The sequence below is a fragment of the Ursus arctos genome, chromosome X (genome assembly GCF_023065955.2).
Source record: "Ursus arctos isolate Adak ecotype North America chromosome X, UrsArc2.0, whole genome shotgun sequence".
Taxonomy (NCBI): Eukaryota; Metazoa; Chordata; class Mammalia; order Carnivora; family Ursidae; genus Ursus; species Ursus arctos.
The window spans coordinates 40,542,886-40,612,952 of record NC_079873.1 but is presented as its reverse complement, the minus strand read 5'-3'; the positions used below and the strand labels follow the sequence as shown (position 1 = coordinate 40,612,952).

Genomic DNA, 70,067 nt, shown 5'->3' with positions numbered 1-70,067 from the left:
AGATATTGTAGGGTTTGAGGTCTGTAGTCTCCGTGGTTGCTTGTCCAGGTTGCGAGGTTCCTAATCTGGTTGTTGAAGTGCATCCCAGAATGTGAACTCTCTGATCATTAGTGCGTGGGAGGGTATATGGGGTGAAGATTCTGATCTGTTTTCTGGTAAGTGAACCAGGCTAAAAGGACTGGTATGTTTCAGGGTGTTTTCCCAAGATGTGAATTCCGTGATCTGTTTCAGAATACCTGTCCTAGGATGTGAGGTCTTAGAGCTATTCGTGGATGTACATCCCAGGCATGAGTACCCTGAGCTGTTTGAGGGTGCCCGTCCCAGCTTGTTAGACCTCTGATGCTTTCTGGCATTGTTTGCAAGTATATGAGATTTCTGATTTGTATCCTCAAACATGTAACGGGATGTGGAGTTTATTATTTGTTCCAGTGTGCATATCCAGGGTCTGAGTTTTCTGAGCTCTTTGTGGGGATGTGTCTCAGGGTGGGGGCTTCTAATGTGCTTGCATGTATGTGCCCCAGGATTTGAGCTTTCTCATTTCCTTGTGGGTGCGGGCCCCAAGGTGTCAAGCATCTTTATTACTCTGAGTGTATTTCCCAGGATATGAGGTGTCTAATGTGTTGTGGGTTCTCGTCGCAGGGTTTGGGGTCTCTGAGCCATTTCTGGGTGTATTTCTCAGATGAAGTCTGATCCATTTGTGTGTCTATATCACACTATGCAAGTGGGCTTTTGGGGGGGTGTCTCTTTGCTTGTTAGTCAATGGTATGAGGTCTGTTCTGTTTGTGGGTATGTGTCCCAATTTTTGAGGTCCCAGACCTGTTTGTGGGTGCATGTACCAGAATGTGTGTCTCTCTGCTCTCTTTAGATGTATGTCTGAGGGAAGGAGGTCTCTGACTACTTTCTAGATGTATGACTCCAGTTGAGGGATGGGAGCTGTTTCTAGAGTATGTCCCAGGATTTTAGGTCTCTGAGCTTCTTGGAGGTGTGCGTTTTATGACTCGAGGTCTCTTATTGTTTGTGTATGTCTCTACTCTGCCAACTTAAGGCCTCCTGAAGATGCCCGTGTCCTAATCCTTGGAAACCATGCATGAAGATGTGACCTTACATGTTAAAAGGTACTTTGAAGGTGTGATTAAATTACGCATCTTGAGACGGGAAGATTTTCTTAGATTTTCTAGGTGGGTCCAATGTAATCACAAGAGTCCTGAAATGAGGGGGACAGGATGGCTATTGTCACTGAACGCAAAGTAACGACACAGACCAAGTCGGATACAGTGATCTGACGATGGAGATGTTTGTGGGTGTGTGTCCCAGCTTGTGAAGTCCTTGAGCTGTTCGTGGGGCTATGTCCTGGGATGTGAAATTTCCAATTGTGCATATGTATCTGTACTTGGCTAAATAATAGGGCTCCGAAGATGTACAGTGAAGGACTTGTGAACAGGGAGCCCTAATCAGGGAGGAGATTGGTGATGGAGGCAGAAATCAGACAGATTTGAAGACGAAGCATGGAGGGCTTTGCAGGTGGAGGAAGGGAACAGGGGCCAAGAATACAGGTGCTCTGGAAACTGGGAAAGGCAAGGAAATGAATTCTCCCCTAGAGTCTCCAGAAGGAACACAGCTCTGTTCCTGACTTTAATACTGTAAGACCCATTTTTGGATTTCTAACCGAGACAAATGTACAATAATAAATAAATTCGTGTTTTCCCACGACCCTAAAATTGTGGTGATTTGTTACAACAGCAATAAGAAACAAATACAGTGTCCTGGGTTGTGATGTTTCTGTCCGGTTGTCTGTTCACATCCTAGGAATGTGTTTGTGTGTCTGATGGTGGAGGCCTCTGATCTGTGTGTGGGTGTATGAACCAGGGCAAGAGGTCTCTGACCTATTTGAGAGTGTGTGTGTCCATCAATTTGTGGGTTTTGTGGGGTGTGCAACTCGGGATGGGTGGTCTCTCGTCGGTTTGTGAGTACATGTCCTTGGATGTGAGGTCCCTCTGCTGATTTTGTGTGTCTCTTTGTGTGAGGTCTCTGAGGTGGTTGGGGGCTATGTCTACGTTGTTAGATCTCTGATATTTCATGGGTATTTCCAAGATTTCTGATTCATTCGGCTCTATATGTACCAGGATGAGAGGTCTCTGGTCTGGTCAGATGTGTGTAGCCAGCCGTGAGGTGTGCAGCTTGTTGAGGGTGTCTTTCATTTGGCTCGAGAATCTCATCTTCTTGTGCATCTGTGTCCCAAGCTAGGAACTCACTGAACTCCTTGTGGGTGTTTTCTGAAGAAGCCAAGTACGTAATCAGTCTCGAGGTGTTTTTCCTAGACTATGAGGGCTCTTACTTGATTGTAGGTATAGGCTGCAAGACTTGAGATCTCTGATCTGTGAGTATGTGTCTCGGGCTGTGAGGTCTCTCATCTGTGTGTGGGTACATTTCTCAAATGAGGTCTGTGTTCAGTTTTTGCCTTTCTGATCACAGTATTTGAGTTTCTGATCTCTCTGTGTGTGGAAGGGGGTGAGGTGTCTTCTGTTTGTGCTCATGTGTCCCAGTTTGAGAGGTCCCTACCCTGTGTGTGGGTATATGACGCAGAACATGGGCCTCACTCTTTTTTTTTCTTTTGGATACACGTCCAAGGGTGGAAGGTCTCTGGTCTCTATGGGATGTGAGGTCTTTGACCTACTTATGGGTGCATATCTCAGGATGGGATGTTTTAATTTTTTAATTTATTAAGTAAACTCTCTGCCCAGTATGGGGCTTGAACTCACGATCCTGAGATCAGAAGTCTCACACTCTACTGACTGAGCCAGCCAGGCACCCCAGGATGGGATGTTTTTAATTCCTCATGTGTGTATATCTAAGGTTGGTAAGGGTCGCTGAAAGATGTCCATGTTCTAATCTTTGGAACATGCGACTATGGGACCTTACATGTTAAAAGCTCCTTTGCAAAAAAAAAGAGAAGTCCTTTGCAGAGGTGATAAAGTAGTTATCTTGAGATGGGAGAGACTGTCCTGGATTTTTCGGGTGAGTCCAGTGTAATTACAAGGGTCCTTACAGGGGAGAGGCAGGACAGTCTGTCAGAGAAGCAGATGTGATGACAGAAATAGAAATCAGAGGGGCACCTGGGTGGCTCAGTCACTAAGTGTCTATCTTCGGCTCAGGGCGTGATCCCAGGGTCCTAGGGTGGAGCCCTGCATTGGGCTCCTGCTCCGCGGGGAGCCTGCTTCTTCGTCTCCCACTCCCCCTGCTTGTGTTCCCTCTCTCGCTGGCTGTCTCTCTCTCCCTGTCAAATAAATAAATAAAATCTTTTTGAAAAAATAGAAATCAGAGAGAGATTTGAGGATGAAACACTGCTTTGAAGTTGGAGGAAGGGGCCACGAGCCAAGGAATACAGGCAGCTGAAGAAACTGTAGAAGGCAAGGAAACGGATCCTCCCCTAGAGCCCCCAGGAGCAATACAGTTCCGCCAACAACTTGATTTTGGCCCTTTGAAGCCCTTTGTTAGCTTCTGACCTGTGGAAAGGTAAGACAGTACATGTGTGTTGTTTCATGTAACAGTTGTGACTTGTTACAGCAGCGACAGGAAATGAATACAGTGTTCCAGGTCGTGAGGTCTCTATCTGGTTGTCCGCACACATCCCAGGATGTGAGCTCCCCCGTCTGTTTGTGAGCGTGTGTCTGATGGCGGGAGGCCTCCCATCTGTGTGCGGGTATATGAACCACAGTGAGAGGCTTCGCACCGTTTGGGGGGCTATGTCTCAGAACTGGTGGCTTCTGAGCTGTTTGTAGGAACACGTCTTAGAAGGTGAGGTCTCCGGTTTGTGTGCACACGTCCTACGATGTCAGGTGTCTCAGCTGCTTTGGGGAATACGTTCTGTTATGTGAGGTCCGCCAGGTGTTTGTGGGTTTGTGTTCCAGTTGTGCGGTCTCTGGTGTGTTTGGGCGGGTGCTTCCGGTGGTGGGAGGGTTCCGATTTGTCTGACCATGCGCATATACCAGCATGTTAGATCTCTGATTTATTTAGGCTCATAGGTCCAGGCCGTGTGAGGTTTCTGAGCTTTTTGTGGGTATACGTCCCTTGACTTGAGGCCTCTGATTTGTTTGCTGGTAAATGTCCTGACACGTGAGCTCTGGGATCTGTTTGTGGATCTTCGTTGTAAGATTTCAGGTCTACAATCTGTTTCTGGTATCTTCTTAGCCTCTGAGGTGTCTGACTTGATTGTGGCTGTGTGTTGCAGGATTTAAGGTCCCTGGTCCGTGTGTGGGTCTGCGCCTTGGGTACATATGGCCTCTGCGTCATTTGGGGATTATATCTCAGGTGCGAGCTTTATGATCTGTTTGTTATGAATGACTCAGGGCGTGAGGTTCCTGATCAGTTTGTGGGTCCATGTTGCAGACTTTGAAGCCTGTGGTTTCTTTGTGGTTGTGTGTCCAGGTTGTGAGGTCTCTAATCTGTTCGTGCACGCATATCCCAGGATTTCAACTCCCTGATCTGTCTGATGGTGTATGTCCCATGGTGTGAGGGCTCTGGACTATTTGTGGCATTTGAAGTCCCTGATATGTTTGTGGCTACGTGTCCCAAGTTGTGAGGTCTGGAATCTCTTTGCCCGTGTGTGTCCCAACATGTGAATTTCCTCACGTGTTGGTGGGTGGTGTCTGGCGGTGTGACGCGTCTGATGTAGTCACTGGTCAGCGAGCCAGAGTGTGGAACCTCTGGCCTGTTCGAGGGTGCTCTCGAAACCTAGGTGGCGGGTTCTCTTAGGGTTGTGAGTTTAATTCCAAGGACTCTGAGCATTTTTTGGTCTAAATCCCCAAATGTGTGTGTCTGTCTGTCTGTCTGTTCTTTTTGGATGTATGTTAGAGGGTGGAAGGGGTCTCACTTAGGCAGAAGCGTATGACTCCGAATGTGAGGTCTGTGAGCTGTTAGGCCATACATGTCTCTGGTGACCAAATAGCAATACCCTGAAGATGTCCGCTTCCTAATCCCTGGAACCTATAATTACGTTAATTTACGTGAAAAGGGGGACTTTGCAGATGTGACTAAATTAAGTATGCAGAGATGAGGAAATTATCCCAGATTATCGGGGTAGGCCCAGTGTAATCATATGTGTCCTTATATGAGGGACACGTGAAGGCAAGAGTCCGAGAACACAGTGTAGGAAGAGACGCAGTCAGGAAAAGCGACGTGATGATGACATAAGCAGAGATCAAAGAGAAACAGAGGTGGAGATCGATGGAGGCAGAGAGAGAGAGATTGGAAGATGACACGCTGCTGACTTCGAAGCTGGAGGAAGGAGCCACGAGCTTAGGAAGGCGGGAGTCCTATAGATTCTCCCCTAGGAACTCCAGAAGGAAGTCAGCTCTGCTGACACCTTCATTTCTACCCTGTAAGACTCCTTGTCAGCCTTCTGATCTGCAGAAATATAGGATAATACATTTGTGTTGTCTTACGACAATAAGATCAGGGTGATTTGTTACAGAAGCAGGCCCAGAGCCCTGAGGAGATAAAATGCCTGCGCTTTCAAGAAATGGGATAAACAGGGGCGCCTGGGTGGCGCAGTCGTTAAGCGTCTGCCTTCGGCTCAGGGCGTGATCCTGGCGTTATGGGATCGAGCCCCACATCGGGCTCCTCCACTGGGAGCCTGCTTCTTCCTCTCCCACTCCCCCTGCTCGTGTTCCCTCTCTCGCTGGCTGTCTATCTCTGTCAAATAAATAAATAAATAAATAAATAAATAAATAAATAAAATCTTAAAAAAAAAAAAGAAATGGGATAAACATGGCCTTCTTTTCTTCTTTCTTTCTTTCTTTCTTTCTTTCTTTCTTTCTTTCTTTCTTTTTCTTTCTTTCTTTCCTTCCTTCTTTCTTTCTTTCTTTCTTTCTTTCTTTCGGCTCCAGCCCAGTCACATGCTCTACTGACTGAGCCAGCCAGGCATGCCCTGTAACCTTCTTCTCTTTAAAAAAAAAGGGGGGGCGGGGGGGGAGAAAGGCCTGCAGTGTCCCGGGCTGTGAGGTCTCCACACATACAAGGATGTGAACACCTCTGTTTATGAGTGTGTGTCTGATGGTGGGAGGTCTCTGATCCATGTGCGGGTGTATCAACCAGGGTGTGAGGTTTCTGATATCTGTAATAGCCTGTGTCCCAGAATCTGTGGGCCCAGCCATTTTGGGGTGTATGGTCCTAGGAGAGGAGAAGCTGAGTTTGCAGACAGTGCCCAGGATGTGAATTCTCTGAACTGTTGAGGTGGGTGCGTTCATGGGGTAAGAATTCCGAGTTCTTCGTCGTGTATTTCCTTTTGCTTGAAAATACCTGGTCTGTTTCTGGGATTTATGTCCTAGCACGTGAGACTTCCAGATCCATGTGTTTGTCCCTTCTTGTGGTGTGAAGCCACTGGTATGTTCGCTGGTGACCGAAGCAGGAATGAAGCAGGGTATCTATCCCACGACGGAAATTCCCTCATCTGTTTGTGGGTATTTGTCTGATAACGTGAAGTGTTTGATCTTTTCACTGGTGAATGAACAAGGGTATGAGGTTTCTGGTGTTTTCAGCCAGGTGAGTTCTTTGATCTGTCTCTGGGTGCGTGACCCAGGATGTGAGATCTGTGATGTTTTGTGAATGTGCATCCCAGAGTGTTAGGTCTCTGAGCTGTTTGTGGGTGTTATATTCCAGGTCGTCAGATGTCTGATGTCTTATGGGGACAGTTGCGAGCGTTTCTGATTTGTTTGTGGGTATATACGCCACGAAGTGAAATTCTCATCTCTTAAGGTCTGTACATCCAGGGTCTGAGATTTCTGAGCTCATCCTGGTGTATGTTTCCAATGTGAGACCTCTGATCGGCGGTGCGTACGTGCCTCACGTTGCCAGCTCTGATGTTTCTAGGAGTGTTTCTGTGTCTGTGACGACTTTCACCTCTTAATGGGAGGATCTCTATTTGTGGGCCTGTATCCCAGGATCTGAGCTCTCTGATCTCCTCGAGACGGTATGCCCCAAGATTTCAGGTGTCCAAATTTATCTGGATGCATTTGCCAGCGTGTGAGGTCTGTAACCTGTTCGTTGCTTCATGTTGCAGGATTGAAGGTGTCTGGTGTTGGGTTTATTTCTCAGATTGGGTCTTTGATCCAATGGTGCGTGTATGTCACATTTTGGGAGTGTGTCGTCTCCGTGGGTGTGTTGGTAAAGGGCATGAGGTCTGTTCTCTTTGAGTTTCTGTGTCCCAGTTTGTGAGGTCCCTGATTGTGTGTGTGTGTGTGTGAGAGAGAGAGAGAGAGAGAGGGAGAGGGAGAGGGAGAGAGAGAGAGACTATGGGCTGCTTTTCTGCTCTTTTGGTGTGTATGTCTCAGAGTTAGAGGTCCGGTCTGTTTAGGGGGTCCTAGAATGTGGGTCCCTGATCTTTGTGTAGGTATATATCCCAGCATATCAGGTTCCTGTTCTCTTTGGGTGTGTATGTCCCAGAGAGTGGGGCCTCTTCTATCTTTGTAGGTTTAATTCCCAGAGCGTGAGGACTCTGAGTGTACATCTGAATGTCTCAGAGCGTAGCTCTCTCAGAGTCTGCGTGGATGCCCCAAGGTGGCAGGTCTCTGATCTCTCTGGAGGTGTGGAACTCCAGATGTGCGGTCTTCAAGCACTTCACGTACCTGTGTCCCAGGAGGTGAGCTTTCTCTTTGTGCATGTGTGTTCCATCTTGTCAAATAATGGATTGCCAAATACGTGCTCACCCCATTCCTGGGCCTTATTAATATGTTGTCTTACCTAGAGAAAGGGACCTTACAGATATGTATTAAGTAAGCACCGTGAGATGGAGCGGTTATCTTGGATTCCTGGGGAGGACCCATTCGAATCACAAGGGTCTCTATGTGAGGGAGGTAGGACCTTTAGGAATCACAGAAAACTAAGTGACATTGAGACAGGGGGCCACGGGATGATGGAAGTCGTCACAGAAAGCAATGTGATGGCCAAAGCAGAGGTCAGAGAGAGAAAGAAAGAGATTTGAAGCTGAAACAGTGAATCCTCTGATCTCTCTGTGGGTTATACCGCAAGATGTCACATCTACCATCTGGTGTATCTTCTGGGTGCGTTTTTCAGCGTGTGGAGTGTCTGACTTGATTGTGGATTTGAAGTCTCTGGCCTTTTTGTTTTGTATGCTCCAGAATGTGGGCTCTCTGAGCTGTGTGTCCACGGGTGTTACTGGATTGGAGGTCTCTGACCTGTGTGTGGCTGTCTACCCAGGATTTCGGGTCACCGACATGTTTCTGAGCGTGTGTCTCAGGATCTGTATTCTCTTTGCGGGGAGAGGCCCGGATACGAGGTCTCTGATTTGTTCGTTGTGTGTGTTCCAGGATGCGAGGTTTGTGAATGGCCTGGGGGTGCGTTTTGCAGGACTTTATGTCCGTGAACTCTTCGAGGGTGTGTGTCCTAGGATGTGAGGTTTCTGATCGGTTTCTGTGTCTGTTTCCCAGCATGTGAGGTCTGTGAGCATTTTGTCACTCTGTGTCCCAGGATGTGACATCTCTGATCTCTTTATGTGTGTTGTCAAACATTTAAGGTCCCTAATCTTTTTGTGGATGCATCCGCCAGGATATTTTAGTGTATTTCCTGGAACGTGCCTCTCTCTGCCCTTTTTCTGCGCATGTCCCAGTGGGCAGTGTCTGATCTCTCTGTGGGCGCACATCCCGTGGCATGTGCTCTCTGATGTTTTGCAGGTGCATCTTAGGATATGATACCTCTCTTAGGACTGTGGGTATATGTCCTAAGACGTGAGTTCTCTGACCACTTTTTGGATTTATGTTGTAGGATAAGAGGTCTTTCATCTAGTTCTCTGTGTATTACCTGTCTGCGGGTATCTGTCCAAGGGCGTGACATCCCTGAGGGTCCATGCCCCAGGGTGTCCCATGTGTTTGTGGGTGCACATCAAGACAGGAGTCGTCTGATCCCTTTGTGGTTGTGCGTCCCAGGATGCGAGGGTCTGTTCTTGGTACGTGTGTCACCAGTGTGTGGTCTCTGATCTGTTCGTGGCTCTGTGTCTTGGGTCACCACGTTTTGCCTTTGCTTTGTCTCAGCATGTAAGGTCTCTGAGGCGTTCGTTTATGTCCCGGGTTTGAGTCTCTGGTCTCTCTGTGGGTGTAGGTCCCAATATGTGAAGTCGCTGATCCATTCTTCGGTTTATTTCCCAGGATATGAGTGCTCAGAAATGTTTGTGGGTATGTGTCCTGGCCTGTGAGGTATCTGACATTTTTATGTGCGTATGTCTCAAGGGATTGAGGTCTCCGCTCTGTTTGTGGGTATATGTCCCTGGATGTTATTTCTCTGAAATACTCATGGGTGTCTATCTCCGCTCGTGTGGCTTTTGATCTTTTTGTGAGTATGTCACAGGATGTGAGGTCTGTTCATTAGGGGCGTGTATTTCCTAGAATTTAAATTCTCTGAGTCGTTTTGTGTGTACGTCCGGGATGGGAGGTCCCTGATCTGTTTGGGTGTATACGTCCCACGATTTGAGGTCTCTGATTTCTTTGATGCTCTGCAGCCAGTAAATTCTCTGAATTATATTTTGAGGTCTACACTCTAAGTCTCAGGAGGATTTCTGAATCCTAGATCCGAGGGTTCTGAACTTTTTCTGGTCTACATTGCAGGGGTGAGTTCACGGAGCTGTTTGGGAGGCTGTGTCTGCACTGTATGATCTCTGAGCTGTTTGGCCCTGTGTTCAGAATACTGGTCCCTGAGCTCTTTGGGTCTGAGAGTTTCTTGACATATTTGGGGGATATTTTCAGGTGCAGAGTCTCTTCCTTTCGGGAGGTCTCCGTCCCAGAGTGTAATACACCAGACTCACCAGGGATTTGCTCCAGGACCATGGTCTCTGAGCTTTACAGGCAGGAGGCGGGTGCCCAGCTGGTGAGTTTTCTGAGCTGTTTGGAGGTCTTCATTCCGTGTGTGAAATCTCTCAACTCTGTGATGGTCTGTGCAGAGTATGCCATCTCTGAACTACTTAGATGTCTCTCCTCTCGGGTAGGAGGTGGTGGGGCTGTTTGGGGTCTGTGACCCTCATATGAGAACTCAGGTGTGTTTGAGTATCTGTGCTCCCCCCTCCTGTTTTGAGCCCATGTCCCAGCGAATGAGTTCTATGATGTGGGCTTTGTCCTCGGGTGTGATTGATTTATCGGGGCAGTTTCAGGATCTGTTTCGAGTTTACGGTCTTTCTCCTGATGTCTTTATACTTTTGGGGGCCTCTGAGGTGCCTTACCCTCTGTGACCGAGAGTGTGAGCTCTCTGACCTCTGTCTCCCTTGGTGTTGAGATTCCTAACTGTTGGGGTCTGTTTCCACGGGTGAGGTAGCTCCTGTTGGGAGAGTCTCACTCATAGGGTATGAGGTCTCTGACTTATTAGGGGTCTGTTTCCAAGGATGGAGGTCTCTGAGCAGTTTGGGGTACTGTTACTAATGACATCTCTTGGGTCTTTGTCCAGGCTGTTAGGTTTCTGAGCTGGGGGCGGGGGTGCGTTTGTGTCCTAGGGTGTAAGGTTTGTTAACTCTGAGCATTTTGGCCTGGTATGTCTGATATGCGAGGTCTCTGGCCTATTTGTGTATTAACCTCTGCTTTCGAGAGGTTAATAAACTCTTTGAGGGTTTCTGTCCCATAATGGGAGGCGCTGAGCTGTGTGGGCGTGTGTCACCAGGGTGTGCTGTCTCTGAGCTCTTTGTGGGTCTGTCTCTTGGGTTAGAAGTTCTCTGGGTCATTTGAAAGCCTGTGTCCACAACGTGAGATCCCTAAGCTGTTGTGGGTCTGTGTCCCAGTTACTGGGCCTCTCCTCTGTTTTGTGGCAGACTTTGAACAGAAGGTGAGGTTTCTAGGCTCTTTGGTGATCTGTGTCCATGAGTGTCAGGTGTCCGAAATCTTTCTGGATAGGAGTACAAAGTGAGAGTTCCATAAATGGTTTAGGGATCTGAGTTCAGGGTGTGATATTTCTGAATCATTTGGAGGTCTGTGGAGAGTGAAGATTCTGAGCTGTTCGGGGATGTGAGCCTAGGACACGAGGTTTCTAAGCTGTTTGGGGTCTGCGTCCAGGATGTGTGATCTGAGTTATTTGTGGTCTGTATTACAGAGTGCCGTCTCTGAGCTATGTAGAGGATTTGTGTCCAGATTTGCAGGTCTCTGAGCTCTTCTGTGAACCAGAGTGGAAAGCCTCTGAGCTGTTTGGGGATCTGTCTCAGTGTATGAAGGCTCTGAGCTATTTGGGGGAAATCTGTGTCCGGGACGTGACATCTCTGAGCAGGGACCTGTGTCAAGGGTGCGAGATGTCTGAGCTGGTTTAAGGCCTGTGTTCCAGCGTATGTGATTTCGGAGCTCTCCAGGATCGTGTTCGAGGCATGAGATCTCCGAGTTGGTCTGGTGGTCTGAGAAGAGGGTGTGAAGTCTCTGAACTGTCTGTCCATCTTTATCCCAGTTTGTAAGTTCTCTGAGAAATTGGTGGGTCTTTATCCCTGGTTGTGAAGCTTTGTGGGGGTCTGTAATCAGATTTTCAGGTCTCTGAGGTCTTTGGGTGCGTGAGTTACAAAGTGGGAGGTCTCTGAAGTTTGGTAGTCTTTCCTAGGCTGTCCTGACCTGACCCTGAACTATTTAGGGGTCTGTGTCAGAAGGTGTGGGGTCACTGGGCTGTACATAGACTGGTTTCGCAGGCTTGGAATTCTCTGAACAGGGTCTGTTTCTGGACTGTGAGATCTCTATGCTTTTTGGGGTCTGCGCCTAAGACCTGAGTCTCTGAGTTGTTTGTGGCACTCTGTCGTAGGAAAAGGTCTCTGGGATGTTTAGTGCTCTACTTTCCAGGGTGTCTCTGGGCAGCCTGGGGGTCTGTGTCCAAGGTATGAAGATTCAGAATCATTTAGGGAGCTGTGCTCTGAGTGTGTCTCATTTGGGCAGTCTGTGTCCGGGGTGTCACATCTCCATTTTGGGGGGTCTGCCCCAGGATATGAGGTCTCCAAACGGTTTGGGAGTTGACAGTCAGGGTGTGAAGGCTCCGAATAGCTTGGGTAGCAGTATCCCAGGTTGTGAGATGTTTGTGTACCTCTAACCCAGGAAGCTCATTCTCTGATGTGGTTTGGGCTCTGAATCCCAGCGTATGAGGGGACTTTCGAGGTCTTGAAGCTCTTGGGGAGTCCGTCCCATAGTTCCAGTGCAGCCTCTGAGTTAATTGGGGTCTGCGTCCAGGTGCGAGGTCTCAGAGCTGCTCAGAGATAGGTATCCCAGGAAGTGAGGTCTCAGAGGTCTAGGGTCAATAACCGGGTATCATGAGGTCTATGAGCTGTTTGGAAGCCTGTGTCCTAGGTGCCCTGTGATGTCTCTGAGCCACTTAGGATTTTGTCACCTGTGTGTGAGGTCTTCAAAATAGGTATCTGTGTCACTGCACATGACATCTCTTGAACAGAGCAAAGGACACTGGCTCACACTCCAACTCTGGGGCGATGAAAACAAGTTTATTGGAAATGTTATCTCTGGTCTCTGCTTTCTACCCTGGCACACACATACACTCAATAAATCTCTGCAGAAAAAGCTTCCCCCAATATGCAGAGACTTTTCTCTTTGCAGTAGATAGGTTTTGGGTTCAAAGCCTCTAAGAGCAGGGAGGGTCCAGCTCGAATCGTATCGTATTTCTATATTTCTACTGTATTTCTCTTATTTTTGCTTATGACAAGTGACAATGGTTTGTTCATTTAGACAGCAATAGATTTAGTTTCTTTTTTTTAAGATTTATTTATTTGAGAGAGAGAGAGAGGGAGTGCACGCCAGTGAGCAGCAGGGAGGGGCAGAGGGAGAGAAAACCTCAAGTGGACTCTGCACTGAACACAGAGCCCGACACAGGGCTCCATCTCGCAACCCCAAGATCATGACCTGAGTTGAAACCAAGAGTCAGACGCTCGGCCGACTGCGCCACCCAGGTGCCCCAGATTTAGTTTGCTTTTTCGGTGCAGTTTAAAAGTTCAGTTCAAAAAGCAAGCTTCTTTTAGGTCACGATGTATGATGATGGTGCAAGTGGTTCCTTGTGGGGAGCGTTACGGCAGATGGCTGCGGTCTGAGGGAAAATGTTCCTGGGCACCCCAGCGCCCACCCTCTCGTGCCCCCAACCCCCACCTTCCCAAGGTCTGCAATCCCCACACCTTGGTTTGTTCAGTCATTGATTTGTTTTATTGATGCCCACCCCAGGCGAGGTAGGGCCAAGGGATATACAAGAGGAGAATCAGATTCAGTCCATGCCTGAAGGTCAGTCTGGGGGCAGGGAGCACGGACACAAACAATCACACAGACACACACACAGATCTGGCATCTGGTGGCAGGGCACACAGTCTCACGTAGGGGCACTCTGAGCACAGGTAGTCAGGGAAGGCTTCCTAGAGAAGACCTCATTGGGGAAGCAAGGGGCAAGGCAGCCATCAGAGCCTTTGCCTTGTGTCTATTTGTGGGCAGGTCACTTTTGAGACCAGTGGACCCAAGGTGAGTGCAGAGGGCTTGGGGGCTGGGGCTGGCAGGCGGCAGAGGCTTCCCTCTCACCTTACCACACCCTCACAGGTAAACCACGCCTGCACCCCTGCCATTCTTCGCCTCTACTTGGCCTTCTGCCACATGTGCCCTTTCCTGGGGTCCACCTCCGTAGTTTTCAAGGCTTCCCTGAGACAATCCACGTGGATCAGGTGCTCTGCCCAGTGCCTGGCACCTCATCAACACCCCCATCAATGCACATTTTTGTCCTAAGTGCTATCTACAGCCTAGCTAGGGCTTGGTGCCAGCTCTAAGAAGTCCCAGCAGTCGTCACGCCCCAGGTCAGGGCTCCCAGCACCCTCCACTCTCTCAAGAGCCCTGGGCGCCTTTCTATATGCGCTCCCAGAGGCAGACTTCAGACCCAGCCCACCTTAAGGGCTGGCAAAGTCCGGACTGCCTTGCTCACTGGTCAGTGGGCCATGAGCACCCACTCCTCTTCCAGTGGCATAGGAGTGTCCACTTCTCGGATGTGCAACCCTGAAAAAGAGACCCTAAGGCTCTTAGGCCCAACACTAGCTGGCACAGGAGCAGGAGCAGAAACCAGCCGCAGCCCCAGCCCTGGAGATCCCCTTTCTTTCACTTGCACAAAGTTTCTGTGGTAGGGGAAACAAGAGAGCCGGGAACTCGGGGCTCTGATGTCAGCCTGCCCTGAGGCTGCTTCCCCACACCCTTGGGGCAGTAGGGAGAGGGCCTGCAACAGACCCCTCAAGCTCCAGGCAGAAGCAGGTGCAAAAATAAACATCCTTCCATTCTGGGGCCAGGCTGGGGCTCACCCCTTGGACCTCCTTGATAGGCCATGAATCTCAACCGCAGAAAGTCCTGGTGTTGAAAAATTACTTCTGAAGGTGGGTGGGGGTAAGTGCAACCCACAGATGGGGCTGGGACGGGGAAAGGGGACTCCTAGAGTCAGGCAGTCCTCACCGCAACCCCACATCCCCAAGCAAGGGGCAGGTGGGGGCAGGTGGGGGCAGGCAGAGGCAGGTAGGAGGCCCTGGCAGTCATTCCTTAACAGGAGGGCAGCGGTGGGTGGGTGGGGCGGGCGGCTTTAGGCCCCCACTGGCAGTCTGGCCTCAGACTTCAAAGGGCTAGAAGAGGTATTTGCGGCAGGATTCAGTCCCACACTTGCATTCAATACGGACCCGCTTCTTGGGGGAGCCGGGGAGCCCGGCCAGGCCAAAGTTGGAGTCCATGCGGGTGCTCTCCATGTCCACGGGGTCCACTGTGGAGTCACAGCCAGGGAGGGCGGGGGGGGAGGGGACTTGTTAGAAGGCCAAGGTGAAGTGTCCCGCTGCCCTTTTCACCACGAGACCCAGGAATCTTGGGTGCTAGGAGCACATCTGGGATTTGGGTCAGGAGGGGGTTGTAGGGTTGGTGGTTTGGGGATAGGGCCAGGGCTCAGCACTGGAGGGGTGTTCAGGAGTTGGGAAGATGGCCAGGGGTTGGGAGGGAGGCAGGGGGCTGTCAGGGGAAGGGCCAAGTCAGACAGAAGTCAGGAATGGTCACCTACACATCCAGAGGGGCACCTGAACTCTCCTGTCAAAGATTCCCCGCACTTAAGTGTCTCAGAGGTGGCTAGTTTGTCAAGAAGAGGATTGGCTGGAGGCCACAGGAGTGTCCGGACGCTTGGAATGAGCCAGGCCAGGGGGTTAGGAGTGGGGAGGGTTGGGAGGACTGGGGAAATTCAGATGAGTCAGGAGGGGTGTCTTAACTCTTAAGCCAAACATCCTCCCCAGGAGTCTTGGGAGAAGTCTGTATGAGTATCTCAGGGCCGGGGCCCAGGGGTTGGAAATGAGGGGACCCCCAAGAGGTAGGCAGAGGTCCAGGAGTCCCGATGGGACACTAGGAGTCAGGAAGAGCATCTTAAAGCTCCTCAGGGAGGGGTCCTTGTGTCCCATGTCACTGTGTGCCCCTGCCCCCAGTCCCTTGCCACCCCCACCTTGCATGTTGTAATCAAAGGTGAGCTCCTCGCCTGCCCGGATGGTTCTTGTGGCAAAGAAAGCGATGCGGGGCAGTCGCTCATCAAGGTTGTCTATGAAGACGTTGTACACCTGGAGGTTGGGGTCACACTAGGCGAAAAAGAACAGCAGGTGGGTGAGGAGGGGCCCCAGCCTGCTCCTCCCGACCCCCGCCCGCCTGCGGGGTACCCACACTGTGGTTGACAAAGTGGGAGATGTTGCCGTAATAGGCGGCATCCACGGTGTACACGTCCTCCACGTAGTCCAGGTCGAAGAGGTAGGTGGCGCCCTGGCGGTCGTAGATCTGGCCCCGCCGCTCCGCCTCCTCTGAGGTAATGATCTGGGGAAAGGGCCGAGGGGCAGGGGAGAATGGCCAAGGAGGCTCAGGACCACCAGCATAGCTCCTGACCCCCCCACCTGAGCCCCCCTGGGCCGGAAGAACAAACGAGCAGAGCTGTGGCCGGCTCAGCGGGGCTAGCAGGTATGGACATGTGGGGGCCGCAATGCAGAGGGTCTGTCAGCGCCCTGAGAGGGGGGCTGGGCCGCAGCTGCCCGCCACCCATCCCCCCTCAGGCCTCTAGATGGCATGGTGTCTCGCAATGGTGCCCAGAGGCTGGCCACAAGGTCCAGCAGTGAGAGAGAAAGAGACCCGCAGGGAGACACGGTGAGGAGATCAAGGGCAAGAAAAGGAGCCAGGGCTCACAGAGAGCGGTGGCTGTTTGGGGGAGAAAGGGAGAGGCTGCAAGAGAGCCCGAGGTGCTGCGGGACCCCAGCACAAGAGAAGGCGCCAGCGCTGGGCTGCGCGCCAGGCAGTGAGGAGGACCCGGAGAGGAGAAAGCAGCCTGGACCCGTGGGAAAGGGAGATGGAAGGAAGGGGAGACAGACTCAGGCAAGTGAGCTGGAGGCAGAGACTTAGAAACTGACAGAATCGTTAATATGAAAGACCCTGGTCCAGAGAGATCAAGACCCTTGCTGAGAGTCTGGGATGGCAAGAACAAAGCGAAGGCCAAAATCTCAGACAGAAGATGAAAGAAAGGCGGCAAGAGCACGGGGGAGAGCTCTCCCTCAGCCCTGATGCCTCACGGTGCCAGCAACTGGGATCTAAGACAGCAGCAGGCACTTCCTCTCCCCAGCTGGGTCCCTGGCTGTCCCAGAAAGCCCCTGCCTCTCTGCCCCTCATGTGCCCTCTTCCCCCTGGGCCAACCACCACAGACTTCTGGTAATCCCCCAGCAGAGCCAACTATGCCCGACTCTGGGGGAGGGTCCCATGGGACCCAAGACTGCCCCCTCCTCAGCCTAGGGTGCCTCCAGACCAGGGCAGATCTCCTTCTCCACTCCTGGGCTTCCTGCTACCCTGGCCCACCCCTCGGAGGCAAGTGCCTGCACAGTGCAAAGCAGAAATGCCAAAGTACCCCTTGTTTTCACTCTGCTGCCTAGCCCAGTGACCTATCCTCTGTCCCGCAGTGGTCCTAGAGGCGACTCCCACACTCTCTCCCCCCCACACCCCTTCTTCCCTCTCCTTTCATCAGAGACCTGCTGGCCACCACCACCCCTGCCACACCACGCAAACCCCGACCAGCCCTGGCTTCCTTCCTCCCTCACCCTCATGCCAGCCACGACCACCCTCCATTTCCTCTACCAGGATGGCCAAGTCCTCACGGTCTCCTCCCTGCCTCTTACACCAGCACCTCCAGCCTCCGCTCCCGGCCAAATCCACATCAGCACCTTGAGAAGACCAAGGTCTACCCCTCGGACCACAGGGCTCACTGCCCCGCACTCTGGCTCCCTTCCGAGAAATCTGGCTCACCCACACTCCAAATTCATGTTTGTTTGTTCACTGGTTTATTTAGCAAATTTTTAGGAGGCCTACCCTGTGCCTGGTGCCCGCACTCACGGGCCCGTGTCTGCAGGGGGAGACACAGGGGACCAGGCTGGGGGCCGCTCTGCAGTCCCAGGTGGGTCAGGGGAGACAAGAGGAACCAGGCTTGGTCCTGACCCTCTGGGGTCACAGTCCAGTGACAGAGAGATGGACTCAGATACCCGCAGTGCAAGATGCTGATCAGAAAACCCAGTGCTGGGGCACCTGGGTGGCACAGCGGTTAAGCGTCTGCCTTCGGCTCAGGGCGTGATCCCGGCGTTATGGGATCGAGCCCCACATCAGGCTCTTCCGCTATGAGCCTGCTTCTTCCTCTCCCACTCCCCCTGCTTGTGTTCCCTCTCTCGCTGGCTGTCTCTCTGTCTGTCGAATAAATAAATAAAATCTTAAAAAAAAAAAAAAAAAAGAAAAAAGAAAACCCAGTGCTTAGAGTTCCAGGGGCAGCAAAAAAGCAACACACCACCTAAAGCAAGCTCCGGGTCACAAAAGGGCCTTGCCACCAGGCTAAAGAGTGGGGACTCTCTCCTGAGGGACACAACAGGAGCCACAGAAGTGTTCTGAGGAGGAGGACATCAAGGTCAGTCTCCTGCCACCTCCCGAGAACACACGCTCCTTGTGGCGTCCGCACAGCAGACCTCCCTTCTCTGCAGCCTTCCTGAACCTGCCGATCCCCAGTGGGATCCCCAGTGGCCGTGAGGAGGCTGCTCGCTCCCTGAAGTTCTCGGAAGGCCTGGGCCCAAAGGGCGGCCTCCGCTGGCCGGCGAGCATGCCTGGTGGTGTCTGAGCCAGCATGCTCTTTCCACATCCTCCCTGCTCTCCAGCTTCCCGCCTGTCCCGCCTCTACCTGCTCCCCAAGTCACGAAGAGTGAGTCATGCGGTGAGCCCTCCAGGGCACAAACCGTTCCTTCTCCCACCTTCTTTCCAGCCCCACTCTGTAAGGGCGGGTCTACCCTGAAAATTTGGGAACAGAGTAGGCCACGTCCCTGCTCCCCAGCAGCTCTCCAGAACGACCAGGGAAGACAGATGGGCTATAGGTTGGCAGCCTGGAAAGGGTGTTGACCGTGAACAGGACCCAGAAGACTCAGAGTCCAGCCGCTGCCCTGCCCCCATCTGGATATGGGATCCTGAATGTTCTCTCCTTCTGCCTATTTCCTCAGCCAAAAAAACAAAAAACAAAAAACCCTCCACCAGGTCTGGCAGCACACCAGTTTTAGACACTTGGGCCTTTTTTTACCCACTTTAGTAGCTTGGTGACTCTGAGCACGTTACTATCGGTCTCTGGGCCTCAGCTCTCCTCTGTGGAATGGGGATGACAATGACGGTAACACTGACCTGAAAGGAGCCGTTGTAAAGCACCAGCGCAATCAGGGCTGTGAAAGAGGTTTCTGTTCCTGACACTGAGCACTGTTAGGAAAGGTTATGTACCAGTCTTATCCCAGCCAAACACGCTCCCTTATTTTTATGTGCCCTTTGCCGAGAAAGGAAACACTGCTAATTAAATGATGACGCACCGTCATTTAATTAAACTAATTAAGTGAGACGCACCTTCATTTCGCTGTTGGTAAAATATGAAGCAAGCGCAGGTCTTAGAATGGATAAGCTAGGCTGGGTGAGGGTGGATATTCTGATGGAGCGTGGAAGGGTGCAAAGGAGAGGACGGGCTGCTCGCATGGAGGGACGGTTGGTGCAGAGGTTGGGAAGGCGGACGTTGTGTCCAGATTGTAGAAGGATAGCTTGGCGACCAGACAGGGGTGCATGCCCTTGATTATGTGACACTAGGGAGGGTCTGGGACAGCACCATGTAACTGAGTAAATGAATTCGCCTATAACGAAATCTACGAATATTCACCCCACGTGGGATAACTAGGCTACAAATCGACCCAGATCAGGTCTGGTTGGGTTTTCTAGCCAAATGGGTTACCAAAGACTTCGGGTTTTCTAAGCATTTTGGATTTTCTGAATTTTAGACTGTGATGGCTAACATTTATTGAAGACTTACTGTTCAAGGGCTTCTTCCGAGTGCTTCACACATCATAACTCATTTAATTCTTGTAACAAGTGAATGATGTGGGTGCTATTACCATTCCCATTCTACAGACTGGAAAACTGAGACACAAAGAAGGGTAAGTGACTGCTGCTGAGTGGTGGAGCTCGGCTCCAACCTCCTGACCATTTGGCTGTGCTGGCTCCTCACAAGGGATGCACGAAAAGGAGTTTGGCTTTGGCATTATCTGGGGGCCTGTGGTGCCATCACGAGGTCCCACAGGTCTGACAGTGTCAGAAGCGGGCCTGGAAGTCACAGAATGTGGCAGGAGGGAGGCTAAGAAATAGCTTCAGGGAAGTGTGTGTGGAGCAGGAAGAGTGGGGACAGGGGTGAGAAGCCATGAAAGCCCCAATGTTTACAGCATGCAACAGTATAGACACTAGAGAAGAACAGCCAAACAGCACCCTGACCAGGGGCCTCTGGGATACTTGGGGGCTGTGGGCTCTCCCCCCTCCACCTGTCGGGATCCTCTGTGTTATAAAGAGCTTCTCCTCGAGATTGTCAGTACAGTGAGGCTGGACACACTCCCTTCTCTAGACTCCCTCTAGAACTCGCGGGCTCCTGTGGGGGCTGGACACCTCCTTCAGACTGTCAGGGGCTCTGTAGTGTGCACACGTCCTCCTTCAGACTGGTGACACCCCTCTAGGCTGTTAACATCTCCTGCACTGTTAGTATCCCTCTGAAGTCTGGAAACCTCCCCCAGAGTGTCAGGACACTGAGGGTGTGGACACTTTCTCCAGGCTGTCAGAGTTCTCTTAGGTGTAGACCTGATCTCCTTCAGACTGTCCCGATCCCTCTGGGGTGAAGACGCTTCTTTTTCCTGTCAGGACAGTGTGGGTATGGACACTTCCTAAGGTGGACTGCCGGGTCCTGTGGAGTGTGGAGAGTTCACTCTTCCTCCAGGTCACTCTGGGACGGAGACACCTCCTCCCACAAATTGTCAGGACCCCTGCCCCAGACTGCCAGGAACCCTCTGGGGTGTGGCCACCTTCTCCTTCCTCCAGACTGGCAGGTCCTTTGATGTGTGGACATTTCTTCCACCAGACTGTCAGGATTATCTGAGTGTAGACTTCCTGTCTAGACAGTCAGGGTCCTCTGAAGCATGGACTGCTCTGCCTCTAGACTGTCTCTGCCCCCGGGGGCTAGGACTCTCTCGACGTTATGGTTCATTATCGGGAGTCTCTCCTCTATACCAATGTCATTACTACAGTGTGGACACCTTCAGGAGTGCGTCCCTTAGGCCAATTTCTGCCACTTCCCAACCACATCACAGCCCTAAGAGACTTCTAGAAATATGAACGTATTTGGGATTGTCACCATGACAACACACTCATGGATTTAAACGGTCAAGGTCCAGGGATGTTAATTGTTCCCCGATGCAGGAGATGGTCCTACATAAAAAGAACTGCTCCACCCCAAGTGCACACCACATCCTACCTTAGAACATGACACTCGCCGTTATGGACACCTGGTTACTCACACACACACACTCCTTTTGTTTCCCACCTAGGCGCATGGCTGAGTCACACTTCCCAGCCTCCCTTGCACCAAGGTAAGGTCAGTGACTCGGTTCCAGCCAGTGTGGGCAGAAGTGATGGGCACTGTGTCCAAGCCTGGCCCATGAGCAACCCCCACTTCGACCCCGACTCTCAGCCCACTTGCCAGCAGTGCTGAGCGAGGATCAGGGCAGCGCTAAGGCACAGCAAAGGCACAAGAGGAAAGGAGCCTGGGCTCCACGCCACTGTGTGGAAGGACACTACCCAGATCCCCACGCTGGACTTACACAAGAGCAAAGAGACTTCTAATGTGTGAAGCCACTAAGATCTGGGGGTTGTAAGGGATGGCGGCTAGCCTGCGGAACACAGCTGACCCTTGAACAACACAGGTTTGAACTATGCGGGCCCACTTCCATGCAGATTTGATAAATACAGTACTGTAAGTGTTATTTTCTCAACATTTTCTTTTCTCTAGCTGACTTCATTGTAAGAATATAATACAAGTAATATATAAAATATATAAAATATAAACAGTATCAATCCACTGTTTATCAGTGAGGTCAACAGGAGGCTACTAGTAGCTAAGTTTCTGGGGAGTCAAAAGTTATAGGCAGATTTAACTACATGGGGTCGGCACCCCTAACCCCCCATGTTGTTCCAGGGTCAACTGACTCCTGCAAGTCTGGAGGAAGAGGCAGCCAACGTAAGGCATGTCTCCGTCCTACTCCAGAGTGTTCGTGTTCAGATTAGCAAGGGCGCTCCTCCTGGTCACACACTGCTCGGTGGTAAGCCGAACCCTTGCGAAATGAGAAGTAGTGCCTTCCCAGGTGCCGAAACCCTACGCAGAGCACACGGCCTGTTAAAAGAAACGCTGCCTGGATTTCAGTTCCCGCTTTCGTCTTTGCCAGGTACCCTTATGAGGTCAACCCAGTCCAGAAGTATTTCGCCGTTCTTTCAACTACCAGCTTGAAATGCACGCCCCTGCCAGGATGCCCCTGTCACACTCAGGTTAACCGCCCCCCACCTTTCCCCGGACAGGAAAAGCAGGGAAGTTGCAGGCACACACTGAGGAGAGCTGGGCGCGCATGATGGGAACACACAGTGGGAAGAGCTGCCCGCGCACACACGCGCGCGCGCGCACACTCACGTCGGGTCCCGGCTCCCTACCTCTCCCACGTACTCCATGACGAAGCTGTTCTTGCGGATCTTCTCCAGCGTGCGGACGCCCCAGCCACGCCCGTCATCCGTGCGGAAGATGCAGAGGTCATAGCGGATGCCCTTCTGTACCACGCGGTTGGGGCAGTCATAGCCGCAGCGGCAGCGGGAGTTGCATTCGTAGATGGGCAGCCCGGCGCGAAGCCGCACCTGACCCTGGTCATTGTAGGCAAACTTGTGCAGGGACGCCCCGGGGCAGCAGCCTCCAGCGGGGGCCCACAGACAGTCCTGGCACTCACAGCCCACCGCCACCTGGTTGAGGGTGATGCCCTCACCCACACGGTATTCATTGATGTATACGAAAGCCCGCGGGGGGCCGTCCAGGTCCACCTCGTTCTCCACGGTGATGCGTCCCAGGTGGCTGCGCTTGGCATTGAGCTCCTGCTCCCAGCGCCGGAGCGCCCGCCTCTGCTTGGCCTTCTGTACCAGGTAGTTGGCCAAGCTTGGGTCCAGGTGCCGGGGAGGCTTTGACCGGTGGTGCCGGCGGAGCAGCTCCCTTTCTAAGTCCTTGTGGAACTGCTTGAGAATGCGCACGCACTTGAGATTCTGCCGTGGCTCCCAGGTGCTCTCTGAGTCTGGGTATCCACGCCATTTTACCAGGTAATACTCTTGTTCCTGTTGGGGGGACCAGGGGATGGGGGCACCATAAGTGGGGATACCCCGGGCCCCGCCCTTGTGTGACTTCCATCCCAAACCCGGTGGACAACAACCAAACCACTCCCGGCGCCTTTTCTGGAATGACTCCATGCGGTGGTTACAAAGCATGGGCTCTAGCCTGAGGATCCCTAGGTTCAAATCCCATGCTCCCCCTTACTACTGCCTAAATTCCAAGTTTTAATTTAACCTACTCCCTCCTGTCTTCCCTCTCATCAGCTCCCTCCTTCTACCTGTTCAGGCCCCAACTCTTGGGAGTCACAACCTTGACTTCTTTTTCTCAGTCCCCACATCCACCCTCAGCAAATCCTGTCAGCCTCACCTTCAAACTACGTCCAGAATCCAACCACTTCAAACCATCATCACTGACACCCCCATCACTGCTCGCCTGGATTACGGTAGCAGACCCCCTCACTGGTCTCCCCAGTTCCACCCTTGCCCCCTACAGTCTGTTCTCCACTCAGCAGGCAGAAGGATCTTTTCTTGCAGAGAGCAGCTACAGGATACAATTTAACCACACAGATTCTACAGGGAGACACACTGGATACAAATGCTGAATCTGCAGCTCCTTGGATGCGGGGGCCTTAGGCAAGTTATTTACCTCTGCTGACACTCAGTTTCCTCATCTATAAATGAGAAAAAAAAGCTGACATTTTTCTAGCATTCTGTACGTAGCAGGTACTGTTCTACGTAACGTCTATGTTTTAGTAACTAATTTAACCCTCCCAACTCTGTATGAGCTACATACTACTAGTCATCTCCATTTTACAGATGAGGAAAATGAACCACAGAGAATGTGGGTAAGTATCCCAGGGCTACAGGGCCAAAATTTGAACCCAACCATACTGGCTCCAGTCTGTTCTCTTTATCCTGCTGTTGCCTCCTCTGGCAATGGTAACAGTTCCCATTTCACAGTGCTGCAGGGGGGATTAAACGAGTTTCTGAGAGGAAGTGCCCAGCACACTGAAAATGCTCAATAATTGCTAGCTATCATTGGCTCCCTTCCTGGGCTCAGCACCTCAATCTTTGCAACTGGTTTGTATTCCTATGGAGGTGGGAAGAGAGACTTATTTGGGGATTCATTCTGGCTCCTGCCCCCTTGAGAAAGCCACTTTGTTGGCAGTGGGGGCGGGGGCAAGGGGGTAGTAAGCCAGCTTCCTTGAGACACCCCTGCCCTGGCCACAGTCACCCCAGACTCACGCGGATTTTCTTGTAATCACACAGGTACTCCACTTCAAAGTCATAGAGATTCCTCTTGGAGATGCCGAGGGCAGGGCAGGAGAGCTTGGCCAGGCGGCACAGGTCCTGTAGCTGATTCCAAGAAGACTTGCAACACACATTGCATCCTAGAACAAGGAGACCAGAAAGAACTTACTGGGTATCCTGGTGAAGCCACGGGTCAAAGGGGACCCCAAATCCTCTCTAGGACTTCCAAAGGACTGCCTCAGAGTCCGTGAGATTTAATCCACAGGACTTCCCAATGCTGAGACCCTTCAACAACAAAAATGTACCACTTCTTCAACCCCAGTGCTCATTCCAAGGCCACCCCTGGAGCAGTAGACCTCGAAGTGGGACCTGCGGCATGGACTGTCCTAAAGGAATCTATTCCCAGAGCTTCCAACTCCCTCCACGCTATTCCTAAAACTGCCCCAAACCTGCCTTGGGTTCAGGACCTAATCATCCCTCTCCCCACTTTGCAAAATAAAGAGAACAACCCCCATCTCAGTAGGGTGCATTGCCCCAGGCGAACTGGTGGGGATGGGATTACAACCTCTAGGCACCAAACAAAGGCTTAACTGGAAAGACTGGTCTGGAATCCCTTATCTGAAACTCCTGGGGCTAGTTGTGTTTAGGAATTCAGATTTTGCGGGGGGGGGGGGATTTTTACAAGTGTAGTTCTAGGTATGCCTCAGACACTACCTAATACCCTCAGTGTGGTCAGGGGCATTAAGCCATAATCAAACACATTAATAATTCTGCACCAAAAATCTGAATTTTTACATTAAATAGGAGAAATAAAGAGGCAAGATAGTCCCACTTTATAATCTAGTTTTGCTACTGAATGGTGCCAAACTTAAGTTTTCAGAGCTTTTTAGATTTCAGAATTAGGAATAAGAGATTGTGGAATGGTATTTGATTTCAGGAAGCTTCCTTGAATGATTAGCCTGGGTGCCTTAAACCTGAAAGGTATATTTTTTCACACTGCATTTTGGCTTTCTGTTTCATCTACATTTCTGTGAAGTGTAAAGCCCACCCAGAGGAGTAAGCTCTGAATTTGGGAACTGGCAAAACAGTATAGGTTACTGACTATTCTTTTAAACACACCTGGAATGTTTCTGGGGCTATCAGAAATTTTCAAGATGCGGATTTTTTTTTTTAAAGGCTTCTGACTCAAGGCACAATGTGCTTTAGAAGCCATTTTATCAAATCATTCCATAGAACACTTATTCCAAATGCAGTGAGTCCTCACCGTTTTTAATATTTTATACCTCCCATTACAAAAATCAAACATTTGAACTCATAATGAAATACTGTAGACGTCAACCTGAAAACGTACAAGAGCTTTGCAAAATTATTTCGTGTGCACAACCCCCCCCTCCACTTAGGCAGGCCTAGTGGAGACTCAGCCTGTGCCCACGCTTTCCTCTCCCTATGATGCCTCTCCCTTTCAAACCCCTTAACTTGCATTTGAAACCCACTAAGTGCTCCCAACTAACCTCTCCAGCTGCTGGCTCCGCACTGACCACAGGTGGATTCCTACCCCTGAGAGGTCCCCCTCACACTGTGGAGCCCATCCTCCCCGAACCTTTTCTCCCCCACAGGAGCCCACCCTCCCCAACATACTGGAAAAGTCACCCCTCTTCCCCTGCACACGAGGGAGTCCAGCTCTCCTATTAGAGAAACCCCTTTCCCCTCTTCCCGGGGGAGTCTTCTCCACAGCAAACCCTTTCCCCATGACGCGGAAAGGAGGTACTCTCACCCTGAAGAGTCCTCTGTCCCCCCACTCTGAAAAGGAGGTCCGTCCCCTTCCCTTCCCTCCCCTTCCGGCGTCTCGCGTGGACACCAACCGGGTAACGGTCACCGGCGGCCGATTTTCCCGCGCGCGGGCGCGGCCTCCCCGACAAGACCCCGCGCGTGCGCGCGCCAACCAGTCGCGATCAGAGGCGCGCGCCCCCCTCCCGCGTCCCCACTTAGCCCCGCGCCCGCCGCGTTCCGAGGCACGCGCCCCCTCCCCTCAGCCCCGCCCAGCCCCGCGCGCCAGGCCCGGGCTCCCTGAGCCCCATCCTTTCCGCGCCAGGCTTCCGGCTCCCGGCTCCGTGGCCTCGGACGCCGGGGCCCCGAGCCCGCGACGCCACCCCTCCAGCCCACCCGGCCCGGCCAGCAGGCCCGCGCCGCTGCCGCCACTGCTTCACCTTTTAAATTTTCCGCCATCTTTCCCCACGGCTAACGACATTCGGGCCTAACCGGCCTCGCGAGAAGAGAGCTCGCGCGGGCGTGGCCGAGAACGCGCAGCCTATTGGCCGCGCGGCACCGCGAGCAGCGCCCGCGCGGACCAACCGGCGAGCCGTGACCGGACCCCTCCCCGCCACCCGGCTCGGTCCCGAAGGCGGGTGCTCGCCGGAGCTTTCCCAGAGTGCGTCTGGGCGGCGGCGGCGGCAGCGGCAACTAAGGTTGCCGGAGGCCCTGCCCGTACGCCGGTCTGTCTGTCACGCTGTCAGCCAATCACGTTGTCAGCCAGCCGCACGGGGGATTCTCCGTCCTGTCAGACCCCCAATTACCACCGTCAGTCAGTCGTCACCACATTTTAACCCCAAGCAGGCCGTGACTCCCAAGATGGACTGTCGCCACGTACAGCTGCCCAGCCAGTCCCCAGACTCCAATCAGACAATGGGTCCAGCACCACAGGCAACTGTTTAGTCAGACCCCGGCCCCCCCCCCCCCCATTCGCACTGTCTGCCAGTCAGCGGCAGCACCCCTTCGAGCCTCGGGCCAGCTGCGAGTCTCTGAAGGCAGACAGACGGCGCTAACAACTACGCTGCGAGCCAGCCTGTCATTCCCTCCGACTGCCCCCTTTTCACAGTCAAGCAGCCGGTCTCTCCATCTACTCGTGCTCCGGGGGTAGCTCTGAAACCCCCAGGGGAAGCCATCGCACAGCCACCGGCCATGGCCTCGGGCGGGCCGTGATTAGGTCAGGACAGGCTGTCATTGTCAGCATCTAACGTCGCCCTCTCAGGCGGACATACTATCCACTGTTAGTTGGCCAATCTTTAATTCCCTCAGGTTACTCCTCCTTCACGCCACGATCAGGCAGTTATTCCCTCAAAGCAAATAGTCACAGCGACTGAAGCCTCCACGCCACCTGACAGTGGGTCAGGGGTCTGTCACTTCTCAGGCGAGGCATGCCCACCATTGGTCAGTCCTCCAGTCAGTCTCCTCTCACCCATGGGGCCCCCTCAGGGCCGCTGTAATTCCAGCCTGGTAGGGCCATCCAGTGAGGTGGCTACACTGATATTTCAATGGGTCAGGGGCCTGTGACTCGTTCACTGCCCTTCATCGTATTGTCAATCAGCCAGGCAGCTATTCTCAGCATCTGACTGGCCACACGGTCTGTCAAGCATGCTGTGATTTGGCCAGGGTGGACAGTCGCTCACCAGATACAGTTGCCTATCAGGCAGTCGCAGATCTGTCCATCAGTCAGCCTGAAATTCCCTCAGGGTAACCCTCCTTTATACATCATCAGACAGTGTAACATCCAGACACACTCCCTCAGGCCAGATGCGACTCCCAGCATTAGTCAGCCATTCACAACATCCCGCCACCCAGGCGGACAGCAACAGCGCGGGCCATCAGTCAGCCAGCCTGGCAGTCCCTCAGGAGGCTGCCTGTCTTCTACGCTATCAGACCAGCAGCCCCAGCCTGTCCCAGGCGGGCATAATTTAGTTAGATCCTCAGTACCTCACAGCATCAGGAAATGGCATCATCCGTTCCTCAACCCCCCCTCTCCCTGTTGGTCCATGGGTTATGTAGTCAACCAAATGATTATACAGTTTAGCAAATGGTTGTTCTGCCTGCCTGCCTGCCAGCCTAGCTGTGAACTAGTTGGGAGAAATGGCCAGTGAGTCTGAAGTTCCATCACCTCCTGCTTACCATGAATGGACCAACTAGCAGCATATGCTCCACCATGCATCCCCTTCCCTCCCTTATTCCTTCGAGAACACAGTCAGACACTGGGCCTCGCATGCTCCCAGTCTCCCTGGACAAGCAGAACCCTCTTATTCCCAGGAGTCCAGTCCAACCCATAAGAATGGCTTAAGGCATGACTGAAGCTGGAGGGGCTCATGTAGGGGTCTGTGGGTGTTGGGCAAACATCCCTTTGTCAACCTTAAAGAGAAAACTGCCAGTTATTTTACCGGCAAAAGATGGCTTTGTTCAGGAATAGCTGAGAGTTGCAATGCAGGACAAGCAAGCTATGACAAAACCATATGCAAGTCCAATAAACAAAGGAGAGGAACATTATGTTATGGAGGAGGAAGTTGGGAGGGGTTGTTTGGAACAAAAGTCTATTGGAGAAAAGCAAGAGTTCATAGTGATGATGGTTTCGCAGTGGCTCAGTTGCAGGCGTAGTCAGTTTCTTCTAGGAGATACAATGTGTATATTTCCCTGTTGGGGGCCTGTAACTGACCATTCTTTCCTGTTGAGATACTTCTGTTGGGTCTGTCATTGATACTTTTTGCTATAATGGACATGGAGCAGTAGGTTTCCTCTACCAGCCTCCCCTTCTAGCATCCTGAGTCCATTTTAGTAAGGTTTTCCCTTATTAATTTTTATACCTTGGTCTTCCCCAAACAGTATATATAACAGTATATATAATGTAGTGGGTAAAAAGGCTTGGATCTTGGAGCCTAGCTACCTGGGTATAAATCCCAGCTCCACCATGTACTAAATTGTGTGACCTTAGGCAGTTTCTTCATCTGTAAAACTTCGGATGAGTGACCTTGGGGTGGGTATCTCCCACTCGTGCAGAAATGAATCTTTCCAGACTAGCATCTGTCCTGGAGACCTCAAAAGTAAGAGGCCACCCTATAATTCCTGTGTCCCACCCCCAGCCACTTGTCTGTTCATTCAGCATTAATTTAGTGCCAGGTGTATATTGTGTTGCCTAGTGCTTGAGCCAATATAAGGTCTTATCCATTGCACGCTGTACAGGTTTGACCTGTTTGGTTTTTTTTAAGATTTTATTTATTTATTTGACAGAGAGAGACAGCCAGCGAGAGAGGGAACACAAGCAGGGGGAGTGGGAGAGGAAGAAGCAGGCTCCTAGCGGAGGAGCCTGACGTGGGGCTCGATCCCATAACACCGGGATCACGCCCTGAGCCGAAGGCAGACGCCCAACGACTGAGCCACCCAGGCGCCCCTGGTTTGACCTGTTTTTAATGTAAACCTCGTATTCGAGTGTACCACACGCACAGAAAGAGGGCACAGACCGTGGGTGATCAGTGTCACGAGTTCTCACAAGCAAAACACACATGTGGAACCAGAACGCAGGTTAAAGGAACATCCTAGCCAGATTCCAGGAACACTTAATTCTGTAACATCCTGAAATCCGGTTGCATCTCCCAAACACTGGTGAGTCATAATTTAATTCGCAGTACTTTTTTGTCTTTCTTGGTGATACATACAATAATGGTACATTTTATGATCAGTGGTGACTCAGGATCAACCGGTAGTAGGAAGAACAGCAGCAGCATCTGATGTTTGTAGATGCCTCCCAGGCACTTTGCAGACACTTGAATTCTCTCCGCAACCCTGTGGAGTATGGATTTTTAGTCTCGGTTTAAAGATCCAGAAAACTGAGCCCAGAAAGGTCAAGCCACTTGTCCACGGTCAATACTTTTCTGCCAAGCCCAGGCCTGCTATAGGCAGTGCTCCTGGGGCTTCAGAGGTTGTGCGATATAAGGTCTTCTCCAGGACAAAGCCTACTGAGGGGGTCCCAGCACACCAGATTTCTGGGGTTTCCTAGCAGGGAGTGGGGAGGCAGGCAAGTGATAGTTCTTCAGCTTCTGTGGCTGTGGGGGAATTCTTAAGGAGCAAAGTCAGCTCCCACCTCCCACACCTCCACCCTGGCCCTGGCTCTCCTTTGCTCCCTCCCCTGACCCCCAGACTGCACCTCGGATGGTTCGAAATTCTTCCACTGGTCTTGCAGATGGATGAAGCCCGTCCTCTCTGGATTCCTCCTCACTGCTATCTTTCTCCCCACTCCCCTCCTACCTGAGGTCTTGAATCCACCAGAATGCAGAAATGGGAAGGAGTAGACACGTCTGCTAAGGCTCTGATGTGCAAGAGCTTCTAATCACTCCCTTGGAAATAGCTTTAAACACCAGGGACAGTTTTGAGTTACTCCTTTTTCTTTCTGGTGACTAATTCTTAGAAGAGGAGGGGGGACCCAATGGGTCTCAGTTGGAAATCAGTTACATATTGTTACCGCCGTTGCACAGATGAAGAAACTGAGGCTCAGAGGCGGGGTATCTTGCCCAGGCTCTAGAGCAGATCTGAGTCTTTTTGTCTCTGCCATTGCCGCTGGCCAGGGCTTGGTTTGTGCTGAGAACTGGGTAGAACCAAATTTTAAAACTGAGAGAGGAGTCCTGCCCATCAGGAACCTGGTGTGTGAGTTGTGTTCGTGGAGAGTGAGTAAGTCTGACCATTGAGTTTCTCTTGATCTAATACTGTGTTGAATGAACGTTGTTTTTTTTCTTAAATAAGTAAGTGAATAAATCACTCCTGCTCGTTCACCATGCTCAGCCTCACACCAAGCTTTTCCTCTCCTCAGGGCCTTTGCACAGGCTGGTCCCTCTGCCTGGAATGCCCTCCCCCCAAAGATTTACAGGTTGACACCTCTCTCTTTAGGTTCTGCACAACTGTCACGTTCTCCTGGTGGCTTTCCCTGAATGTTCCATCTGAAGGCCGTTCCCCCTCAGCATATCACAGCACTTGTCACAGTCTGTAACTATCTTTCGTTTCTGTTTGATTCCTGGTTTCGTATCTGTCTCCTCCACTAGAATGTTGACCTCACTAGGTTTTCTTCCCACCGCTTTAGCTCCAGCCCTTAAAGTAGAGCCCGGCAACAAATGTTCGTGAAAAGAAAGAAGGGCAGAAGGAAACAAAGAAATAAATGAGGGCATAAATGAGTGAATAAATAAATAAATGAAATAGGATAGATGAATAAAAGAGACTTTGGGGATAAAGGACCCCAAATGTTCACATTTGGAATATAAACCAACTGAGATTTAGAGAAACAAAAAGACAGTTATTTTATTTTGGTTTCAAAATCCTTATGTGAGGAGAACCGAGAAATTCTGTATAAAAAGGGGCCCTGGCTACTGCTAGGCTGAATGTTGGGGACCAGTCTGAAATAACTGCATTGGAAGGGTCGGCGGGGAAGAAACAGGGCCTGAGGGGCCTGGAGGCCAGGAGTGGAGGGCAGCAAGCAGCGGCTGCCAGGGGAGGAGGCTCAGAATTGGTGGGGAGGGTGACTCAGTCGTCCCACTCATCGTCCTCATCCTCGTCGCCGGCCTGGTCCTCCCCTTCGTCTGGAGGGAGAGAGAAAGTGGGACTTAGGATGGGCAGAAGGGTTCAAAGGCCCTGGGTTGGGTGAAGTTCCTGGGGTCTGAGAGGTCAAGACTCAGGGTTCTGGGGGGCTGAGATCTCCTGGGGGCCCGTGCGGTTGGATGAGGAAGGGGCCCTTCAGAGGAGGGAGAGTTAGGGTGTGGGTTGGAGTTGGAATGGAAGTTAATATCATTGTCAAAAATGTGGTTAGTTGGGATATTACTGTCACACAAGGGTTAATGTTAGGTTTGTTACCTAATGGGGTGAATTTAAGTATTATTAGCAAGGCAGAGTCTATTAGAATATGACTGTTTCATAGCACGCTAATGTTAATATTGTTGACCCATAATGGGTTATTGATGATCTCACTGTCAGAAGAGGTTTGTTCAAATATTGTCGTGTGATGGATTCATACCCATCTTATGGACATACCGTGGGATTAATGTTAATACTGTCAGTGGTAGGTTGAGGTTCACGTCACCCTCATCTAATTGTCATATAACGGCAATATCATTGCCACATCAGGGGATTCATTGTTACCATTATTATAGAAACACTGGGTTAGGATATTATTATCACATTATGAGCTCGTGTTCCTCTATTGACACACGGAGTTGAAGTTATCATTGTCCAAGGTGGGGTTCTCTAGAATATCATCACCCATGGGCTAATGTCAGCACTCCGGAGCATACGGGATGACGATTACTATTGTGGACATACCGTGGCACTGATGTTAATGTTATTGTCAAAGATAGAGGGAGTTATATTACTGTTGCAGAATGACAGTGTTAACACTGTCTAAGAGGAGACTGATACGAGACTCACGATGGGGCGACGGTTGCTATTGATGGTAACCGGTGTGCTTGTTTTCGGCCCACCCTGGCCTGGGAGCCGGGCTCGCCGTACCGGCAAAGGGCGGGCTCTCACCTGAGGAGTGGATGGCTTTGCTTCTCTTCTGCATCACATGCATCAGGGCTCCCACCAGCCCTTCTGAGCTCTGAGGCGGAGGCTGCAAGGCTGAGCTCTCTGGGGCCCCGGGCGTCTGCAGCAAGCAGGGTGCAGCACAAAGGGTTCAAGGCCTGTGATAGGAGCACCCCTTCCTGCCCCCTCCTCGTTATTTCCCCTCCCATCCGCTCCAGTCCCCTTCGGGATTCCCAGCCTACCTCTCCCCACCGGCCTCCCAGCCCTGTCACTGAAACCCAAAAGCCTGAGACCTCCGTCAGTTTCAGCCCTGCCCCCCACCATATCCTGACTTGCCCAGCACCCCCGAGTCCCAGACCCCCCCAGTCCTCCATCTCGCCGGTCTTCACCTTGTTCAGCTGAATTCCCTGCCGGATTTGATCCAAAAGTGCCCCCCGACCTCCACCAGGAGCCAGGCCCCCCGTGGGCCCCAGAGCAGGAGGTGGGGGAGGGATTGGCCCATCCCCAGAGCTGGGTGGTGGGGGTGGGGGTGGGGGGGGTGGAGGCACGGGGGGCCCTCCAGCTCCAGGGGGCGGAGGGGGCAGTGGTCCGGAACGTCCAGTGGCTGGAGGGGGTGGTGGTGGAGGGCCCCCTCGGCCTGGGGGTGGGGGTCCCCGGGGAGTGGGTGGGGGTGGAGCACCTCCCAAAGGTACAGGGGGCAGTGGACCAGAACGACCCTTACTGCTCCCCATAGTAGGGGGCCGGGGGGCCTGGTTTCCTCCTCTGGATGGTGGTGGGGGCGGTGGAAGCGGTTCTGAGGGGGAAAATAACACAGAGCTATTGTTACAGTTCTCCTCAGAGTCTCCATTTTGCTCATTTGTAACATGGGCGCCCCAAATGACCACCTCTTGATTCAAGCAGTATGAGGGTTTCCATGACGACTGAGTGACTGTTTGCAGTGTATCTCTTAGGAACCAGTTACTAGGGCTGGAGAAGAAGGGGGGCGCTCACCCTGGCGCCTCATCTCCTGCCGCACAGCCTCCAGGCCACCCTGGTCCTCAATGAAATCGTAGATAAGTTTGGAGGTCTCGGCATCCGTGAGCTGGGCCTCACTGATTCCTGCCCTGGAGAACAGACTCCGCAGGTCCGGGTCCAGGTTATTTACCTGCCCAGGAGGAAAAAGGCCAGGGCAGGGGTGGGGGAATAAGGCAGATAGGGGAGGGGCACGGGTTAGCACTGGGTCCGCCCCAAATGGGGATCTGAGTTAGAAGTGTAGATAGGGTGGGGTCTGGGGGTAGGTCTGAGCCAGGGGACTACGGAAGCGTAGGTGGGTAGTTAAGTGGGTCAAGGGGTCTTTGGAATTACTCACGTCAAATCCATTCTGGGGGTCCCACCCCACGTGGCTGACATGTCTGGGGGAGGTGAGGAGTTCCCAGTGAGGCCCCACTGCCCTTCCTTCCCTCCCTTCCTAGTGAAGCCCTCCTGCCCTCCCCTGCCCAGAGGGACTCTGAGGAGCCAGAATTAATGGATGAGTCCTAAGTGAATGAATGAGTGACTGAATGAGAGCAGTAGTTAGGGAATTAGAAGGGGTCCATAGTTTGTAGTGCCCATCTGTCCATCCATCCCTTTTTCTACCAACCGTCCACCCATCCATTTGTCCACCTAGCCATTTGCATTCACCTGTCAGACCCCCGATCTATGGTATATTTGTCTTTCTACTCATCCGCCCACATACATGTTTGCCCATTGGTCTGCCAACCTGTCTCCACACACACTTGTCCGTCTACCCATGTGCCCGTCTTTCAATCCATCCACTCTTTTGCTGCCTACTCAACCACACACTTCTATTTCTCTACTGAACCGTCCATTCATCCATGCATCTGGCCGCCTATCCATCCCCATCCACCTTCTCTGTGAACCAACCAGATATCCATCCGTCTGTCCACACACTCGTCCACTCACCCATCCGTCTACCCTCCTACTTCCCATTTACCCATCTACCCATCCATCCAACCGACCCATTCATTCATTGGTTCGTTCATTCATTCATTCATTCATCCAACCAACCATTTATCTACCCACCCACCCATCCACTCACCCACCAGCCCACCCAGGGTGGGACTAAGGTGAAGCAAGTGAGGTGCCTAGGGTGCAAAATTTAAGGAGGCCCTCACTCTCCGAGTCATGAATTGCAGTTTCATGACCCTCAGAGTAACTGCCTCTGTAAATTTTGCAACCTTGGTGCCTCGTTTGCTTCTCGCTAGTCTTGGCCTTGCACCCACCCACCTATCTACTCATCTACCTACCCACCCACCCATCCATCTGCCCATCCTTCCATCCACCCAGCTCTCTTCCTATCCATCTTTTCATCTGCCCCCCGCAACAGGGATCTGTGGGACTAGTGGGGAGAGGCTCTCACTTGAATCCACTTGGTGCGCCAATATCAGCCTTGCTGATCTTCTTCTTCCCTGAGCGTTTCTTATCAGCTGGGCCAGGCCCAGGTGCTGGGAGCCCACGGTATCGTGAACTCGTGATGTCCGGGTTCTGGATGTCCACTGTTACTAGCCCCAGGGACAGTTGCCCAGATGCCAGGCCTGTGGGGAGAACAGGGTGATTGAGCCATTGACCTACTTACCTACCAACCAAAGCACAGGGGCAAGAGACAGGGCCAGTGTTGGGGGAATCTGTGTGTGTGTTTGATGGTCATGAAGGGAGTGGGTGAGGGGTCCAAACAGGGTTTATGGAAAAGTGGATGGGTGGGTTCCACAAACCATTCTTGCCTTCACCAATTCATTTATTATTCATTCACTCACGTTTATCACTTAAGTATCGATTCATTCATTCACGGCTCACTGACCAATTAATTTGTTAAATTATTCATTCAGTCAGTCAGTCAATCATTGCTTTCTTCACCAATTGAAAGGTTATGTCACTTATTCATTTATTCGTTGTTCAATGCATTCACTCAGTCGTTAATTGAGTCAATCATCCATCCATCCATTCATTCATGTATCCACATACTCATTCACTTATACATCTATGTTTTCACCTTCCCATCAGTTCATCCTCCACTCAACCATCTATCCACCCACTCATTTGCCCACCTATCTCCGCACTCCCCCAGCTACTCATCCATCCACCCACTCCCCACCCATCTATCCATCTACTCCCCCACCTGCCTGTCCACCCAGAGACGCAGGGAAGAATCAGCACTCACCTCCTTGGTCTCCACCTGGATGTGGGGGCAAGGGTGGGAGCCCTCCTCTTCTCTCTGGAAAGATGGAATGGGTAGAGAGCTATTACAACCCTGCCTCAGGTTCCTGGGCTAGCCCCTTATTACCCTCCTTGAACTTGAGGACTCACCTTCATTGGCTGGTGCTGGTGGTGCGGGTAGCTGGCGTCTATCTGTGAAGAGACAGGTGGACTGGGAACCAGAACCATAAGAGGGGCTTCTCCAGCTCCCTACTCTTGCACACACTTCTGCCCAACCTCCTTTCCTCCCCGAAGGCCTCCTCACCTCCACTTTGCCTCTGATTCCTTTTTTGGATCTTCTCCTGCACCAGGGCCCGGAAGGCCTGGGCCTCGCCCTCGTCTGCAAAGTTCAGCCCTGCTTGGCAGGCCTGCATACATCTTGGGCTCAATAGCCTTCCAGGCCCCCCCGCACCTTTCCCATCTCCTCCCCACACCCCACCTGAGACCGAGGGGTTGAGGGGTCACTCACATCTCCAGCAAAGGTGTGGAAGAAGGGGGTGGGAGTGGAGTAGACCAACTGTGAGTACAACTCCTGTTCCCAGAGCAGCCGACCAGTCTGGAGAGGTGGGGGAGGGGGAGAACATTAGCACGGAGGCATGCCCTGGGTGGCAGGCCTCTGTTATCTGGGCAAGAAGAAGGGTGTCCTAATTTGGGGCCCCAGGGTCAGATCAGAGACTTCCAGCTTATAGTCAGAGAGTCGGGGGTCTAGATGTCGGGTGTAGAGGGTTGGGGTACAGTATGGGAGTTAGACATTGCAGTCAGAGATTTGGATTTGGGGTTCAAGGCCCTAGATGTGGGACTTGGGGGCTTGAATATGAGGATTTAGGATTCCAGTCCTAGGAAAGTGAGCCCATTCATAGACTCCATCTTACACCCTTCCTTTATGGGGGCCTTCATTTGGGCAGGTAGGGCTCCAGTACTGGGAGTTGGGGTTGAGATTTGAGGTTCAGACACACAGACTTGGAAGTTTTGGGGGGGGGATTCAGTCTAGGTATATGCAATTTGACGTTTGTGAGGCAGAGCCATGGCTTAGGAGCTAGGCAAACATTTAGGGTCCAGGAGTTTTGATGGGGGATTTCTGGGACCCAAAAGGTTGAGTTTAGAACAGATTTGAGGTTCAGGTAAAAATACAGTGCTCTTTTTTGGGGGGTTCATGAAACAGATTAGATTTAGGAGCTACACTAATAGCTGGGGGTTATAGATCTTGACATGGGGGTTCTGGGGTCCGTCATCAAAGACAAAGAAAGTAAAACCAGAGTTTGACGTCTGGATGAAGTCTTTGGTTCTGGGGCTCGGGGGTTCACTGATCTGTCTGAGGCCGCGGGGCTTTGGACGCAGATCTGGGTTTGCGGTTGAAAACTGGTTTGCACGTCCAGCGGGGGGATGGGGGTCACCTGAAGGCTGTAAAGACGGATGAAGTAGGACTTCTGGGGGTTATCCTTCACGAAGCACACAGCCCCACAATGCTCCTTGGTCCAGTGCTCAGCTCCAGGAGGCAGTGCCAGGTACAGCTGAACAACGGCAGTGGCCAATGTCTGGGAGGGGAGAGCAGGGCTCAGGGGAATCCAGTCAGCCAGAGGGTCTAGTTCTTCCTTGGCCGTGGCTGTCCTGACTCCAAAGCAAGAGCCGCAGCCAGAGGGAAAGTAGATAGACATCGCAATCGAGATCTTCCTGGGATCAGTGAATGGGGGTAAGTGGGTTTTAGGAGAGGGGGTGATGGAGAAGGGAGGGAAGAGGGGAGGAGGGGAAGAAAAGGGAGGAAAGGAGAAGGATGGGGAAGATGAGGAGGCAGAAGAGGAGGAGAGGAAGAGGAGGAAAGGGAGGGAGACAGGAAGGGCCAGGAGATCCCCAGCTCACCCAGCATTTCCGACCCAGCATCTCGAAGAGTCGCTGGTTCTCGTGGTCCTGGAGGAGTGTGGAGGGTATGTTCTGCTGAACCCCTGGTCCTCCGCGACCCCCAGACCTGCCTCCCACAGGGCCCCCACTCATGGTGCCTCCTGCCCTTGTCCTCTCCGGCCAGGCTCTGGGTGCAGGGTAAGAAGAGGAACTTCCGCAGTGTGCAGGGGAACAGGAAGTACAAAAAACCACAAGGGAAACAAGTCCTTCAGGGGCCCCTGGGTGGGCCCAGCCTCCTCCTCCCTCCCTAAGACAGGCTTGGACCCTCCTCCCTCAGAATGGGGCCCTCCTCCATTTGACTGGTTAAGACCCATCTTTTGGACCAGCTCATGTCTTCCTCCTTCTTTCTTACTCCCTGAGGCCCATCTCCCTCTGACTGGCTCAGACCCTCCTCCCTCTCATTGGCTGGGAGCAAGAGCTAGGCCCCTGCTGTGCTTCTGCTGGAGGACGCTATGGTGGGGAACAGTCCTGGGGCTGGGCGGCCTCCTTTGTCCCCAAAGCATCCAGCTGGTCTGGGCCTAAGGCCCAAGGCCCCTCATGCGGAAGGGTTACTGTGTTAAAACTTTTCCTCTAATGACATTGTGAGTGTCTGGGATCCCAGCCCTCTCCTGAGACCCCCCAACAACGCACAGGCACCCAGCTCACTTCCCCATCCCTTAACCCTCCCCCCCCCCCCCCCGCAGTTCCCAAATCACTGTCTGCTTTTCATCCCTTCACAGCGTATACAAATGCCTAGGCAATGTCTTGTTTAATCCCCTTTGCTTTTGAACCTTTAAAAGTCCGGATTCTTGGGGCGCCTGGGTGGCTCAGTCAGTTAAGCGTCTGCCTTTGGCTCAGGTCATAATCCCAGGGTCCTGGGATGGAGCCCTGGGTCAGGCTCCTTGCTCAGCAGGGAGCCTGCTTCTCCCTCTCCCCCCACTCCCTGATTGTGCTTGTGCTGTCTCTCTGTGTCAAATAAATAAATAAAATCTTAAAAAAATAAATAAAAGTCTGGATTCTTCAGTCTTGCCCTTTTTCCCTACACAGCACCCAACATTTTTCCAACATTGATGTAAGCACTGAATGTATGTGCCAGACAGCGTTCTGACCTCTGTAAATATTGACCGATTTAAATCCTTCTAACAGCCTATGGGACATACACTCTTACCGGGTCCATTTGATAGTGGGAAGTGAGGGAACGGAGGCACGCTGATTTCGCCAGTAGCTCCCAGCCCGCAAGTGGCAGGGCCCGGATTGCACGCCAGGCCGGCTGGGTCCAGAGCGCACACTTTCCATCACTGTGCTCCGTGCCTTCTCTCTGGCAAAATCTGTATCGGCCTGTGACAGTGGCTGTCCCTTTTCACTGCTACACAGTATTCCATTGTTTGTACAATTTGTTCGTTTGTATTCTTCCGTGAACAGATGTTTAGGCGGTTCCTGGCCTTTGGTGTGAGGAGCGACGCTGCCGTGTTTGCTCCCTTACACATTTCCTGGTCCACACGGGCCCACGTACACTGGGGAGGGGAATCCGGGGGGGGGGGGGCTTGTAGGGTTTGCCTATCTCCAACTTGACCAGATTATGCCAGACTATTCCCCCAAGTGGATGCTAGCTCAGTCCTCATGCCTCCCTGGGCCTCAGTGTACCGTTTGGGGACATGAAGCTCTTGGTCACATACAGCAGTCTGGGGTGCGACTGCCATCCCCGGGTACCTGAAGGGCAACAGCACGTCTCAAGGTGGGACCCACAGTCCGGCCTGGAAACCTGGCTTGAAGCTCCTTCTGGCGTGGCAATTCCAACCTCCCTCCCCTCCCCTCCTCACAACTCGGCTTCTGGCACCCACAACTCGGCAGGCAATTTTGTACGTCTGGGCCTGGAGCGCCTTCCAGCCTGTTCTTGGGGCAAGGCCCTGCTCTGTTCCTTAAAAAGTCATTGCATTCATTCATTTTAATACGGCTCATTGTGCTCCTGCCGAGGGCCAAGCCTCTGTCCAGTATCTGGCATAAACTAGACACTCAATAAATGTTTACTGAAGGAACCCCTGAGGGGTTAGTGTCTAATGGGGTTTCGTGTTTTCTGAGCTTTTTCTAAGTGCCTTACATTTATTAACCCGTTCCACCTTCACAGATGACCTCATGAGGTAAACACTACTACTCTTATCCCCATTTTACTGATGGGGAAGTCGAGGCCCAGGGAAACAAGCTAACTTGCCCAAGAGCACTGAGCTCATGAATGGTGGAGCAGAGGCCAAATAAGTGAGAAACGATTCCTCATCTCTCAAGTGCCACACAGGGGCAGAGAAAATTCTTCTGCTTCTTCTCCGTCTTTTGTTTCCCACCTTCCTCTTCCTTCTTTCTCTGCCCCTAGATCTGTCTCCCTTAAGTCTACACCAGGGGGCCTTAAAGCCTCGGCTACATTTGCTGGTTACTTTTTATGTTAACATTTAAAAGTCATCCATTTCCGGGGTGCCTCGGTGGCTCAGTCGGTTGAGCGTGGAACTCTTGGTTTCGGCTCAGGTCATGATCTCAGGGTCATGGGATCGAGCAACGTGTGGGGCTCCATGCTCAGCTCGAGGTCTGCTGAAGTTTCTCTTTCCCTCTGCTTCTCTCTCTCTCTCTCAAATAAATAAATCTTTAAAAAATTTTTAAGATTATTTATTTACGCATTTGACAGAGAGAGAGAGAGCACAAGCAGGGGGAGAGGCAGGCAGAGGGAGAGGGAGAAGCAGGCTTCCTGTGGAGCAGGGAGCCCAGTGCGGGACTCAATCCCGGGACCCTGAGATCCTGACCTGAGCTGAAGGCATATGCTTAACCGACTGAGCCACCCAGGAGCCATAAATAAATCTTCTTTTAAAAAGTTATATATTTCCTGTTCTTCTAAGTAGCAGACAGGTTTAAAATTCTTCTCTAACTAAAAAACCTAGAGTTTTGATATTTTGGTCCCTAGTGGAATGAGTTTCCCCACCCTGGAATATAGGAATATAGGATTGAGTCATCATTTTTCATGTTATCCAGATTATTGAATTACTTTGTTGACCTGCATAAAGAATTGGGAGCTGGCTTATTTCACTTTTATGTATCTCCATCGATTCTTGCTTTTCTGCACTGGATGACGGTATTTGGTGATGTGATGACCTCAAAGGTAATTTGCTCTCCAGGGCCTTCAAATAGATTTAAAAGCAAGAACAAGAACCTTAATTTAGCTTTTATGGTTCTCATCAGGAGGGTAGGTCGAATATGAGTCAGTCCACCACAGCTGGGAGCAGCAGTTCTGAGCTCAGTTCTTAGTAAGCCAGTAAATACCCAGAAACCTCCAAGACCCAGGATATAGCCGGTAACAGACCATCCTGATGTCCCTAGGCCACCTCCTCTGCCATCCCCCACCCCCACCCTCACCCCCCCACCCCGCCCCGGGGGCCACCAGATGGAGAACCATTTCCTGTTTATATCCTGTGCCTATTTTGCTTTATTCTGAGAGGATATTGCCTACAAGATCCTGACTGCCACACCTCAAGCCCTGAGTAGGAAATAAGACACAGTCAGTGATAAGACATGGGGGTGTCATCCCCAAAGGCAAGAGAAACAAAAGATAAAATGAATTTATGGGACTTCATCAAGATTAAAAGTTCCTGCACAGCCAAGGAAACAGTCAGAAAAACTAAGAGGCAGCCCACGGAATGGGAGAAGATATTTGCAAATGACACTACAGATAAAGGACTGGTATCCAAGATCTACAAAGAACTTCTCAAACTCAATACACGAGAAACAAATAAACAAATCAAAAAATGGGCAGAAGATATGAACAGACACTTTTCCAATGAAGACATACAAATGGCTAACAGACACATGAAAAAATGTTCAAAATCATTAGCCATCAAGGAAATTCAAATCAAAACCACACTGAGATACCACCTTACGCCAGTTAGAATGGCAAAAATAGACAAGGCAAGAAACAACAATTGTTGGAGAGGATGTGGAGAAAGGGGATCCCTCCTACATTGTTGGTGGGAATGCAAGTTGGTACAGCCACTCTGGAAAACAGTGTGGAGGTCCCTTAAAAAGTTAAAAATTGAGCTACCCTATGATCCAGCCATTGCACTACTGGGTGTTTACCCCAAAGATACAGACGTAGTGAAGAGAAGGGCCATATGCACCCCAATGTTCATAGCAGCAATGTCCACAATAGCTAAATCGTGGAAGGAACCAAAATGCCCTTCAACAGATGACTGGATTAAGAAGATGTGGTCCATATATACAATGGAATATTACTCAGCTATCAGAAAGAACGAGTTCTCAACATTTGCTACAATATGGACGGCACTGGAGGAGATAATGTTAAGTGAAATAAGTCAAGCAGAGAAAGACAACTATCATATGATTTCTCTCATCTATGGAACATAAGAACTAGGATGATCGGTAGGGGAAGAAAGGGATAAAGAAAGGGGGGGTAATCAGAAGGGGGAATGAAACATGAGAGACTATGGACTATGAGAAACAAACTGAGGGCCTCAGAGGGGAGGGGTGGGGGAATGGGATAGGCCGGTGATGGGTAGTAAGGAGGGCACGTATTGCATGGTGCACTGGGTGTTATACGCAACTAATGAATCATCGAGTCTTACATCGGAAACCGGGGATGTACTGTATGGTGACTAACATAATATAATAAAAAATCATTAAAATAAAAAAAAATAAAAAAAAATAAGACATGGGGGTGTCTTCCACACTCTGGTCCTACCACATGACTGAGTCCACAGAGGAGATGGAGGCACACGTAGGGTCCTACTGCTGTCCTCTAGGACCAAACTGTGGCCAAGATGGCAACATTTCCTTTGCATCCCACCCTTCTCCTCCCCTTACCCCCCTGCCTCCTGTGGTCCTCTGTACCCCTGACTGAGGGGAGCTCCCTAGGGACAGGCCGAAGGAAACAGCAGTTCCCAACACTCTGACCCAATCCTTTGACCATCCTGGAATGACATTCGGGTACATTCCAAGTCTTGGCGGTGTGGGGCTGTCCCCCAGCATCCTGGGCCCCTGCCCATTCAATGCCAGAGCACCCCCATCATCATGACGACTGAAGTCTGCCAACCAAGAATTCCCAAAACACACCCCCAGGCCAGGAAGAACGTGACCCTTGTCTGTCTTGTTCGTTGCCCTATGCGCACCATCCTGGCACAAGACCCTGCATGCAGTTCAGTCAGTATTTGTGGAATAACCATCCTACAGTCCAGCTGTCTCTGGTGTGATTTACTGCCCTATCTTCATCTCCCCCTGCCTGGGGCAAGGCGGAAGAAAGGAACTCAGTGCAGGGGCCAGCCTCTCGCACAGAGGTGTCTAAACCGTTCATGGAGGCTACGGGCAAATGGGTGCTTTTTTAGGGGTGCTCTGGAGAGGGGCTGATTTCTAGTTCTGGTAGGGGTGGAGTGAGGATGGGGGCGCACAGAAAAGCAGAGACACTTGGAAAGATAAGAATGGCTCAGTGGAGGGGCACCCGGCTGGCTCAGTCAGTAGAGCATGTGACTCTTGATCACAGAGTCATGAGTTCAAGCCCCACGTTGGGTAGAGAGCTTACTTTAATAAAAAAGAAAAAAAAAGGCTCAGTGGTTAGAACCACAGATTCTGGAGACGTACAGCCTGGCTCTGGCTGTGCCACTTACGAGCTGGTGTTTAATTTAAAGATTTTATTTATTTATTTGAGAGTGTGTGTATACAAGTGGGGGTGGGAGGACAGAGGGAGAGGGAAAAGCAGACTCCCCACTGAGCAGGGGGCGGGATGTGGGCTCATTCTTGTTCTTATTCCCAGGGGCTCCATCCCAGGACCCTGGGATCATGACCTGAGCCGAAGGCAGACGCTTCACCGACTGAGCCACCCAGGCGTCCCCACTTAGGAGCCGTTTAAAGTCTGGGAACCTCTCAGTGCCTCCCTTCTCTCATCCATAAAGCGAAGATAATGGCAGCTCAGGTTGTTGGGAAGGCTAAACGAGATAATTCGCGCAAAGTGATTAGGACATGTTATAATTATGCATTATTGTTGTTTTTCTGAAATAGCTGAGTAACTTGGATGAATGAACTATCATCCCTCAGCCCAGCATTCCCCCACCCTCGCCCCAATCCTCTCCTCACCCTCCTCCGTAGCACTTTGAGGTCCCATCGCCCTTGGTGGATGGTCAGAGACCCAGAACACCTGACCACCTTCCCACTGCCCTTTCTCTACTTTCCCTTGCTGCAAAGACCATCTCGGAGATGCATTCCGTGGGCCCCAGCCGGACTCCTCCAGGGCCGAGACATGTTTCTGGAACGCTCCCTGGCAACCTTGGAGGTCCCACCCACCACTTGTTTCCTGCCCTACTCCCCCAGCCTGAGCAGGAAAACGCTGCCAGCCAGCCCTCCCCTTCCCTTCTAGGTTTGCGGCTGCTAACCTCGGGCCAGCCGGGGAGCCAAAGGTCCTCTTCTAGTCCCTACACTGCCCATCCCCTTAAGGTCACCAACTCTCCCTAGACACGTGCTCGCTACCTCCCTGGACTGCAATGTTTCTGACCCCAAGTGTCCCTTCCCTAGTCTGTGACACCAGAATTGCGCACCCCCGCGTGTGTGTGACCTCTTTAGGGTCCAAATCCCCATGTGTGTGACTCCAGGAGTATCCGCTTTCTGGTTTGTGGGTCCCAAGAGCAGCCCACACTCTTGACCGTGTGAACCCCCAGGAGGGTTAAAGCCGCACGCAGCCTGAAACGGACCACAGCGGGGCGTGGGGAGGAAGGCAAAATGGAACAGTCCGGCCAGGATCGTACCACTAGGAAGGGGACGGCCACCTTGCAACACACCATTTGTTTGTGGGGGAGGATTGCGACAGCTGCCTCGATCCCTAATAGAGAGGGGAATGTCGCAACCCTGCTTGTCCCAAGATTCCCGTCCCGTCCTCCTGACTCCCACCCGCCTCAGGCGGGCCTCATGCTAGGCTCGCGCCCGCAGCCTCTCTCACATCCGCCATCTTAACCACTCTCACCGCCCCCCTCGATTCCTTAGAAGCCGCTGTCAGTGTACCCGCGCCCCCAATTGGCTCAGGGGTGCAGAGAGCAGCCCCGGAGACTGCCGTGGGCTCTGATTGGTCGGTGGCCGAATTCTCCCAGGGCCTCGGCGACGAGCATAGCCCGCCTCCGCTCTCGTGCACCGGGCTCCCATTGGTCACGCGCTCGGGGCATGTGCGGTGGGTGCAGACCGCGGGGCCGGCCGCTGGAGCGAGGCTTTGGAGATATCGGATCGTGGGTTCGAGTACCATCTCCGGGGGGTCTGAGGGGTTCACCTGTTAGAAGGGGCAGAAGGTGGTGCTTCCCCTTGAGGGTTAGTGAGATGACCCACCGGGGCGAAATTGTAAACTCTAACAAACCCAGTAGGGTTTTTGTGCCTGCACCCAAGGGTTCTTGCGTTCCTTCATTCTCTAGTTAACACAAAATAAAAGGCGTTCTTTGAGTTTGGGGTCTAGAAAGTACTTTCAGAAGTTAGTTTAATAAAAATTAAGCCGCAGTAGGACGGGCACAGGTGGGCTGTCTGGCTCTCCCAATACCATAAATTGCCAGTGAACGTCTTATGGTCTTTGGATTCAGTGTACTCAAGTTATTAATTTTACTCCTCTGACAAATGGGTACAAAGTTTACAGCAGTTAAAGGCCCTCCTGGCGAGGGATTTGACAAAGTGTGTTTAAGAGAATAAATACTTTCGCCAGTTTTCGATGCACAAAGCGATGGTTTTGGAGCATTAGGCCTGGCCAGAGGGGACAGGATTGTTGCGATCGGTAGGTATTATTTAATACACATCGTAGGTTTTACAGCCAGTTACCTGCTTCAAAGTTGGCAATTTTTACCTTATATTTATGTATGTAAATTAAAATATAAATATATATTACGTACATTATAAAATACATATAAATGACTATGAATACATGATTCATAGGAATATAGATGATGTACATGGAGGAGCGGGACCTCAGTTCACTGTCCTGGGTCACTCACATGCTGAAAGGCAAGTAACTTGATAATTTCACATGGTGCCCTCAAATTTAGGAAGCCTGAGCTCTGAGCCTCCTGCCTTCACCAGGTGGGGGCAAATTCCCCTTAGTGTGCTTGGAAACTCCAAATCTATGCCCTGCGCTGTCTCCACTGCTGAAAACAACCTGGCCTTTACACCAGCTCTGATCATTATTTTAAGTGTGTGTATGGGTGCTTGGGGTGCTGGGTAGAACAAATCAAAGGTTCGGTTAAAGTGTGGGCACTTTGTCATCATTGAATGTTTCTGATGGTGGCTGGGTTTGTAACACACATACTTCAGTGTGGTATCTTCACCCAAGGGCCGTGGTTGGTGAGAGGTGCATTGTATTTGTTTGGGATCTAGCCCCAATGGTTATAGTATGGCGTAGCCCAACAAGCAATATCTCTATAGTCTCTTTCCAGAAACACACCCCAAAGTGATACAATCGAAGAAGACGGAGGGAAACAAAAGAAAATCTTCAGCTTATGAATAAAAGAATGAGCCAGTTTGAAAACAATAAAATGCTGAAAGAAAACCTCCAAAAAATGTATTGTGTGTTGGTAGCCCTTTCAATGACACGAATTTCTTCACCAGCAACCCCAGTTTTAGATCTTGATTACAAGCAGCTTGGGAAAAAAAGTTGTTTTAAGTTTGCTACGTTTGGCAACTATGGGAAAACACAATGCGTGTGTGTTTATAACCTTATGATCAATGGAGCTTTCAGGAAGTTGGATGATAAATATGCACATATGCGTAGTGTTAGCATATCTTGCATGAGTCCTGCAAGTTAGTCAGGAAGATGAAAAATGTATTTATTTTTGGCCAACCCGATGGTCTTTTAAAATCGAAGCAAAATCTCTTAAAGCTATTTTTTCACTTTCGTTTTTTTTATTTGTGACTGAAAGATAACTTTGTCAATGTTTACAAATATTCAGGAGGCTGGGCATGGGAGCTAGCTACACAGTAGGGTGGGGTGGGGAAGGGCTGTGCAGCTGGGACATTTGGGGGGCAGGGATTTTTTTTTTTAAGGGAAAAAATTCATCCTTTCAAAGCTTTTTTCCCTGATTCATTCATAATAGTCTTATCAAAGACAGATGAACTTCTGTGTAAAATTTGAATTATGAAAGAATTATAGCGGTGCAGGGTATTTGGCACTGGGTGAGGCCAGGTACCAAACAGAATCTGTCCTCCCGCCTTTAGGCTCTGAATATCTGCCGTGAAACCCCTACATGCCTTAGCCTTAGCCTTTTGGGTTTCAAAGAGAGTAAAAATAGGTGCGAGGCTACAGTGTGGTGAGTGGGCAGGCAGCTTCTGAGCCTCATCCCAAAGATAAATTTTCCCACAAGAAAGGAGCCATGTGTTGAAATGAACACAACTAATTGGAATAAAATATCTCGTAATCGGTTTATAACCAAATACAGCTGGGTAGATTGTTTGCCAAGATGACGCGATGGACTGAATTGTGACCCTCGAAATCGTGTGTTGAGGCCCTAACCCCTAATGTGACTGTATTTGGAGAGAGCGACCTTAAGGAGATAACTGAGGTCAAAAGGGTGGGACCCTTATTCAATAGGACCGGTGTCCTTATAAGTAGAGGAAGAGACACCCGAGATGTGTGCTTATAGAGAAAAGGCCAACTGCAAGCCAAAGAGAGAGACTTCAGCAGAAAGCAAACCGGCCAACACCTTAATCTTGAATTTCCAGCCTCCAGAACTGTGAAAAAAAAAAAAAGGATTTCTCTTGTTTACGCCAACCGGTCTGTGCCATTCTGTAAGGGCAGCCCTAGCCCATTCATCTATGGCCGCCAACAGTCCGCCATATCCGTCGCCATGCTCCTTAGCAATGGGATCGTGCGGCTCACATATCCAGAGGTGGAACGCATTTCCTCTGCCCTTGAACCGAGGCCAGCCTTGTGACTCGTTCTGACCAACAGCGTGCAGCTTCTGCCTTGGCCCTAGAGGAGGGCCCTGCGGCTTCCTCGTGAGGAAGCCGGCCTGGTCTGCTGGAGGATGGGAGGAGGGGTGGCAGAGAACAGAGACACCCCTGATGACAGCCAGCACCAACCGCCAGACCCTCCCGTTCGCTGCAGCCACAGGATGGAGCAGAGGAAAATCCAAGAGAGGCACCACCCGCTGATCCCAGCTCCAGGTGCCTACCTAGGGGCTCGTGAGCAAATCCACGGTTGTAATACAAAGCCGCGAAGTTTTGCGGTTACACTGCAACAGTAACTAAACTGGGATTCTCCTCTCCCTGAGCAGGGCTGAGCGAACCCCACAATGTTTCTAAAGAGCAGATCTTGTGGCAGCCAAGAGACCAGTCCTTGGTAGGCCCGGAGCTAGCGCAAGGAGGCAGATGCTCTGGTCCCCCAGTCCCACGGGGGCTGGGAACCCCAGTGTGACACTCAGCTCTTAACCCGCTTCAGTTCTCTTTCCCCAGATTCCGACTCAGTAGTAGCTTTTGCTGGCTCTGAAATTGTGGTGATAACTACTGGAAAGTCCGAAAACAAAAAAAGGTTTCTATCTTTCTGTTTTTTTTTTTTTTTAAGATTTTATTCATTCATTTGACAGAGAGAAAGCACGAGCAGTGGGAGCAGCAGAGGGAGAGGGAGAAGCAGGCTCCGCGCTGAGCAAGGAGCCCGATTTGGGGGGGGGGCTCTATCCCAGGACCCTGAGCCAAAGGCAGATGCTTAACTGACTGAGCCACCCAGGTGCTCCCAGGAAAGGTTTCTTTAAGCAATTATGAGGCTTCACTAGGGAAAATGTTCACTATAAGGTGTATTATGGGCAAATGATAATGTTATCATTTGAATACCTAGTTATTAGTCTGAATAACCAGATGAAGGTGCTGTATAATTTTAAATGTAGAAACAGCATTCTTCAAGATCTAGAGAGAAAGTGTAAAAATTGCCTGATTATTTGAATACATACACTCAGTGTGTTACAGAGCTCTTTCCGCTGCCAAAGAGTAGTCGGAATTTTTGCTCGGTTTCAAACCAAATCCATAATGTTAAAATGCATCATACTTTCCATCAGCAACTCGTCGGCATTGGGTGAGGGGAAATCCCTCCTCGTACAAAGACACGTGATTTTGGGGTGCCTGGGTGGCTCAGGTCATGATCCCAGGGTCCTGGGATGGAGCCCCGCTGGGCAGGGAGCCTGCTTCTCCCTCTCCCCGCCCCCTGCTCGTGCTCTCTCACTATCTCTCTCTCTCTCTCTCTCAAATAAACAAATAAAATCTTTAAAAAAAAAAAAGACATGTGATTTCTGCTGAAGACTTTCAAAGACATTCTCTACTGCGATGTTATGAAAAGGATCTTTTCTTTCCCTGCCCAAACGAACATTGAATTTCAGGCTGAGTCTTTCCAAAGCACATTTTGATTAAGCAGCAAGTAGGTTTGTGTCCCCTGTTCATTGAAATAGGGAACCGCAATCCATCCCCACGTTGCAGAGGGCAAGCTGAACCCCGAGGCCGAGCGATCTCCAGAAACTCGGGCAAACAAACACGTGTATATACTTTACGTGGACACTCACGCCCCGACGGGTGTGCACGCGTGCCTGAGGCTCACAGCCACGGATTGGCCAGGGGCCTCAAGGGGAAAATCCTTATATTGTGGAGGGATTGGAGTGATGTGGTAGGTGACACCCCCCTTCCTTCAAACCCAATTATCGTTCTCAAATAGTTCAATGAAGTTACCACACAAGAGTTCGGGATTCGATCTGGGGCAGGAGAGGACCACCTACAACATTTATGGAATGCATTAGATCCTCCTAATCAAAATTCATTCATTCAACAAATATTGTTGGACAGATTTCATGTATCTATTTGATAGAGACAGCACAAGCAGGGGGAGTGGCCGAGGGAGAGGGAGAAGCGGGCTCTACCCCCTCAGATGTCTACTGACCTACTACAAGCTAGGTGCTCTGTCGGGTGCTCTGGCGACCATTCTCTCCTTGAACCTTCGTGACAAACCCACGAGGTGGCTATTTTGTCCCTGTTTTACTCATGAGGAAACTGAGATTCAGAGAATTCAGGTGACTTGTTTGCTCAAGGTCACAGAGTCAGCACAGAGTCAGCTGGGCCCCTGTCCTCTAAACTCTGGCTCCCAGTACCCAGCCTCTTAACCCATTCATCTAGCAAACTCCTAGTCAGCCTTCAGATCTTGGCTGCGATCCCGCTCTCCCCGGACTCCTTCCTGGGCAGGCTGAGTCCAGATTGTTGCCTCCCCCCCCACCCTGTGCTCCCCAGGCTTCCTAGACCTGGCACACTTAGCACAAACTCACGTATCCCCCCTCTGTAAGCAGTGAGTGGGCAAAACTTCCGGCCTTATTTCATAGTTCCAGGCGTACGGGAGACGTTAGAGAAATAGCTACTGGAGGGGAGCCTGGCTGGCTCAGTCTGTGGAGCTGTGGAGTGTGCGACTCTTGATATCAGGGTTGTGAGTTCGAGTCCCACCCTGGGCATGGAGTCTGCTTGAAATAAAATAAAAATAAGTATTGGGGCACCTGGGTGGCTCAGCTGGTTAAGCATCTGCCTTCGGCTCCCTGCTGGGGGTGGGGGGAGACTGCTTCTCCCTCTCCCACTGTCCCCCCCTCCCCCTGCCTCATGCTCTGTCTCTCTCTCTCTCTCTCAAAGAAATCAATAAAATCTTCAAAAATATAGCTAGTGGATGAGTGACTAAATGAAGGTGTGATTGGTGCACTCCAAAGATTTCCACACCCTCCCAGTCGCCTTCTTTGCATAGGGCTGGGGTGGGGGACCAAGTACAGACACGAAGGGGACCCACCCCCGTGAGTTCACTGCTACTTAGGGAGACATTCCAGAAAATGGTGGGAATGCAGAGTGCCCTGAGCTGAAGCAGAGGATGGGGTGGAGGGAGGGCAGCTGGGGAAAGGAAAATCAACTGAGGTCATCAGAGATGACACAAATAGTTTGTTTCATCCAAATAATGTTCTCAATTCAAATATGAGAACAATCATATGAATATACATTATGGACTGGAGAATTGAGCCTGACACCTTTATTTATGTATTTTTAAAGATTTATTTATTTGTTTGAGAGAGAGAGAGAGAGAATAAGCGTGCGGGAGCGGTGGGGGGGTGAGGGGCAAAGGGAGCGAAGCAGACTCCGCCCTGAGCCCAGAGCCTAACTCCTGACTCTGGGATCAATCTCATGACCCCGAGATCATGACCTGAGATCACGACCTGAGCCAAAATCAAAAGTCAGACGCTGAACCAACTGAGCCACCCCAGCGCCCCAAGCCTGACACCTTTAGAGTCAGACGCTGGTGCACAGGCTTCATACACACACTTCTACCTGTGAGTGATTTGTTATTTACAAGGGAGTAATTATTGCAGGTGATCTAGTCTTTGCCAGTGGTTCCAAGGCATTTTGCGTGCCAGCTGTCTCCTTGTCCCTGCTTCCTTCGTCCTGACTCCCGGCTCCGGTCCTCACTCGGCTAGTTCTCTCTTTGGACAGTACAGGGGTGAGCTCCCCACGAAAGCTGGAAGCAATGTGAGGACAGGAGTCACGAATGACTCATATTTTTGGGTTCCCTCCATAGCCTTTGGGGCTGGTCAGACCAAAAGAGGGAGGAAGGTAGGAGGATGGGTGTCTGATAGGATAATGTATTGCTTCCCTATAAATGTGGACAGCGATGCGTTTGTCTCTCGGGCCCTGTTTCACATTTTTCTGGTCTGATCGCTTTGGATGTCACTCCAGGAGGCATCAGCGGCTTGCCTCTGCCCAGGGCACCATGAAGTTCAGCCCCAGGCCGAGCCGTACAGCTCTTATCACAGACTGAGAACACTCTGTCCCTGATGATATTTATTTGACACCATTAATTCTTGTCCTTCCACGTGTTTTGTTTTGTTTTTTTTCCTCTGGTTCTGGCATGGGAAAAGAGGTAGAACAAAGAGAACCCTCGGCCTGGCCCTGTGAGTCTTCTTGCCTTCTGATAAATCGCTGGCTTTCTAATTGGGTGACAGCTGGTAGGAGACCTGCTCCTCCCCCCCCCAGCTCCCCCTACTCCCTACTGCTTCCCCTGCTCCTCGGGCTACTCACCCTGCTCCTGGCTGCTCTCCTTGTTCCCCTTTGTTCTCCCTGCTCCCCACAGCTCCCCGAGGCGCCCCCCCCTTCGCACTCCTGTAAGAGAGAAGAAATCAGGCTCAGGCTCTTTAACAGGGAAACTGCATCTGCTACCCCCGTCACAGAGTAACCTCCTGAAGGCCCCCTCTTGGCAATGTCTGGGCCAAGAAGCGATTCCTGCCGCTGCCCTCCGGGAAAATGAGTAACCGAAGTCAATGTTTGATTGGAATCAAAGGGGAAAACATATTGGGATCTTGCTGAAGACTCGTCCCTTTAATTAATTCCTTCACCAACCAGCTGACAGGTGTTTGAAACCTAGACATGGCATAGGTTTTAGGCCTTCATCGGCCACTGAATTCTACCCCCTCTGCTTGGTTGCTGTCCTCCAGAAGTTGTTTTTCAAAAAACATTTATTAAAGACCTTGTTGCGCAAGGCAGTTCGCCAGGCAGCGTTGTAAGGATAATGAAACGCCCGGCCTCTCCTCTGCAGAAATTCATCACCGGGGAGGGACGCGGGCCTGGGCAAGATAAAGAGCAGACTCTGAACCCCGGGGGCAGGGAAAGCTATTTCCCTCTATCATAATCCGACCAGAGACACATACATTTTGGAAACAGAGTTAAAAAAAAAAAAAAAGATAGAGGGGCGCCTGGGTGGCTCCATCTGTTAAGCCTCTGCCCCCAGGTCAGGTCGTGGGATCGAGCCCCATGTCAGGCTCCCTGCTCAGTGGGGAGCATGCTTCTCCCTCTCCCTCTGCCCCTTCCCTTACTTGTGCTCTCTCTCTCCCTCTCAAATAAATAAGTAAAATCTTAAAAAAAAAAAAAAAAGGTAGGGCACCTGGGTGGCGCAGTCGTTAAGCATCTGCCTTCAGCTCAGGGCATGATCCTGGCGTTACGGGATCGAGCCCCACATCAGGCTCCTCCGCTATGAGCCTGCTTCTTCCTCTCCTACTCCCCCTGCTTGTGTTCCCTCTCTCGCTGGCTGTCTCTATCTCTGTCAAATAAATAAATAAAATCTTTTTTAAAAAAAAAGGTAGAAAGCAAAGAACGGGGCCACCAGAGAGCAAAATTTTGACACTAGCAGCTGGGATTAGACCATGCAGTTGAGTAAGTGAGCTCCCGTTAGCCAAGAGTCCATGTTTTTCTGCACCGTGTTTTTCTGCCATCATCACTATCATCATCATCATCACTGTTACATCACGTATTACTGACTTCTTGGCAGCTTCCACCACTTAGGTAACACGTCCTTGTGGTCCCACCGTACCCAGAATTCTTGTTCTTTTCTCTGTTGCTCTGTGTTTGTGGGGCTACAGGAGAAGGACGATAGCCCCGGTCACACAGCAGAAAACGTACAATCAAACACAGGACATCCACTCTCTTAGAAGTGCTCTCAGCTCTGAGAGGCGGAGATCCCTGCTGCCCCAGCACCGCCCTGGCGTGGTGGGCACCTCCAGCCTGCTTTTCTTCATTTCATTCACCCGAGATTGCCTCTGGCCATTTCCTTGGGGCAATGCCTGGCACAGGACCCAACTTGTGGCCATTATTATGCTTTTTTCTATTTTTTAAAAAAGATTTTATTTATCCATTTTAGAGAGAGAGAGATCACACGAGCAGGGGGGAGGGGCTGAGGGAAAGGGAGAGGGAGGATCTCAAGCAGGCTCCACACTGAGCATGCAGCCTGACACAGGGCTCGAACCCACAACCCCAAGATCAGGACCTGAGCCGAAATCAAGAGTCGGATGCTTAACCAGCTGAGCCACCCAGGCGCCCCTGTTTTTTCCTGTTTTTCCTCTAGCAGATCCACCCTTCTATAAAAGTTGCCATTTTTGAGAGAAAATATGGAGAATATTGAAGATTTTATTATAAATTATTTTGTGATGAATATTACAAAGGTTTCTAAAGTGTGAGAAAATTTAGATATATCGTGTGGATACTAGTCACATTTTTTATGGGCTAATGAATCCCCCTCCCCCCAAAAAACAGGTGTAGCCATGTATGTGAGTGTGTGGGAGGGGGCAGAGGTTGGCCAAATCTCCATTTTCCCAAGTTTAGGACATTAACAAACTGACAAAGCCTCAACCTCTAACTATTCTCACCACCATTTTATGAAAGAAAGAACTTTTTTTGCATAAAAAAGTAGGAAGGACATAATCTCAGAATATAGCCATGTCATCCTCTGGGGCTCTTGAGATCCAGGAATCAGGCAGGAATGGGTGTGAAGAACGGATGACAATGGAACAATGCTCAGCATCACTCATCATCAGGAAAGTGCAAATCAGACGCACAATGAGATCTCACTTCCCATCTGTCAGAATGGCCAGTATCAAAAAGACAAGAAACAACGGGTGTTGGCGAGGATGCAGAGAAAAGGGAACCCTCGTGCACTGTTGGGGGGAATGCAAACTGGTGCAGCCACTGGGGAAAACAGTATGGAGGTTCCTCAAAATATTAAAAATAGAAAAAGCATAAACTCTAGTAATTCCGCTGGTGGATATTTACCCAGAGGAAACGGAAACACTGGCTTGAAAATATATATACACCCCCATGTTTACTGCAGGGTTATTTGCAATAGCCGAGATACAGAAGCAACCCAAGGGGCCAACCGCAGATGAATGGATAATGAAGACGTGGTATATAAAGAGAATGGAATATTCCTCAGCCATAAAAAAGAATGAGATCTTGCCATTTGCAACAACATAGATGGACCTAGAGGGTATAACGCTAAGTGAAATTAGTCAGATAGAGAAAGGCAGATACCACATGATTTCACTTGTACGTAGAATCTAAAAAGCAAAAAGGAACAAACAAAAAAACAAAACAAAACGGAACAGACTCATAAACACAGAGAACAAACTGGTGGTTGCCAGAGGGGAGGAAGGTGGAGGGATGGGTGGTCTGGGTGAAGAAGATGAAGAGGAACAAACTTCTCATTAAAAAAAGAAAGAAGGAGGGGCGCCTGGGTGGCTCAGTCGTTAAGCGTCTGCCTTCGGCTCAGGGCGTGATCCCGGCGTTACGGGATCGAGCCCCACATCAGGCTCCTCCGCTATGAGCCTGCCTCTTCCTCTCCCACTCCCCCTGCTTGTGCTCCCTCTCTCGCTGGCTGTCTCTATCTCTGTCAAATTAATAAATAAAATCTTTAAAAAAAATAAAATAAAAAATTTAAAAAATTAAAAAAGAAAGAAAGAAAGAAAGAAAAAAGAACGGGTGTGAAGATGGCAAGGACTTAGCAGGAAGGAGAGAAGAAAGGTAACTCCCGTTTTTCCGGATACCGTAAAATGGGACATCTGCTGGGGGCTGAGGAGATGTGGGGTACTGGTAAAACTTCAGAAGTCCTTTTGGGGGAAATGGGAATTTCTTCCCGAAGGCAAACAAAAGGTCTTTTTGATGGTGTTAAGGCCCTGCGGTACCTTTGATCCCTTCTTGGTTTAAGAAATTGGTGTGGGGGGCGCCTGGGTGGCTCAGTCGTTAAGCGTCTGCCTTCGGCTGGCTGAGGGCGTGATCCCAGAGTTCTGGGATCGAGCCCCACGTCAGGCTCTTCTGCTGGGAGCCTGCTTCTTCCTCTCCCACTCCCCCTGCTTGTGTTCCCTTTCTTGCGGGCTGTCTCTATCTCTGTCAAATAAATAAATAAAATCTTAAAAAAAAAAAGAGGGGCACCTGGGTGGCACAGCGGTTGAGCGTCTGCCTTCAGCTCGGGGCGTGATCCCGGCGTTATGGGATCGAGCCCCACATCAGGCTCCTCTGCTATGAGCCTGCTTCTTCCTCTCCCACTCCCCCTGCTTGTGTTCCCTCTCTCGCTGGCTGTCTCTGTCTCTGTCGAATAAATAAATAAAATCTTAAAAAAAAAAGAAAAAAAAATTGGTGTGGGGGCGCCTGGGTGGCTCAGTTGGTAAAGCGTCTGCGTTCGGCTCAGGTCACCATCCTGGAGTCCTGGGATCGAGCCCCAGGTGGGGCTCTCTGCTTGCTGGGGAGTCTGTTTCTCCCTCTTCCCCTCACCCCACTCGTGCTCTCTCTCGCCCCCTCTCTCTCAAATAAATAAATAAATAAAATCTTAAAAAAAAAAAGGAATTGGTGCGGCCATACCCCACTCGCCATCGGTAATCATTTGGGGGGGAAACAGGGAGCTAGCACAGAAACCACGGTCTATTTGTGGAAGCCCGGAAAAGTTGGATTTCAAGCCAAGAAAAGGAAATATTTTGTCGCCAAGACTCCTGGAGAAGCTTCTCTCATTTCTAATGGCAGGTCCTTCTGGAAGTCGGCCGTCTCCAGCCAGGAGAACAGAGCCGTCTGCAGCATTGCCCAGCTCCCTCTCTCAACTCTGGCGCGGGGGGTGAACCCTGGTCTTGGTTTCCGGCCACACACACTGTGGTTGGCGTTGCCGTGGCTGCTGGGGCAAGATAAAACCTGTCCATCTTTCCTGGCACTGGGCACGCTTTATAGTTTTATCAACATATATCTTCCATATCATAAAGTTCACCCATGCAGTTCAATGGCTGTACAGTTCAATGATTTTTAGGACATTTATAGCCTCGTGCCAACATCATCACAAGCCAGTTTCAGAACTTTTCCATCACCTCCAAAATTTCCCGTGAGCCCGCTTGCAGCCACTGCCCTCTCCCGATCCCCAGTCCCAGGCAACCAGTGACCTTTCTGTCTCTATGGATTTACCCTTTTTTTAAAGATTTTTTATTTGTTTATTTGAGAGAGAGAGGGAGAGAGAGAGAGAGCACTAGAAAGAGAGAGAGGGAGCACAGGCAGGGGGAGCAGCAGACAGAGGGAAGAGCAGACTCCGCACTGAGCAAGGAGCCCAGCGAGGGGCTCCATCCCGAAGGCAGACTGACTGAACCACCCAGGCGACCCTATGATTCTGCCTTTTATGGACGTTTCATATAAATGGAATCTTACAACGTATGGAACTTTGTATCTAGCTTCTTGCACCCAGTGTAATGTTGTTGAGGTCCATCCGTGTTGTCAGTGTTCTGTTCCTTTCTATTGCTGATAGCAATCCGTTGTGTATCGGAGACACCACATCTGGCTTATCCATTCATCAGTAATGGACATATGGATAGTTTCTGGATTTTTGTTCTTATGAATAATGCTGCTATGAATATCGGCATATAAGGGCTCCTGGGTGGCTCAGTCGGTGAAGCGTCTGCCTTCGACTCAGGTCATGATCCCAGGGTCCTGGGATCGAGTCCCACATCGGGGCCCTTACTCAGCGGGGAGCCTGCTTCTCCCTCTGCCTGCTGCCCCCCTGCTTGTGCACTCTCTCTCTGACAAATAAATAAATAAAATATTTTTTTAAATTGTTTTTTAAAAAAGTCACTTGCTCTACTGACTTGAGCCCCTAATTTCATTTTCTTAGTGGTGTCTTTTGAAGTGCAAACACTTCAAATTTTAATGAAGTCCAATTTATCAACTTTTTTTTCTTTTAATGGTTTTTTTTGGTGTCTTCTTTTTTAAAGATTTTATTTATTTGAGAGAGAGAGAGAGAGAGCAAGCAAGCACAAGTGAGGGGAGGGCCAGAGGGAGAAGCCGACTCCCCACCAAGCAGGGAGCCTAATGGGGGGCTCATTGTGGTGCTCAATCCCAGGACCCCAAGATCATAACCTGAGCCAAATGCAGACCTTTAACCCGACTAAGCCACACAGGCGCCTCTGGTGTCTTTTTTTTAAAGTTTCTATTTATATTTTTTAGTAATCTCTACACCCAACATGGTTCGAACTCACAACCCTGAGATCAAGAGTCACATGCTCTTCCGACTGAGCCCGCCAGGTGCCCTTCTTTTTGATGTCTTTTTTTCTTTAAGATTTTATTTATTTATTTTTGAGAGAGAGAGAGAGAGAGCACGAAAACGGGGAGGGGCAGAGGGAGAAGCATGCTTCCCGCCAAGTAATGAGCCCCATGTGGGACTCAATATGATGCAGGACTCCATGCGGGACTCATCCCAGCCTGAGCCGAAGGCAGACGTTTAACCAACGGAACCACCCAGGCGCTCTTTTTGATGTCTTTTTAATGAACTCTTTGCCTCAAGGTTGCAAAGATTTTCTTCTATGCTTTCTTCTAAACATTATAGGTTTATAAATAGGTGTATGAGCCATTTGAGTTAGTTTTTCTGTATGGTGTGAGCTAACAGTGTAAGTTGACTTTTCGCATATGGATCGCCAATTGGCCTGGCACCATTTGTTGAAAAGACTGTCTCTTCCATAACTGAATTCTCATAGTACCTTTGTCAAAATCAGTTAGCCATAAATGTAGGGGTTATTTCTAGACTCTCAATTCTATTCTCTCAATCTATATGCCTATCTACCAATAACACCCTGTCTTGATTACTGTAGATTTCTGGAAAGTTTTGAAATTGGGTAGTAGACGTTCTCCAGCCTTGTTCTCTTTCAAAGTTGTTTTGGTTATTCTAGGTCTTTTGCACTTCCATATAAATTTACGGTTTAGCTTGTCAATTTCTACAACAAAGCCTTCTGGGATTTTCTTAGGGATTTCTTTGGATCTGTAGATCAATTTTGGGAGAATTGCCATCTTAACAATATTGAGTCTTTCCTGTTAACATAAATGGCTTCTCCATTTTTTTGAGATCCTTAATTTCTTTCAGCAATGTTTTAAGTTTTTAGTGCACAAATCATGGGTTTCTTTTGTTAAATGTATTCCTAAGGATTTTATTCTTTTGGATACAATTGTCAATGCAAGTGTTTTCTTAATTTTACTTTTTAAAAATATTTTATTTATTAATTTGTCAGAGAAAGAGAGAGAGAGCACAAGCAGGGAGGAGGCAGAGGGAGAGGGAGAAGCAGACTCCCCACTTGGTCCTGGGACTCCGGAATCATGACCTGAGCCAAAGGCAGATACTTAACGGACTGAGCCACCCAGGTGCCCCCTAATTTTACTTTTGGATTGTTCGCTATAGTATATAGAACAGCAATTGATTTTGTTTGTTCATCTTGTATCCTGACACCTGGCTAAACTCACTAGTTCTAGTAGTGATTTTTTAATGGATTCCTTAGGGTAGGATTTTCTACATATAGGATCATGATGTTTGTGAATAAAGACAGTTTTACTTCTTCCTTTTCAGTGTGCGTACTTTTAATCCTCACTCCATATATATATATATATATATATATATATAATTTTTTTTTTTGGTTGATTGCACTGCCTGGAACCTCCATTACAGTATTGAATAGAAATGGCAAGAACAGACATCTTTGCCTTGTTCCTGAAACCAATGAAATAAACGTTTCCTTCACTTCCAGAAAGAAGCTCTCTGCAAAGATATTTTTTGATGATGCTTGAATGACGGCAAGGGGTTACTTAAAAATATCTTTTTCCATTTTTATGTTGGTGCTATATAAATCACTCTGAGAATTGTCTATTAGCTGGCTTTTGCTGTATAACAAACAGTCCCCAAACTTAGTGACTTAAAACAATAAGCCTTAAATTATTTCTCATGATTCTGTGGGTTAGCGGGGTGGTTTGGGTATGGGCCAGCTCAGTTGGGGCTGGAGGGTAGAGGATGGCCTGGCTCACATATCTGGCGGATGGCAGGCTGGTAAGTCTGAGAGGGGCCTCTGTTGGCCTGGCTCAACTCTGCTCTAGCAGTCTAGCCTAGGCTTAGCGTTCCCAAGAGCAGCATATGTAAGCACGTCTCAAGCCGCTGCTTACATCACATTGCTACTGTCCCATAGGCCAAAGCAAGTCCAAGGCCAGCAGAGATTCAAAGGGTGAAGAAGTTGATCCATCTCTTGATGGGAGAAGCGATGAAGTCACAGTGCACAGGGGTGCGGATACAGGGAAGAGCGGGGAATTAGGGCCAGTTCTACGATCTACCACAACTAGGTTTGTTCTCTAACCATCAGATGCTCTGAGGCCTCTGGATGTTACTTGCATTATGAATTTTATGTTTGTCAACCGGGTGTGCTGAAATAAAGCCTTTAGGGGCGCCTGGGTGGTGTAGTCGGTTGGGCTTCCGTCTCTTGGTTTTGGCTCAGGTCGTGATCTTGGGGTCGTGGGACTGAGCCCTGTGCCAGGCTTTGCACTCAGCACAGAGTCTGCTTGAGATTCTCTCTCGCTCTCCCTCTGCCCCTCCGGCTCCTGCTCTTTCCCTCTCTCTCAAATAAATAAATAAATAAATAAATAAATAAATAAATAAATTTTTCTTTAAAAAAGAAAGCCCATACTTTAACTAAACCTTCCTCGGTTATGTTTTGCACAAATTAATTTTTCTCCAAATCATCTGATCTTTAGTGACACTGAATTGGAGCATAGAAAAGAAACGGCTTGGTGCTGTCTTGTTTCCTTCTTAAGTCATATTCAGATCAGAAGCAAGCAAGGACCATTCAGGAACTTCTTGGGAAAACAAAGACCTTGGGCGCCTGGCTGGCTCCTTCAGTTAAGCATCCAATCCTTGATTTTGGCTCAGGTCATGATCTCAGGGTTTTGAGCGAGCCCCACGCCTGGGCATGGAGCGTGCTTAAGATTCTCTCTTTCCCTCTCCCTCTGCCCCTCCCTGCCCTCTCTCTAAAAAAAAAAAAAATTTAGGGGGTGCCTAGAAGTCGGTGGAGCATGCGAGTGACTCTTGATCTTGGGGTTCTGAGTGTTCCAGCCCCACGTTGGGCACAGAGCTTACAAAAAAAAAAAAAAAGATAAAAGGCATACAGATTGGAAAGGAAGAAATTAAACTGCTTCTATTCACACACGACAAGATTGTCTATGCAGAAAACCTCAAGGAATCTACAAAACAAAAACAAACAAAAAAACCCTCCTAGAACTCATGAGTAAGTTTAGCATGGTCGCAGTGTACAAGGTCAACAAACAAAATTCAATCGCATTGGAAACCAATGTAGACTTGGAAATGTAGAATTGGAAACCATGTACAATGGGCGCCTGGGGGGCTCAGTCGTTAAGCAACTGCCTTCGGCTCAGGTCATGATCCCGGAGTCCTGAGATCAAGCCCCGCATCCGGCTCCCTGCTCAGTAGGGAGTCTGCTTCTCCCTCTACCCTTTCCCCCTGCTCATGATCTCTCTCTCTCACTCTGTTTCTCTCTCTCAAATAAGTAAATCAAATCTTTTAAAAAATACAAGGAAATGTACAACGGCTCCAACAAAAATGAAATACTTCGTTATAAACCTAATAAAGCGTGTACTGGGACTGCGTGCTGTAAATTACAAAATGTTGCCGAAAGAAATCAACAACAGCTCAATGAATGAAGAGGCACATTGTGTTCAGTGACTGGAAGACTCAACACAAGAAAGATGCCAGTTTCCCCCAAATTGGTCTAAATATTTAATGCAATACCAATCAAAATCCCAGTAGGAGTTTATGTAATTATACACAAACTGATTCCAAAATTCATATAATGGATAAAGGAATTAGAGTAGCTAAAGGCATTTTGAAAAGCAAGAATAAAGTTGGAGGAATCACACTATTCAATTTTTTAAATTATGGTAAAACGATAGTACGCAAGGGGTGCCTGGCTGGCTCAGTTGGTAGAGCACACCATCTTGATCTCAGGGTCATGAGTTCAAGCCCACTTTGGGCATGGAGCCTACTTAAAAAAACAAACCAAAACTACAGTACCCAAAACAGTGCTGCACTGGCAAAGGAACAGACACATAGATCAATGGAACAGAAGGGCTCAGAAATAGACTCACACGAATACCGACATTTGATTTTTGACAAAGCTGCCAAAGAAATTCAATGGAGGCAGGGGAGTCTTTTCAACAAAGTGTTGGGACGATTGCTTGTGCACAGTGAAAGAAACAATCGACAAAACTAAAAGGCGGCCTATGGAATGGGAGACGATATTTGCAGATGACATACCCAATAAAGTGTCTGGATCCGAAACATATAAAGAACTGATACAACTCAACACCCCAAAACCAAATAATCCAATTTAAAAAATGGGCAGAAGACATGAACAGACATTTCTCCAAAGAAGACACACAGATGGCCAACAGACACATGAAAAGATGCTCAACATCACTCATTATCGGGGAAGTGCAACTCAAAACCTCAAAGAGCTACCACCTCACCCCTGTCAGAATGGCTAAAACCAAAACCACAAGAGACAGTAAGTATTGGCAAGGATGTAGAGAAACTATAAATGGCATATATATATATATATATAATTCAGCCATAAGAAAGAATGAAATCTTGCCATTTGCAAGGACAGGGATGGAGCTAGAGAATATTATGCTAAGTGAAGTAAGTCAGTCAGTGAAAGACAAATACCATATGACTTCACTCATGTGGAATTTAAGAAACAAACAAATGAGCAAAGGGCAAAGAGAGAGAAACCAAGAAACAAGATTCTTAACTATAGAGAACAAAGGGCTGGTCACCAGAGGGGGTGGGTGGGTGAGACAGGTGATGGGGATTAGGAGCACACTGGTTGTGATGAGCACTGGGTGTTGTACGGAAGTGTTGAATCACTATATTGCACGCCGGAAACTAATAGAGCACTGTATGGTAACTATACTGGAATTAAAAAAAAAACCCTCTGTAATTATTTTTTAAAAAAAGCATTGGAACAATTGCTCATCCATATGCAAAAAATCAACCTCAATGGAAACCTCACATTTTATACAAAAATTAATGGAACACGGATGGGTGACAGATCTAGATGTCAGACATAACACAACTGGGGCGCCTGTGAGGCTCAGTCTGGTACCCTCCAACTCCTGATTTCCACCCAGGTCACGATCTCACAGTCCTGAAGGCGAGTCCCATGTCGGGATTCTCTCTCCTTCTCCTTCTGCCCCCCCTTCATGCACTGGCTCACACACACTCTCTCTCTCTCTCTCTCAAAAAAAAAAAAAATCATGAAACAATCAAACTTTTAAAAGAAGACCTGGAAGGGCACCTGGGGGGCTCAGTCGGTTAAGTGTCTGCCTTCACCTCAGGTCATGATCCCGGGGTCCTGGGATCGAGTCCCGCATTGGGCTCCCTGTTCAGCAAGGTGTCTGCTTCCCCCTCTCCCTCTCCCGCTCCCCCAGCTTGCGCTCTCTCCTTCCCTCTCTCTCTCTCAAATAAATAAATAAAATCTTAAAATAAGAAGACATGGGAGAAAATCTTTGTAACCAGGAATTAGGTGGAGAGCTTTTAGGACACAAAACAGACGATCCACAACAGAAAAAAGAAGTGTAAACTGGACTTCATCAAAATTAAAACTTTTGCTCTGTGAGAGATACTATTAAAAGAATGGAAAGACAAAATACAGACTGGGAGGAAATATTTGCAAATCACATTTACAAGGAACTCGATTCCAGAATTTGCAAAGGACTCTTGAAACTCAACAATTAGGAAGCAAGCCTAATTTTTAAATTTTAAAAATATTTTTAAGCCTAATTTTTTTTAATGGGGAAAAGATTTGAATAGATTTGTCACCAAAAGGTTTATGAGGATGGCAAACAAGCTCATAAAAAGATGGTCAACATAGGGCTGCCTGGGTGGCTCAGTTGGTGAGTTTGAGCCCCATGTTAGGCGTGAAGCCTACTTTAAAAAAAAAAAAGATAAGGGGCGCCTGGGCGGCGCAGTCATTAAGCGTCTGCCTTTGGCTCAGGGCGTGATCCCGGCGTTCTGGGATCGAGCCCCACATCAGGCTCCTCCGCTATGAGCCTGCTTCTTCCTCTCCCACTCCCCCTGCTTGTGTTCCCTCTCTCGCTGGCTGTCTCTCTCTGTCAAATAAATAAATAAAATCTTAAAAAAAAGATAAAAAGATGTTCAACATCAGTAGCCATTAGGAAAATGCAGATTCTCACCATGGTGAGATATGTACATGTTTAAAACAACTAAAATAAATAATACTGACAACATCAAATGCTGGCGAGGATGTGGAGAAACTGGATTGCTGGTACACTGCAGGTAGGAAAGCAAAATGGCACAGCTGCCCTGGAAAATGGTTTGCAGTTCCTTGTGAAGTTAAACATATACTTACCTTGTGACCCAGTAATTTCACTCCTGGGTGTTTACCCTAGAGAAATGAAAACTTCTTCACACAAAAACCTGTACGTGAATATTTATAGCAGCTCTAATCATAGTTTCCCAAAGCTGGAAGTAATCCAACTAGCCATGAATATATAAATGGATAAGCACACTGTGGTATGTTACATCCAGATAATGGAATATTACTCCAAAGTATTGACACAACTTGGATAAATCCTCGTGTCATTATGGGGAATGAAAGAAACCTGTCTGAAAAGGTCACATGCTTTATGATTCCATTTATGTGACATTCTTGAATGGACAAAACAAATGAAAGGAACTCATCAGTGGTTTATAGCCGGTAGGGGTGGGGGCAGGGTGTATTTAAAAAGAGCTAGTATAGGGGCGCCTGGGTGGCTCGGTCAGTTAAGTGTCTGCCTTCAGCTCAGGTCATGATCTCAGCGTCCTGGGATCAAGTCCCCACATGGGGGGGGGGGTCCCTGCTCAGCGGGGAGCCTACTTCTCCCTCTCCCTCTGCCTCTCTGCCTGCTTGTGCTCTCTCTCTCTCACAAATAAATAAGTAAAATCTTAAAAAACAAAAGAGAGAGTAGATGTTTTTGTTGATCTTGAACCCCCCCATGGACCTTCGTGTTGGGCGACCTGAATGATGGGTGGGGCACCCCAGGCTGATCCCAAGGCCCTTCTTGTCCCCCTCACTCCTCATGCAGCCCCACCATCCACCTCCTTCCCTGACTGGCGCCCGCCTGCGATGGCTGACAGAGGAGCGCCACCACCCTCCCGTCAGTGATACGGGGGCCCGTCACCATGGCATTCCTTATCACTTTGGTGAACAGAGGATCCCCTGCGCGGTATCAGTGGGTTTTTGCGGGGATTTCCCAGACCCACATCATAGACTCAGTGCAGCGGGCCCTCATCTCTGACCCTTCCTCTACTCTCTGCTCTGGCAGTCCTGACATTTCTAGTCCACTTAGCTCGATGCTTCCTCCAAGCTGTAGAAATAGCAGTGAAACTTCAAGAGTACAAGGATCAAAAGAAAATCCTGAAAAGGCTAAGAGAAAAAAAAGAGATTAAATTTGTAAGAATACGGATCAAAGTGGTATCTCATTTCTCATTCAGCTGAATGCAGAATACAAGAGCTGTTTCTCCTTCTATGTGTACAGTCCCTAGAACAGGGCCAGGCACATAGTAGACACTCAATAAACATTTCTCACGTGACTGACTGGAGTAGTTTCTTCAAAAAACCTAGGTCTATATCACTGCCCAGTTAACCTTCAAGAGTGAAGACAAAATATTAGTTACGATCAGACAAATAATAAGGATTCAAGAGTGTCCTGTGATGCTGATGAATCTGTTCTTTTTAAAGTACAGCGATACCGGGGCGCCTGGGTGGTGCAGTCATTAAGCGTCTGCCTTCGGCTCAGGGCGTGATCCCGGCGTTCTGGGATCGAGCCCCACATCAGGCTCCTCCGCTGGGAGCCTGCTTCTTCCTCTCCCACTCCCCCTGCTTGTGTTCCCTCTCGCTGGCTGTCTCTATCTCTGTCGAATAAATAAATAAAATCTTTAAAAAAAAAAGAACTAGGAAGATCGGTAGGAGATGGAAGGAAAGAATGAAGGGGGTAAACAGAAGGGGGAATGAAGCATGAGAGACTATGGACTCTGGGAAACAAACTGAGGGCTTCAGAGGGGAGGGGGGTGGGGGAATGGGCTAGGCCAGTGTTGGGTATTAAGGAGGGCACGTATTGCATGGTGCACTGGGTGTTATACGCAAATAATGAATCATGGAACATTGCATCAAAAACTGGGGATGTACTGTATGGTGACTAACATAACAATAAAAATTATTTTAAACAAAGAAAAGAAAAATAAAAGTTTAGTTTACTGGGGGAAAAAAGGCAGGAAATGGGGCACCTGGCTTGCTCCGTCGGTGGACCTTGCAGATGCTTGATCTCAGGATCCTGAGCTCAGGTCCCATGTTGGGTGTAGAGATTACTTACTTACAAATAAATACATTGCAAGAAAAAAAAAAGCCGGCAACAGGGGCTCCTGGGTGGCTCAGCAGGTTGGGTGTCTGCCTTAGGTCCGGGTCATGATCTTGGGGTCTTGGGATTGGCCCCGTGCTGGGCTCCCTGCTCAGCAGGGAGCCTGCTTCTCCCTCTGTCTGCTGATCCCCCTGCTTATGTTCTCTCTCTCTCTGACAAATAAATAAATAACACATTTTAAAAAAAGAAATGCTAAAAAAATATATCGTAGGGGTTCCCGGCTGCCGCAGTTGGAAGAGCACGCATCTCTTTATTTTGGGGTTGTGAGTTCAAGCCCCACGTTGGGTGTAGAGATGACTTTTTTTTTTAACAGTCTTGAGGTCTTTTTTTTTAAGATTTTATTTATTTATTTGACAGAGAGAGAGACAGAGAGAGCGCGTGTAAGCGAGAGAACTTTTCTCCACTTTCCCTTTGTGTTGATCATTTTGCGAATTTCTGGAAGATGCCGATTCCAGCCAAAAGGCGGGTGTAGAGATTACTTAAAAAAAAAAAAAAGGCAGATGGGGCGCCTAGGGCTCTGCCTTGGGCTCAGGTCACAATCCCAGGGTCCAGAGATAGAGTCCTACATCCGTCGGGTTCCTTGTGCAGCGGGGAGCCTGCTTCTCCCTCTGCCTGCAGCTCCCCCTGCTTGCGCTCTCATGCTCTCTCTCTCTCTGACAAATAAAAATCTGTAAAAAAAGAAAGAAAGAAAGAAAGAAATAATAATAAAATAAAATAAAATAAAGAAAAATCTTTCTTTTAAAGATTTTATTTATTTATTTATTTGACAGACAGAGAGAGAGACAGTGAGAGGGAACACAAGCAGGGGGAGTGGGAGAGGGAGAAGCAGGCTCCCCGCTGAGCAGGGAGCCCCGATGCAGGGCTGGATCCCAAGACCCTGGGATTATGACCCCAGCCAAAGGCAGACGCCTAATGACTGAGCCACCCAAGCACCCCAGAAAATCTTTTAAAGTAAAAAAAAAAAAAAAAAGAAAATGTAGGTAGGTTTAAGTTTGAAAAGGCTTCTATATAAAGATTAAAATAATAGGAATAAGAAATATAACTTCCAAGCCATTAAAAGAAAAAAAGGAATAATAACCCCTAAATCAATCCAGGGAGTGAAACAAATGTACTCATAGATTGCTATTTTGTTGTAAAAATATTTATAGCTATATATGGATAGATAAAAATTAGGGGTTATACTACTAATTAAATTAAATCATGGCTGCTGATTAAGTTAAATAGTCATTAGGTCTGACGAATAGGATTAGCCTGCTTAGGCCTTTATTTTTTGGATAATTTTGGGAATACAAGCTTACGAGTAATGATCATAACATGATGGAGAAATAGTCTATAAAACTGTAGAAAATAATTCCACTTTTTATGTGAAATACAAATATTATAAAAGCCTAAACCGAAATGAACCTACAAATTTTATTTCATATTTTATTTTGTTTTTTTTTTAAGTAGGTTCCACGTCCAACATGGGGCTTGAACTCATAACCCTGAGATCCAGAGTCATGCGCTCCACCGACTGAGCCCGCCAGGTGCCCCTATGAATTTATTTTTTAAAGATTTTATTTTAGGGGCCCCTGGGTGGCTCTGTAGGTTAAGCACCTGCTTTCAGTTCAGGTCATGATCCCGGGGTCCTGGGATCTAGCCCCGCATGGGACTCCCTGCTCAGCAGGGAGCCTGCTTCTCTCTCTCCCTCTGCTCCTCCCCTGCTTGTGTTCTGTTTTTCTCAAATAAGTGAATAAAATAAAATCTTTAAAAAGTTAAAAAAAAAAAGGGGGACACCTGGGTGGCGCAGTCATTGAGCACCTGCCTTCAGCTGGGGTCACGGTCCCAGGGTCCTGGGATTGAGTCCCGAGCTGGGCTCCTGGCTCAGCAGGGATCCTGCTTCTTCCTCTGCCTGCGGTTCCTCCTGCTTGTGCTCTCGCTCTCTAGCTCTCTGACAAATAAAGAAAATCTTTTTTTAAAAGTGTAAAAAGATTTTATTTTATTTTCAAGATTTATTTACTTATTTTAGAGAATGGGGGGAGGGGCAGAAGGACAGAATCTCAAGGAGACTTCCACTGAGCATGGAGCCCAACACGGGGCTCAATCTCACAACCCCGAGATCTGACCTGAGCTGAAATCAAGAGTTGGTCGCTTAACTGACTGAGCCACCCAGGCGCCCCTAACGATTTTATTTTTAAGTACTCTCTACTCCCAAAAGGGGGGCTCGAACTCACAACCCTGAGATCGAGAGTCACACGCTCCACTGACTGAGCCCGCCAGGTAGGCGCCCCTTGCACCTAAAATTTTTAAACGTGTAAATTATTTGCTTATTGAATCATTTCTAACTTTTCTGAACTTTGTAAATGAATGCGTTGAATTTCCAATTAGAATAAACACTATTTTTTAATCTATAAAAAATAAAGAGCAGGCACTTTGAGAACAACTGTAAGGGACATTGTCGTAATATGGGGCATGGGGATAAATGAGAATTGGGGGCATGAACACTGTATGTGACATGGTCTTAATTGTATAAAAGAAAAATGTGTATTGTTTATAAATATGTTTACATATGTACTCAAATACATCTTACAAGACGAGCGATGAGTATTATACGGATTGTACTGATGAACCCTGGGCATTTTGTATCCCTGCTCATATATATTAGATATAATTGACAGACTGTATGTAAATAGGGTCTGAAATTATGCAGCTCAAGCCAATGATACAGGATATATTTCTAGAAAGTTGAGATTTGAAATATTTTCTGATTTTTTCACTGTGATTACTACATTTTTATTTTGAAATTGTAAAACACGCCTTCTCGAGTTATAGTTACTGGGAAACTGCGTATTGTGCAACAGTACAAACAGAAATGAAAAAGTACCATCCGAAATGATATGTACAAATAGATAAGGGGGGATCAAGAGGTACAAACTTCCAGTTACAAAATAAATAAGTCAGGGAAATGAAAAGTACTGCATAGGGAATAGAGTCAATGATACTGTAATAATGTTTGGTGACAGATGGTGACCGCACTTACCCCGATGAACACGGAGTCACGTATAGAATTATTGAATGACTATGTTGTACAGCTGAAACCAATAAAACACTTCAATAATAAATAAATAAAATTTTAAAATAATATGTAGGAGTGAATCCAATTTTATAAAACCATTTATGTAAATATAAACATGGAAATGTAGAAATAGGTCCGCTATAGCTCCTTTTTTTCTGTAAAACTGCTGAGCAGCACGGACTCTCTTTTTAAAAAAGTAATCTCTACCCCGAGCGTGGGGCTCGAACTCGGGGCGGAGCGCAAGAGTCGCAGGCTCGGCGGACGGAGCCGGCCAGGCGCTCGGGGAGTGGACTTTTCCAACGATAATACTTAACACTCTTTCTGAAATGAAAGTAAAGGAAATGGGAGGCAATGGAAGGCTATTCAATGGCATGAGAAAGGGTTCCGGCTCCAATAGCAGTGACAAAACCACAAGACCAAACTGTCCTTCGCCGCCGCGTGAAGCGCCCGGCGCGTCCCCTGAGCCGTGTACGGTGCACACTGACCAACCCGTCCTCCGAAGACTTGCCCGGGAGAGCTGCTTCCCACGGAGCACACCTGGCCTGCTGCAGTGATTCTCGGAATCCACTGGAGGGCTGGCTTCCACACAGGCTCCCCAGTTTCCCATTCAGTGGGTCTGGGTTGGGGTCTGAGAATTTGCATTTCTAGTAAGTTCCCAGCGATGCAGGTGCTGCTGAGCTACCCAGCGCACGCTGAGAACCCCCGGGCTTCGGGGCCTGGATCCGCACCTGGAGGCGGACACCCCGGGGCCTGGAAGGTGTGTGAGTCCTCCCCCGCCCCGGCCCCCCGGGCGAGGTGGCTGGGGCTGCTTTCTTTCCTCCAGGCCTTGAGTTTCCAGCACTTCTTGGCACCATGGTAACTTTGCGGGGATCTAAGATGGAGTCAACGAGGGCGGGCTGACAAAGCCTAGGATGAGTAGAAATGGAATTCTAGAAATGATGTCTGATGAGAGTTTGCCATTTAGATCTCAGATTGATTCCAGCGTCAAAGAAGGCAGGAGCGGCAGCAGCCAGCAGGTTTCCTGCAGAGCTGGCAGCAGCTTGTCTCCTTTCCCGAGGCTTTCCAGCACTTTTTTCAGGCCTGAAGGGCGGGAGCAGAGGCCGCGTGTGGATGGGGGTGGGGTGAGAGATGGCGGGCTTCTTGGCATTTCTGGAGCAACACTGTCACCAAGAGGAAAGTCTGACAAAGCCTCAAGCCCTGTGGGCGAGCCGGAGGAACCAGCAATACCAGAAACAAAGGAACGCTTTGTTGGAGCAGAAAATTCGGAAGTTCTGAAAAAGCATCCAGGAGCCAAGTTGAAGAAGATCCCACTGATGGTGGATGGACAATTGGAGCGTCCACGAGCGTTATGATTGCGATGGATTGAAACACATTATAAACGTATTTGAAATTCACAAGTTAGGGGCGCCTGGCTGGCTCAGTCGGTAGAGCTGTGATGCTTGATCTCGGGGGTTCTAAGTTCGAGCCCCACCTTGGGTGTAGAGATGATTAAAAATAAAATCTTTTAAAAAAATTAAATAGGGGCACCTGGGTGGTTCAGTCGGTTA

At 49.5% G+C, this 70,067-nt stretch overlaps 2 protein-coding genes and 1 non-coding gene across 3 annotated transcripts; all 3 read right to left on the bottom strand.

Annotated features, from left to right (window-relative positions):
* Positions 1–2,734: 2,734 nt before the first annotated feature.
* Positions 2,735–2,807, bottom strand: TRNAR-UCU (transfer RNA arginine (anticodon UCU)). Its single transcript has one exon. It is a non-coding gene; the product is annotated as a tRNA-Arg (tRNA).
* Positions 2,808–13,134: 10,327 nt separating this feature from the next.
* Positions 13,135–27,312, bottom strand: SUV39H1 (SUV39H1 histone lysine methyltransferase). The gene is made up of 6 exons (XM_026513368.4): positions 26,162–27,312; positions 23,949–24,094; positions 22,047–22,709; positions 15,657–15,803; positions 15,445–15,574; positions 13,135–14,727 (listed from the first exon to the last, which is right to left on the bottom strand). Exons 1-6 carry the CDS (start codon positions 26,178–26,180, stop codon positions 14,594–14,596), a joined length of 1,239 nt encoding a protein of 412 aa, XP_026369153.1. The 5' UTR covers positions 26,181–27,312; the 3' UTR covers positions 13,135–14,593.
* A 3,720-nt stretch (positions 27,313–31,032) lies between these two features.
* On the bottom strand, positions 31,033–37,528 carry WAS (WASP actin nucleation promoting factor). The gene is made up of 12 exons (XM_026513367.4): positions 37,362–37,528; positions 36,899–37,039; positions 35,974–36,060; positions 35,770–35,872; positions 35,616–35,657; positions 35,470–35,523; positions 34,672–34,846; positions 33,622–33,664; positions 33,264–33,417; positions 32,663–33,066; positions 32,280–32,394; positions 31,033–31,336 (listed from the first exon to the last, which is right to left on the bottom strand). The coding sequence occupies exons 1-12, from the start codon at positions 37,491–37,493 to the stop codon at positions 31,281–31,283; spliced, it is 1,506 nt and encodes a 501-aa protein (XP_026369152.2). The 5' UTR covers positions 37,494–37,528; the 3' UTR covers positions 31,033–31,280.
* Positions 37,529–70,067: the final 32,539 nt, after the last annotated feature.

Coding starts and splice junctions, on each gene's coding strand:
- WAS (XM_026513367.4), bottom strand. CDS start 37,493: ATGAGTGGGGGCCCTGTGGGAGGCAGGTCTGGGGGTCGCGGAGGACCA. Junction 37,040..37,361: donor TGCTGGGTCGGAAATGCTGG/GTGAGCTGGGGA, acceptor CTCCCCTCCCAG/ACATTGGCCACTGCCGTTGT. Junction 33,067..33,263: donor GCAGGAGATGAGGCGCCAGG/GTGAGCGCCCCC, acceptor TTTCCCCCTCAG/AACCGCTTCCACCGCCCCCA.
- SUV39H1 (XM_026513368.4), bottom strand. Junction 22,710..23,948: donor GTGATTACAAGAAAATCCGC/GTGAGTCTGGGG, acceptor TCCCCCCAACAG/GAACAAGAGTATTACCTGGT. Junction 15,575..15,656: donor CCCACTTTGTCAACCACAGT/GTGGGTACCCCG, acceptor TTTTTCGCCTAG/TGTGACCCCAACCTCCAGGT.